General features: G+C 45.4%; 1 protein-coding gene across 3 annotated transcripts; it reads left to right on the top strand.

Moving 5' to 3' along the window:
- Window positions 1-23,914: 23,914 nt before the first annotated feature.
- On the top strand, window positions 23,915-71,449 carry IRF5 (interferon regulatory factor 5). 3 transcript variants are annotated; one of them, XM_044275899.1, is made up of 9 exons: window positions 23,915-24,159; window positions 50,985-51,232; window positions 52,639-52,828; window positions 52,924-52,964; window positions 54,333-54,366; window positions 55,876-56,181; window positions 57,656-58,045; window positions 67,661-67,779; window positions 69,982-71,449. In XM_044275899.1, the coding sequence occupies exons 2-9, from the start codon at window positions 51,059-51,061 to the stop codon at window positions 70,216-70,218; spliced, it is 1,491 nt and encodes a 496-aa protein (XP_044131834.1). In that variant the 5' UTR covers window positions 23,915-24,159; window positions 50,985-51,058; the 3' UTR covers window positions 70,219-71,449. The 3 variants fall into 3 exon arrangements, with proteins under 3 accessions (XP_044131834.1, XP_044131835.1, XP_044131836.1); XM_044275900.1 differs by lacking the exon at window positions 23,915-24,159 and adding an exon at window positions 46,763-46,897; XM_044275901.1 differs by lacking the exon at window positions 23,915-24,159 and adding an exon at window positions 49,698-49,825.
- Window positions 71,450-72,089: the final 640 nt, after the last annotated feature.

Genomic DNA, 72,089 nt, shown 5'->3' with positions numbered 1-72,089 from the left:
AGAAACACAATCTTCTTCCCTTGTTTTAAAGCAAATTGTTAAACTTGAAGAACTCTGAAGGTGCTGTCTCTGCATTCCCTGCCCCCCACAAAGCCTGATTGTTCGGGGGATATGATCCCTGGGAGTAGGGGGGATAGCCTATTGGCCAATACTTTGGCCCATAACTTGACATCTGCGTTTAGCAGAGAGATTTGTCTGTAGCTAGAGGGGACCTCGACATCTTTACCCGGCTTAGGCAACACAATTATATGTGCCTCTAGGGCCTGATTGGCTATATGGGAACCACTTAAAAGGGCGTTGAAAAAGCCCACTAGTTGCGGACCTAATTCCGAGAAGAACTTCTTATAATAGGCCACTGTGAACCCATCAGGGCCTGGGCTCTTACCTGATGGAGTTGAGTTCAGGACTTTTTTTACTTCGGCTAGTGAAATGGGGGCCAACAGTGATGATTTGGAGGAATCGTCCAGGGTGGGGAGGTTTAATGCCTTCAGGAATTGCTCAATCTCCCTTTTGCGCTCTATCCGTACCTCCTCCTGTTCCTCCCCTCTGAGGTTGTATAGATTATGATAGTAATCTCTAAAGATCTTTGATATGTCCTTTGAGTCAGTCTTAACCGATCCTGCTTGCGATTTCATGCTCTTAATGAAAACCTGGTCCTCTCGTTTTTTAATAAGCGCGGTCATTATTTTCCCGCCCCTATTTCCATGGACGTAATGCTTGTGTTTCACTTTTAGATAGGCTTTAGACGCCTTAATGTTTAACAGCTCCTGCAATTCTCGTCTCACGATCTTTAACTCCTCCAGATCCCTAAGTGCACCAAAACGTTTGTGGGATGATTCTAGGCTAGCAATGCGAGATAAGAGGTCAGACATTTTACGCGTTCTTAGTTTGCTAATGTGGGACCCTAATACAATAAATTCTCCCCTAATCACCGCCTTATGTGCCTCCCATATTATTGCCTGGGACATATTGGGTGTTGTGTTGGTAGCAAAGTATGACCGTATCTTCTGTGATATGGAATCGACCCTAGATTGCGAATCCAAAAGGGTGTGATTTAGCCTCCAGGTCCACTCCCTACTGCACAATTCTGGAAAACTGATGACAAGGGAGATCGGCGCATGGTCAGAGACCGTGATGTTGTGGAGAGTGGAGGACTTAATAGCTGGTAAGTATTTATCCTGCACAAATAGGTAATCCAACCTCTGGTATGAGTTGTGAGGGTTAGAATAGAACGTGTAATCACGTCTGTCACCATGCGCCGATCTCCAGACATCACTAAGGTGCAAAGATCTAAGACGTGACTGAACTGTTTTGAGAGCTCGGAATGAAATGGCAGATTTCTGGGCAGAGGAGTCAAGTAAAGGGTTCAGGGTTAGATTAAGATCGCCTCCAATTATCAATAGACCCGCAGCAAATGGACCAATTTTGTCCAGCACTTCTGTCATCCATCCAACCGTCTTCACGTTTGGTGCATAGAGATTACATATTGTGACAGTGACTTGTCCCAACTCTCCCTTCAATAATAAGTATCTCCCCTCCGGGTCCTTCACTGCGGACTGGAAAGCAAAAGGGGTGCCCAGCCTAAAGCCTATACTGACTCCTCTGGCCGCAGAACTACTGGAGGTAGCGTGGTACCACACATTAAAAGGGCTATGTTCTAGGTTAGGAACATGCGAATGAGAGAAATGGGTCTCCTGGAGGAGTATTATATCCGCACCAATTCTCCTGAGAACCTGAAACACTCTACTACGTTTTTTAGGGCTATTACAACCATGTACGTTGAAGGTGGAAAAACATAAAGTTAACGGAGCCATCTCATAGAAGTAACATTTTGCATATTTAGGTCACTTGTCTTACTAGACCGTCTGGATGTACTAAACAGGTTAAAAAACCAATTCAAACAATAACTGTAACTTAAAGGTAATAGCAAAGAAGTACGGTCTATTGGACCAGGGGGGGGGTAAAAAATTACACATGTAAAAACCATGTGTATCCCAACCAGCCCAGAACCCCACTTCTAAACCTCATGCGCAGTAGTATATATAATACAGCTATGATAAAGCTATAAAGCTATAATAATGCTATAATAAAGCTATCCTGACCAACATTTTGTTGAAGAAGGAAAGGCATAATACTCAGCAGATTGGCAGAGTGTAGCAATAGGCACCATAGCCACTCAGCTGGGCATGTGCCCTCGCCCAAAACAAGATGCTAGTAAAACTAAAGAATGTCAGAGATACTGGCTATCATGGACAATTTGAAAGGCATAATAAACCCAGGAAGGGTAGTTAACAGCTAACAGGGACGCAGTACGGCTGTGCCAATAATGCTACACTGCTAAGGGAGAAAAAAAAAAAGATGCGTTAACAGTGAACCCTTAGTCCGGGACTCCTTGCGGCCACGCTCTTTTATTCTTCCCGGATCTCTGGGGCTTTGGCTTCATCCATCTAGACGCCTGGGGGAGCGGTGGTAGGTCCTCCGCGGGCAAGACGGGTAACCAGGAGGGAATCTCGACCGGAGGCTGTTGGAGTGCTTCCCACACAGGTGGTAAGTCCTCAGGCGATCGAACGGTGTAACGGCGGTTCCCTACCGTAATTGAGATCCCAAATGGAAAGAGCCATCTGTATGGGAACTTGGACGACCGCAGGAGATCCGTGAGGGGCTTCAGTAAGCGCCGTTTTTGCAGCGTGGATGCGGCTAGATCTTGGTAGACTTGAACTTGGACTCCTTGAAGCTTCACTTCTCCTTGCTTACTAGCCGCTTGGAGTATTAATTCGGTGTCTCTGAAGCTTAAAATACCGCAGATTATATCTCTTGGGTTATCTCGGGACGCTGGCTTCGGTTTCAATGCTCTATGCACTCTCTCCACAGTAATGTGTGACGCTTGCTCTGGGCCTAGTAGCGTACGGAAGAGGGAGTCCATGACCTGAAAAAGGTCTTCCTTATCCTCCGCCTCTGGAAGCCCCCTGAGCCTGATGTTCCTTCTTCTATTCCTGTTCTCCTGGTCTTCCATTTGAAGCAGGAGCGTGTTCATCGCCCTGGCATGCGAGAGCAAGGAATCCTTTACAGACGCATTAAAGGTGAGTATGGCGTCCTGCGACTGCTCAAGCACCTCAACGCGGTCACCTATGTGGTGTACGTCCGCTTTGATCGCTACTAGGTCCGCGGCTAAAGGAGCTAGGGCTCGCTGTAGAGCCTCCTGAAGAATCTCCCTGGTGAGACCAGACCTTTCGTTGCTGTGCGATGTCTCGCCATCTCCTGGAATCTGGGTGGGAGCATGATCTCCTGTAGCTGAGCCGGGAGGTTTCGGCGCCATCTTGGAGGGCCGCGCCGGCGGCTGTGCTGCCGATTTACTCAGGAATTTATCCATCTCTAGGCTGGAATTCGGGTCCTCTCTGCGTCCCGATGCAGACTGCATGCACTCCTTCGATTGAATCTTCATACCAAGGTCAGGATAGCGCTAAGAATGAGGCTTAGACGGGTGCTGGTGGCGAGAGCTCTGCTAACAAGCAGCCGCCATCTAGCTCGGTCAGGCCACACACCGTATCTCAGCTTTTTAATATTGATGACCTAGCAACCTAACGGCTCCCACTATCTCAAAGCAAGGGGGTGTTTAGTCACCAAGAACAGTCTGATCACAGTAAATGACCACTCAGATGCCACAAATGAGATAGGGGTCAGAGCATTGACCGGCCGGCTGTGGTGCCTGCTTAGCTCGAGTGCGGGCAACATCCACCGTATAGTGGATTGTTAGAATATGCCATAACTTACTAATAAAACTCCCACAACAGTTAGTAAACCGTTGGTCCCATCATCAGGTACTATTTAGGCAGTCCCTCCTGCACTGCTCAGTGACCCGTCCTGTTGGAGATGGAAAAGGAGCCATGGTGGTTGACATCTAATTAAATATAACTAATAAAGAATTACCCGCTCCCTCTCGAAAAACAGGAAAATCTTGCTCAGCCAATCGCTGACAGCAGCAGTGACCAGACTGAGCCAGTGATTGGCTGATGGGCATTTCTTGTGTGCGGAGAGGAAGCAGGAACCAAAGAGAGATGGGAAACCGCAAAGTATTGCATTAGGAGCAGTGACGGCCAGTTCGCATTGTTCGCCCGCGAACATATGCAGGCTGCCATCTTTTTTCACAAGTCCGGCGAGGAACAGGTAAGGCTACTTTCACACTTGCGCTTGATCGGATCCGTTCTGAACGGATCTGATCATATTAATGCAGACGGAGGCTCCGTTCAGTACGGATCCGTCTGCATTAATAACTTAGAAAAATTTCTAAGTGCGAAAGTAGCCTGAGCGGATCCGTTCAGACTTTCAATGTAAAGTCAATGGGGGACGGATCCGCTTGAAGATTGAGCCATATGGTGTCATCTTCAAGCGGATCCGTTCCCATTGACTTACATTGTAAGTCTGGACGGATCCGCACGTCTCCGCACGGCCAGGCGGACAGCTGAATGCTGCAAGCAGCGTTCAGCTGTCCGCCTGGCCGTGCGGAGGCGAGCGGAGCAGAGGTTGAACGCCGCCAGACTGATGCAGTCTGAGCGGATCCGCATCCATTCAGACTGTATCAGGGCTGGACGGAAGCGTTCTGCTCCGCTCGTGAGCTCCTTCAAACGGAGCTCACGAGCGGACAGCAGAACGCTAGTGTGAAAGTAGCCTAAGCCCTTACCTGTGCCTGTGCCGCAAGCCGGTCTGAAAACAAATGCGGTCACCGGGAGCAGGCAGTTCCGAGAACTGCTTGATGAAGGCCCCCTGTGGCTGTTCTCGGAACTGCCTGCTCCCGGTGACCGCACTTGTTTTCAAACCGGCTCGCGCACAGGTAAGGGCTAACCTGTGCCTCGCCGGACTTGTGAAAAAAGATGGCAGCCCGCATATGTTCGTAGGCGAACAATGTGAACTGGCCATCACTGATTAGGAGCAATGGGAGATTGGTGCGGTGAGTATTGACTTACTGTATTATTTTTAACCATGGGAGCACTTAAAAATATATGTCCATCTGGACAGCCCTTTCCATATTTCTTTCCAGTGGTTGGAACCCATTAGTTAGCAGGTAAACACAGGTGACTACAACGCAGGGGTAAGGGCTCATGCACACGGCCGTTGCCCGGCCTGCTAACGGCGGTTCCGCAATACATGGGAACCGGACGTGTCTACACCGTTTTATGGATGCGGACCCATTCACCCTAAAAGTGCCCCAACCATGAAGTATTTCTATCCTGTGACATGTACTGGCTATATATAATATTTCTAACCTGTTCACCATAACATGCCTCCCTGGAGGAGCTCCCTCAGACCAGCTGTGTGGGAGGAGCAGCTGTAAAGTGAAAGTAAAAATCCCAGCATGCACTGCAGCAAGCATGTTCCGAGGAGCAGTCACATGACATCCCAGCCTACCTGTGTTTCCATAGAGACAAGAGCCCCTCAGATGAGATCAGTAACTCAGTCATCAGTGAATAAATGCTGTACAGACGTAGCAATAGGAAGTCTGCCCCAGTCCCAGCAGCACACAGGAATATGATGCTAATGTCTCATACATATGTTACTGGGGGGGGGGGGGGCCCAGTAGGGCCTCGTCATTTCTAGTTGCACCATTGGATTAAAGCCATGAACAGAATGAATATAGGGGGAGATTTATCATTTCCCTTGTTTCTGAAAAATGGCGTTAAAAAGTTGCAAACTACGTGTTTGCGACTTTTTAACTGTGCCTTTAAAAAAAGGGGGAAGGGGCGTGACAATGGCCAGGAGCGGCACGGCCAGTCGCTCCAACAAATTTTATATTAATTTTCGCCAGTTTTCTGGCTCAAATGAAGCCAGAAATCCCCGGCAGCTCTGAGCTGTCATAGATTTCTGTTTAGGTGCATAGACGGAGGAGGGGGCTGTTGAGCGGGGGGACAGATCTGTGTTGCACAAGAGCTCTGATGAATACATTTGCACAAATCGATCTGCTGACATAGAGAGGAGCATCCTGTCTATCATCACAGGACTAAGGCTACTTTCACACTAGCGTTAGCAGGGTCTGGCAGGCTGTTCCCTGCTGGATCTGTGCTAACGCTAGCCCACGAGTACCGCCGGAAGTCCGCTCCGGCCCCATTCACATTCACTGATGCCCAGCACGCTGCGTTTTTTGTCCGGCCAACTCTCAGCATGTTTGCCGTGCTGCGGACGCATCTCCGACCTGTCCCCATTAAAGTGAATGGGGCCGGAGCGGACTTCCGGCAGCACTGGTGGGCTACTGTTAGCACAGATCACTGTGTACAGCGGGTCACGGATCTCTATATGCAGTGGTGGGGGTCACATATCACCATATACAGAGTGCAGGAAGGAGAGGGCACACAGTTATAGATGGTGAGACCAGTCACTGCTGCTGATATCACTGACCTCAGCCATACTGACAGCTCACAAGGGGTTAAAGCTCCTGAACTGTTGGTCTGGCTGTAATATCATGTTTGTGATAAGAACACAGTGCAAAGGGGCCATAAACGGGACAGACCCCGGGATTGCTCACAGTTTGTGGTCTACAGCGCTTCCCTGGCTCTGCTACATCCTCACATGTTGGCAAGATCCTCTCAGTACAGCGGAAACAGAGGGGGCAGAGCCTGCAGTCAGATCAGCCATCACAGCTCCCCTCAGTCTCCCTTCCTCCTGCAAAAGTTTCTTTATTTTAGCTTTTAACAAGTGTCCCTGCTAAGCCCCTGCCAGCCCTGCACAGCCAGGAGTGCCGGTCACAGAAGGAAAGCACCTCTGATACAAGCAGGGTGCTTTAGGACCCAGACAGCAGCACAGACTTCAGGCATGGACGAGGTAGCTCCTCCATGGCAGGTGCACAGATGGACAGGCAGCTGTGAGAGCAGGACAGGAGGGAGCGTGGCTACCAATAGCAGGAAAACCAGGCAGATTTGCTTTAGAAGGTAAATTAGTAAGTGTAATATCTCCCTACTTTCTTTATAGTTTTAATAAGTGCTAACAGAGTGGCCAACCCCTTTAATATCCACTCTGGTTATTATGCCATTAATCAGTGTGAGGAATATGGATTAATATTTACTGTCAGCCATGTTCCCACACCAACCATCTGCTGAAAGGTAGCAGAGGTAGTGAGCTCCACAGGGGGGCCCTGCTTCAAAGCCAGCCAGATGGCAGAGAACCTCTAGCAGTCCACCTTTGTTTATATTTCTCACCTCCATTCAGCCAGCCAGAAACCCAGCTAATGGAACAGGAAAAACCTCTCTGCAGGGGTCTAGGCCACTCCCCTGTTCAATCAAATTTATCAGACATCACGGAAGCGGCGGTTTATAAGGAATTATGAATCGCCCGTCCATCACAGACATAAACCAGATGCATATTTGTGTCCCTGTACCCACGATGAACAGTCCTGTGGTCATAGCTTGGTGGTGGAATGCCAGGGAGGGGAGATATACATATCTCCCCACAGAAACCAAATAATGATACCATGCTTGGACTCTACTGGTAGCCAGAACCCAGCCGCATCCATTGGTCCCAGAACCACCTCCCTGCAACATTCTGGAGCCATAAGCCGGGAGGGGAGGGGCCGGCTACTGGTTAAAAGGCTTGTGCCAGAAAGTGGGTGTGTCTTTCTCTGAAGGAGGGTCACATCGTGCCATGTGTTTAGCGTGACCTGCAACCTGCTGACCTCTCTGCCCTCCATGTGACTACAGCAAAGGACTCATTACAACCCAAAAGGACTCTGGTAAACTGATTTTGGCTCTGTTTAATCCTGTTTGTACCATGCCATCTGTATTTGTAACCTCAGACCACTGAATATATTCCTTGTGTGTATAGTGGTATTTCTAGTGAGCCCTTAAGGCGATTAAATATATAGTTAAATCTTGTGCTGTTCTTGTATCTCCATCACGAATCCCCACGTCGAGTGTTTCGGCCTAGTTATACGCTACCGCGGGTTGGTTTCTTACCCTATATAATCCCGTTAGCGGACCGGGCTTATATCAAACAAGAAACTGGTGGCAGATTTCCCGGGCTGAGAAGGCGCTGTTTCACTGCTCTCTCAGCTTGTTGCCTCTCTGTGCCCGTGTGGACAGGAGGAGTCTGTGAAAACTGTACCAAGACTGACCTTACCCGCTCCTCCAGGAGGGCGTAACGTCACGCTTTGGTAACCAGTGACCATAAGGTATCTTGTGAGCTCGACGTAGTTGACGTCAAGCGGGCGAGAGGGGTGGTATCCCTCACAGGAGCGTGGCTGCCAATAGCAGGAAAACCAGACAGATCTGCTTAAAGGGAACCTGTCTCAGGGATTTTGGGTATAGAGCTGAGGACACGGGTTGCTAGATCGCCGCTAGCACATCCGCAATACCCAGTCCCCATAGCTCTGTGTGCTTTTATTGGGTTAAAAAAAAAAAACGATTTGATACATATGCAAATTAACCTGAGATGAGTCCTGTACGTGAGATGAGTCCTGTACGTGAGATGAGTCAGGGACAGGACTCATCTCAGGTTAATTTGCATATGTATCAAATCTTTTTTTTTTTTTACACAATAAAAGCACACAGAGCTATGGGGACTGGGTATTGTGGATGTGCTAGTGGCCATCTAGCAACCCATGTCCTCAGCTATATACCCAAAATCCCGGTGACAGGTTCCCTTTAAGAAGGTATATTAGTAAGTGTAATATCTTTATAGTTTTAATAAGTGCTAACAGAGTGGCCAACCCCTTTAATGTCCACTCTGGTTATGATGCCATTAATCAGTTACCTATCTTTAGCTCTGCATGCCATTGGTGTGAATAGACTGTCTGGCACCTTGTGTGTGAGTTATTGTATATATCATCACGAGAAAACATCTACAGGCCTCAACCTGCAGAGCCTGACTGCAATGCATAGCCTACTCTAGAGGTATAGGGGTGGATCACAGTAAAGTGCCCAAAACCTGTTGGAGCCTGCTGTTCAGTGTCTGGACTGAAGAAATACGCAGAACAAGGACGACAGATCAATTTACAGAGGGCATGACTTATCATTCTCCAAAAGTGTGTAACAGAGGAAAGGCTCAAATAACTGAGCATAGAGTATTAGGGCTCATGCACACGAACGGATTTTCTTTCCGTTTCCGTTCCGTTTTTCTTGTGGACCGTATGCGGAACCATTCTCTTCGATGGGTCTGCAAAGAAAAACGTACTCTGTGTGCATTCCGTTTCTGTATGTCCGTATTTCCGTTCCACCCAAAAAATTGAACATGTCCGATTATTGTCCGCATTACGGACAACGATAGGACTGTTCTATTAGGGGCCAGCCGTTCCGTTCCGCAAAATATGGAATGCACACGAATGTCATCCGCATTTTTTGCGAGTCTGTTTTTTGCTTTGCGGACCGCAACATACATACGGTCGTGTGCATGAGGCCTTACAGTGGAAGTGTTCAGATAACCGAGCAGAGATTTCTCCTCTCACAGTGACCAGCGGAGACTGGCGTGTGGTTATGGTTACCACCTTTACCGGAAGATACTGTGGGCTGACAATTTAAGAGGGTTGTCCTATCTGTCTTACATTTCCACCATTTTCTACACCTAAAACAGAATGGATATAATTAATTACTGTATAGTGGTAATATTTGGACCTGGTATAGATGTATTACTTATATTCTGCGTGTATAGGGAGGGCATGGGCCTTGGAGCTGAATTAAATAAAACTGACCCTCTCTGTGAGAAACATGCCCCATAGTCATTAAGACTGTTCTGCAATGGACTTTTTTCTTGTTGGGGACCAGTGAAGCCTCATTCACAGTCAGTGTTTGGTCAGTGATTTCCTTCAGTGATTGTGAGCTAAAACCAGGATTGGAGCCTCCACAGACATAAGGTATAAGGGAAAGAGCTGCTCCTGTTCTGTGTCTAAACGGCCACTAAAAACTGTTCAACTGATTTCAATGGGGTCGACCTGGCGCTAAAAATGGCCACAAATTGGACATGTCCTATGTTTTGATGCATGCTATTCATGTAAATAGCCCCACAGACTGCAATGGTTCTAAAAAACAAAAACAAAAAAAATGCAGTTTTTCATGTTATGAATGAGGCCTTATTCTCACATCAGTAAATGATCCTCCACAGAAAGCACACAGATCCGTTGAATGCAATGGTCACATTCAGACGTCTGCCTTTTTCTGTCAACTGTCAGTCCACAGAAAAACTATGGAAGCAGACGCTACTTGGCTCCGTTTTCTAGACCGAACATGCCCAAGTTCAAGTCTGTGGGTCCATGAAAAACATGGACACCACCCAGATGCCACCCGCATTTCGACGGACAGTTGCCAGAAGCTCTTTTTGCCAGATGGGCCACCTTCCATTTTTTCACACACATGGAAAGCAGATGACACGATGGTCACACAGAACAAAATTGGACAGAAAACAGACATGAGTGTGAATAAGGCCTTAGTGATGTAATCCACAGAAATACAGTTGCAAGAAAAAGTATGTGAACCCTTTGGAATGATTTGGATTTCTGCACAAATTGGTCATAAAATGTGATCTGATCTTCATCTAAGTCACAACAATAGACAATCACAGTCTGCTTAAACTAATAACACGCAAAGAATTAAATGTTACCATGTTTTTATTGAACACACCATGTAAACATTCACAGTGCAGATGGAAAAAGTATGTGAACCCTTGGATGTAATAACTGGTTGAACCTCCTTTGGCAGCAATAACTTCAACCAAATGTTTCCTGTAGTTGCAGATCAGACGTGCACAACGGTCAGGAGTAATTCTTGACCATTCCTCTTTACAGAACTGTCAGTTCAGCAATATTCTTGGTGTGAATCGCTTTCTTGAGGTCATGCCACAGCATCTCAATCGGGCTGAGGTCAGGACTGTGACTGGGCCACTCCAGAAGGCGCATTTTCTTCTGTTTAAGCCATTCTGTTGTTGATTTACTTCTATGCTTTGGGTCGTTACCCTGTTGCAACACCCATCTTCTGTTGTGCTTCAGCTGGTGGACAGATGGCTTTAAGTTCTCCTGCAAAATGTCCTGATAAACTTGGGAATTCATTTTTCCTTCGATGATAGCAATCCGTCCAGGCCCTGATGCAGCAAAGAAGCCCTAAACCATGATGCCCCCACCTCCATACTTCACAGTTGGGATGAGGTTTTGATGTTGGTGTGCTGTGCCTCTTTTTCTCCACACATAGTGTTGTGTGTTTCTTCCAAACAACTCAACTTTGGTTTCACCTGTCCACAGAATAGTTTGCCATTACTGCTGTAGAACATCCGGGTGCTCTTGTGCAAACTGTAAACATGCAGCAATGTTTTTTTTTGGACAGCAGTGGCTTCCTCTGTGGTATCCTCCCATGAAATCCATTCTTGTTTAGTGATTTGCGTATCATAGATTCGCTAACAAGGATGTTAGCATATGGCAGAGACTTTTGTAAGTCTTTAGCTGACACTCTAGGATTCTACTTCACCTCATTGAGCAGTCTGCGCTGTGCTCTTGCAGTCATCTTTACAGGATGGCCACTCCTAAGGAGAGTAGCAGCAGTGCTGAACTTTCTCCATTTATAGACAATTTGTCTTACCGTGGACTGATGAACAGCAAGGCTTTTGGAGATACTTTTATAACCCTTTCCAGCTTTATGCAAGTCAAGAATTCTTAATCGTAGGTCTTCTGAGAGCTCTTTTGTGCGAGGCATCATTCACATCAGGCAATGCTTCTTGTGAAAAGCAAACCCAGAACTGGTGTGTGTTTTTATAGAGCAGGGCAGCTGTAACCAACACCTCCAATCTCATCTTATTGATTGCACTCCAGTTGGCTGACACCTCACTCCAATTAGCTCTTGGAGATGTCATTAGTCTAGGGGTTCACATACTTTTTCCACCTGCACTGTGAATGTTTACATGGTGTGCTCAATAAAAACATGGTAACATGTAATTCTTTGTGTGTTATTAGTTTAAGTAGACTGTGATTGTCTATTGTTGTGACTTAGATGAAGATCAGATCACATTTTATGACCAATTTGTGCAGAAATCCATCTCATTCCAAAGGGTTCACATACTTTTTCTTGCAACTGTACTTCAGATTGTGAAAAGCAGAACAGAATTTTACATGTTCATAAAGTTGAAGTTAATTTCATTTTAATAAGGCAGGGGAAGCCATCGGAATAAAAAAAAACTGTCCTGAACCTCCGCTGTCCTCCCCGCCGGGCTTCCTTTTCCTCACAGCAGCAGTGACATCCCCGTATACCTTACATGATTGCTGCAGCCAATCTCGTGTGACATATACCACTGAGCAAGGTGACTGACTGCAGCGGTCACGTAAGGTGTATGGGCACATCATCGCTGCAGGTAGAAACAGGATGTCACGGCTGCAGCAGACCTCACAAGTGTCCCTCTTTTGGAAAGACAAGTCCCTATTTTTGACCCAAGTCTCTCTTTGCGCCTTAAAGGGGTGTTCCGGATTTCTTTCTCCGATGCTCTTCTTTGCCATGTGCTGAATCGTGCAGGGAAAAGTTGTTGTTTTTTGGAGATCCAGTGATGTACCGGGCTCTCCATTGGGACTGCTAGGTGGAAGCTTCTGCCTAGCAGTGTGAAAATATAAACAAACAGCCCTCGCCCTGTGCGATCCAGCATGAAACGCTCCGATGCTCATAGCAGAGGGGCCGGACAGCTGAAAATGGGGATATGTCTGGGTTCAGCTCTGAACCTGGACAACCCCTTTAAATGTCCCTCTCTTTGATCTGAGATATAGATTTGCATTGTTACATTTACTATATTGACCCAGAAGGTGTCCCCTGTTTCTCTCTGTATTAGAGACGTCTTATATGTTATTTCATTATTTGATGCAATTGGGATTTTAGAAATGTATATTTTGCAGATTATTGAAGTGTAGAAATATGCAGGGAAGATTAGATCTTGAAGATTAGAGGTAGGGCAGCGGTGGTGCTGGCAGAGAGGGTGTTCAGGATGATGAGAGTAAGGGCTCATGCACACGGCTGGCCCCTAATAGAACAGTCCTATCCTTGTCCGTAATGCGGACAATAATAGGACATGTTCTATTTTTTTGCGGAACGGAAATACGGACATATGGAAACGGAACGCACACGGAGTAAATTCTCTTTTTTTTTGAGGACCGCAAAAAAAAAAAAAAACGGACACGAAAAGAAAATACATTTGTTTGCATCCCTTAGTATTAGGCCGTGAGGCTTTTTCAGTATTTTGCGGTCTGTTTTTCACGGATCTGTTGTTCTGTTTCAGTAGCGTTTTTGCTTTCGTTCTGCCGTTCCATTTGGTTTCCGGTTTTGATCAGTTTTTTTCAATAATGTTTAAACAGTAAGTACATAAAAAAATTGGTCTGGGCTTAAAATGGTTCCGCAAAAACGGAACGGATACGGAAGACATACGGATGCATTCCGTTCTTTTTTTTTTTGTGGACCCATTGACTTGAATGGAGCCACAGATCGTTATTTGTGGGCAATGATAGGACATGTTCTATGTTTGAACGGAACGGAGACGGAAGGCATGCGGAGTAACTCTGTTTTGTTTTTTGTGGATCCATTGAAATGAATGGTTCTGTATACGGAACGCAAAAAACGGAACATAAATGGAAAAAAAACACGTTTGTGCGCAGGAGGCCTGCCATAGTATGATCCTGTTTCAAGCACCACTGCACAGAACTGCACTTGTAGAATACCTTTCCGCTTGGCGACTTTTGGCATGCTGAATTTGGAGGACCTGTTCACCTCTGATCGCACACGCCCTGATACGGGATGGGTGTGGATTTGCCTTGGCTCAGCTGAGGCTGGCATGTGTCACGCCTGAACTTCATGTAACAGGAAGTGGCTTTTTATGAAGCACATTGGCACAATATGGGAAATCCACGTCCAACTGGATAGGCCAGGTCCTGACAGACACAGAAAAACATTGACATGAAGCAGACGTTAGATCTTGCGCTTTTACCTCATCATGAGTCAGGCGGTGACCGGGGCACGCTGTGCTTTTTATGCAGGTGCTTGTTCGGGAGCACAGAATATGACCTGTATCATGGCATTCAGTAGGTAGGCAATCGCTGCCCTGGCAATCGCAGTAGTTAGAGGTCAATCAGCAGCCCACCCATTGACATTCATGGACATCCCCTTGAATACCTGATTGTTTGCATCTCTTGAAATAGCCCCAGTGTGCGGAATGGTCTTCATCTGGACCAAGATAAAGCCACCATTAGGGTCCATTCACACATCCGTGTGTGTTTTGCGGATCAATGGATCCGCAAAACACGGACAGCGGCAATGTGCGTTCCGCATTTTGAGGACCGCACATTGCCGGCACTAAGAGAATATACCTAGTCTTGTCCGCTATTGCGGACAAGACTAGGACATGTTCTATTTTTTTCAGGAACGGAATTGCGGACCTGGAAGTGCGGGTCCGCAATTCCGAATCGGGGCCGCACGTCGTGCGGCCCTCATAGAAATGTATGGGTCCGCAATTCCGTTCCGCAAAATGCGGAATGGAATTGCAGATGTGTGAATGGAGCCTTAAGGCCAACATACTGACACTGGGAGGGAAATGCATTTCAACAAGCCTGCCGCAATCATGATGGTTGTAAGGCTACTTTCACACTGGCGTTTTGGTTTCCGTTTGTGAGATCCGTTCAGGGCTCTCACAAGCGGTCCAAAACGGATCAGTTTTGCCCTAATGCATTCTGAATGGAAAAGGATCCGCTCAGAATGCATCAGTTTGCCTCCGTTCCACCTGCTTGCAGCGTTTTGGTGTCCGTCTGACGAAACTGAGCCACAATGTAAGTCAATGGGGACGGATCCGTTTTCTCTGGCACAATAGGAAACGGATTTGTCTCCCGTTGACTTTCAATGGTGTTATAGAAGACATAATACAACCGGATCCGTTCATGATGGATGCATGCGGTTGTATTATTGTAACGGATCAGTTTTTGCAGATCCATGACGGAGCCGCCCAAAACACAAGTGTGAAAGTAGCCTTACCTGTAGAAATATTGCTTAGGCGCACGAAGATACTGGAGAGGAGGAAACTGCAGGTTTGTTCTCCAAATGTCCTGTGTAAAAACACACTGTTAGGCCTCATGCACACGACCGTTGTGTGCATCTGTGGCCGTTGTGCCGTTTTCCGTTTTTTTTTCGCGGACCCATTGACTTTCAATGAGTCCATGGAAAAATCTGAAAATGCACCGTTTGGCAGCCGCATCCGTGATCCGTGTTTCCTGGCCGTGAAAAAAATAGGACCTGTCCTATTTTTTTCACGGCCAACGGTTCACGGACCCATTCAAGTCAATGGGTCTGTGAAAAATCACGGATGCACACAAGATTGTCATCCGCGTCCGTGATCCATGTCCGTGATCTGTGTCCGTTTTTTCCTATCATTTCAATAGCAAACTTGACTTAGATTTTGTTTTCATTTTTCATGTCCGTGGATCCTCCAAAGGAAGACCCACGGACAAAAAAACGGTCACAGATCACGGACCTACGGACCCTGTTTTTGCGGACCTTAAAAAAAACGGTCGTGTGCATGAGACCTTAGGCCTCATACACACGGCCGTGCGTTTTTTTTGCGGTCCGCAAACGACTGATCCGCAAAAAAAGGAAGCCGCCCGTGTTGCAGAACGGAATGGGCGTCGACAATATAAATGCCTATTCTTGTCCACAAAGTGCGGACAAGAATAGGACATGTTATATTCTTTTAGCGGGGCCATTGAAGTCAATGGGTCCTCATTCAAGCCGCCAAAGCGGCGGCTCGGATGCGGACCCAAACAACGGTCGTATGCATGAGGCCTTAGGCCCCTTTCACACGAGCGAGTTTTCTGCGCGGAGTCCAATGCGTGAGGTGAACGCACAGCACCCGCACTGAATCCGGACCCATTCATGTCAGTGGGTCTGTGTACATGAGCGTTGTTTTTCACGCAGCCCTGGCCCTATAGAAGCAGGTGCGGGTGCGATGCGTTTTTCACTGATGATTGCTAGGAGATATTGTTTGCAAATCTTCAGTTTTTTTTAATCAAAACGCATTGCACCCGCGCAGAAAAACTGAACGCAATCGCAGACACAACTGACTGAACTTGCTTGCAAAATGGTGCGCGTTTCCCTGAACGCATCCGGACCTAATCCGTCACGCTCGTGTGAAAGGGGCCTAAGGGCTAATTCAGATGACGTGTTCATTCCAGTTGGGCCACAAAAGATGCAGACAGCACACGGTGTGTTGTCCGCATCCGTGATTGCGCTCCGCGGCCCTGGAAAAACAAAGATACAGCATGTCCTATTCTTGTCTGCAACTGTGACTAGTATACAGTGTGCAGCCTGTGTAGTGACTAGTGTATATATGTGTATAGTGACCGGTATACAGTGTGCAGCCTGTGTAGTGAATAGTGTACATAAGTGTATAGTGACCGGTATTATAGTGTGCAGCCTGTGTAGTGACTAGTGTACATATGTGTATAGTGACCGGTATTACAGTGTGCAGCCTGTGTAGTGACTAGTGTGTATATATGTGTATAGTGACCGGTATACAGTGTGCAGCCTGTGTAGTGAATAGTGTACATATGTGTATAGTGACCGGTATTATAGTGTGCAGCCTGTGTAGTGACTAGTGTACATATGTGTATAGTGACCGGTATTATAGTGTGCAGCCTGTGTAGTGATTAGTGTGTATATGTGTATAGTGACCGGTCTACAGTGTGCAGCCTGTGTAGTGAATAGTGTACATATGTGTATAGTGACCGGTATTACAGTGTGCAGCCTGTGTAGTGACTAGTGTGTATATATGTGTATAGTGACCGGTATACAGTGTGCAGCCTGTGTAGTGAATAGTGTACATATGTGTATAGTGACCGGTATTATAGTGTGCAGCCTGTGTAGTGACTAGTGTACATATGTGTATAGTGACCGGTATTATAGTGTGCAGCCTGTGTAGTGACTAGTGTGTATATATGTGTATAGTGACCGGTCTACAGTGTGCAGCCTGTGTAGTGAATAGTGTACATATGTGTATAGTGACCGGTATTATAGTGTGCAGCCTGTGTAGTGACTAGTGTACATATGTGTATAGTGACCGGTATTATAGTGTGCAGCCTGTGTAGTGACTAGTGTGTGTATATATGTGTATAGTGACCGGTATACAGTGTGCAGCCTGTGTAGTGACTAGTGTACATATGTGTATAGTGACCGGTATTATAGTGTGCAGCCTGTGTAGTGACTAGTGTACATATGTGTATAGTGACCGGTATTATAGTGTGCAGCCTGTGTAGTGATTAGTGTGTATATGTGTATAGTGACCGGTCTACAGTGTGCAGCCTGTGTAGTGAATAGTGTACATATGTGTATAGTGACCGGTATTACAGTGTGCAGCCTGTGTAGTGACTAGTGTGTATATATGTGTATAGTGACCGGTATACAGTGTGCAGCCTGTGTAGTGAATAGTGTACATATGTGTATAGTGACCGGTATTATAGTGTGCAGCCTGTGTAGTGACTAGTGTACATATGTGTATAGTGACCGGTATTATAGTGTGCCGCCTGTGTAGTGATTAGTGTGTATATGTGTATAGTGACCGGTCTACAGTGTGCAGCCTGTGTAGTGAATAGTGTACATATGTGTATAGTGACCGGTATTATAGTGTGCAGCCTGTGTAGTGACTAGTGTACATATGTGTATAGTGATCGGTATACAGTGTGCAGCCTGTGTAGTGACTAGTGTATATATGTGTATAGTGACCGGTCTACAGTGTGCAGCCTGTGTAGTGAATAGTGTACATATGTGTATAGTGACCGGTATTATAGTGTGCAGTCTGTGTAGTGAATAGTGTACATATGTGTATAGTGACCGGTATTATAGTGTGCAGCCTGTGTAGTGACTAGTGTACATATGTGTATAGTGACCGGTATTATAGTGTGCAGTCTGTGTAGTGAATAGTGTACATATGTGTATAGTGACCGGTATTATAGTGTGCAGCCTGTGTAGTGAATAGTGTACATATGTGTATAGTGACCGGTATTATAGTGTGCAGCCTGTGTAGTGACTAGTGTACATATGTGTATAGTGACCGGTATACAGTGTGCATTCTGTGTAGTGACTAGTGTACATATGTGTATAGTGACCGGTATTATAGTGTGCAGCCTGTGTAGTGACTAGTGTATATATGTGTATAGTGATCGGTATACAGTGTGCAGCCTGTGTAGTGACTAGTGTACATATGTGTATAGTGACCGGTATACAGTGTGCAGCCTGTGTAGTGACTAGTGTACATATGTGTATAGTGACCGGTCTACAGTGTGCAGCCTGTGTAGTGAATAGTGTACATATGTGTATAGTGACCGGTATACAGTGTGCAGCCTGTGTAGTGACTAGTGTACATATGTGTATAGTGACCGGTATTATAGTGTGCAGCCTGTGTAGTGACTAGTGTACATATGTGTATAGTGACCGGTATTATAGTGTGCAGCCTGTGTAGTGAATAGTGTACATATGTGTATAGTGACCGGTATTATAGTGTGCAGCCTGTGTAGTGAATAGTGTACATATGTGTATAGTGACCGGTATTACAGTGTGCAGCTTGTGTAGTGAATAGTGTACATATGTGTATAGTGACCGGTATACAGTGTGCAGCCTGTGTAGTGACTAGTGTACATATGTGTATAGTGACCGGTATACAGTGTGCAGCCTGTGTAGTGAATAGTGTACATATGTGTATAGTGACCGGTATTATAGTGTGCAGCCTGTGTAGTGACTAGTGTACATATGTGTATAGTGACCGGTATTATAGTGTGCAGCCTGTGTAGTGACTAGTGTACATATGTGTATAGTGACCGGTATTATAGTGTGCAGCCTGTGTAGTGACTAGTGTATATATGTGTATAGTGACCGGTATACAGTGTGCAGCCTGTGTAGTGAATAGTGTACATATGTGTATAGTGACCGGTATTATAGTTTGCAGCCTGTGTAGTGACTAGTGTACATATGTGTATAGTGACCGGTATACAGTGTGCAGCCTGTGTAGTGACTAGTGTACATATGTGTATAGTGACCGGTATTATAGTGTGCAGCCTGTGTAGTGACTAGTGTACATATGTGTATAGTGACCGGTATTATAGTGTGCAGCCTGTGTAGTGACTAGTGTACATATGTGTATAGTGACCGGTATTATAGTGTGCAGCCTGTGTAGTGACTAGTGTATATATGTGTATAGTGACCGGTATACAGTGTGCAGCCTGTGTAGTGACTAGTGTACATATGTGTATAGTGACCGGTATTATAGTGTGCAGCCTGTGTAGTGACTAGTGTACATATGTGTATAGTGACCGGTATTATAGTGTGCAGCCTGTGTAGTGACTAGTGTACATATGTGTATAGTGACCGGTATTATAGTGTGCAGCCTGTGTAGTGACTAGTGTATATATGTGTATAGTGACCGGTATACAGTGTGCAGCCTGTGTAGTGACTAGTGTACATATGTGTATAGTGACCGGTATTATAGTGTGCAGCCTGTGTAGTGACTAGTGTACATATGTGTATAGTGACCGGTATTATAGTGTGCAGCCTGTGTAGTGACTAGTGTACATATGTGTATAGTGACCGGTATACAGTGTGCAGCCTGTGTAGTGAATAGTGTACATATGTGTATAGTGACCGGTATTATAGTGTGCAGCCCGTGTAGTGACTAGTGTATACATGTGTATAGTGACCGGTATCATAGTGTGCAGCCTGTGTAGTGACTAGTGTATACATGTGTATAGTGACCGGTATTATAGTGTGCAGCCTGTGTAGTGACTAGTGTACATATGTGTATAGTGACCGGTATTATAGTGTGCAGTCTGTGTAGTGAATAGTGTACATATGTGTATAGTGACCGGTATTATAGTGTGCAGCCTGTGTAGTGACTAGTGTATATATGTGTATAGTGACCGGTATACAGTGTGCAGCCTGTGTAGTGACTAGTGTACATATGTGTATAGTGACCGGTATTATAGTGTGCAGCCTGTGTAGTGACTAGTGTACATATGTGTATAGTGACCGGTATTATAGTGTGCAGCCTGTGTAGTGAATAGTGTACATATGTGTATAGTGACCGGTATACAGTGTGCAGCCTGTGTAGTGAATAGTGTACATATGTGTATAGTGACCGGTATTATAGTGTGCAGCCCGTGTAGTGACTAGTGTATACATGTGTATAGTGACCGGTATCATAGTGTGCAGCCTGTGTAGTGACTAGTGTATACATGTGTATAGTGACCGGTATTATAGTGTGCAGCCTGTGTAGTGACTAGTGTACATATGTGTATAGTGACCGGTATTATAGTGTGCAGTCTGTGTAGTGAATAGTGTACATATGTGTATAGTGACCGGTATTATAGTGTGCAGCCTGTGTAGTGACTAGTGTACATATGTGTATAGTGACCGGTATTATAGTGTGCAGCCTGTGTAGTGACTAGTGTACATATGTGTATAGTGACCGGTATTATAGTGTGCAGCCTGTGTAGTGACTAGTGTACATATGTGTATAGTGACCAGTATTATAGTGTGCAGTCTGTGTAGTGACTAGTGTACATATGTGTATAGTGACTGGTATTATAGTGTGCAGCCTGTGTAGTGACTAGTGTACATATGTGTATAGTGACCGGTATTATAGTGTGCAGTCTGTGTAGTGACTAGTGTACATATGTGTATAGTGACCGGTATTATAGTGTGCAGCCTGTGTAGTGACTAGTGTACATATGTGTATAGTGACCGGTATTATAGTGTGCAGCCTGTGTAGTGACTAGTGTACATATGTGTATAGTGACCGGTATTATAGTGTGCAGCCTGTGTAGTGACTAGTGTACATATGTGTATAGTGACCGGTATTATAGTGTGCAGCCTGTGTAGTGACTAGTGTACATATGTGTATAGTGACCGGTATTATAGTGTGCAGCCTGTGTAGTGACTAGTGTACATATGTGTATAGTGACCGGTATTATAGTGTGCAGCCTGTGTAGTGACTAGTGTACATATGTGTATAGTGACCGGTATTATAGTGTGCAGCCTGTGTAGTGACTAGTGTACATATGTGTATAGTGACCGGTATTATAGTGTGCAGCCTGTGTAGTGACTAGTGTACATATGTGTATAGTGACCGGTATTATAGTGTGCAGCCTGTGTAGTGACTAGTGTACATATGTGTATAGTGACCGGTATTATAGTGTGCAGCCTGTGTAGTGACTATTGTACATATGTGTATAGTGACCGGTATTATAGTGTGCAGCCTGTGTAGTGACTAGTGTACATATGTGTATAGTGACCGGTATTATAGTGTGCAGCCTGTGTAGTGACTAGTGTACATATGTGTATAGTGACCGGTATTATAGTGTGCAGCCTGTGTAGTGACTAGTGTACATATGTGTATAGTGACCGGTATTATAGTGTGCAGCCTGTGTAGTGACTAGTGTACATATGTGTATAGTGACCGGTATACAGTGTGCAGCCTGTGTAGTGACTAGTGTACATATGTGTATAGTGGCCGGTATTATAGTGTGCAGCCTGTGTAGTGACTAGTGTACATATGTGTATAGTGACCGGTATTATAGTGTGCAGCCTGTGTAGTGACTAGTGTACATATGTGTATAGTGACCGGTATTATAGTGTGCAGCCTGTGTAGTGACTAGTGTACATATGTGTATAGTGACCGGTATTATAGTGTGCAGCCTGTGTAGTGACTAGTGTACATATGTGTATAGTGACCGGTATTATAGTGTGCAGCCTGTGTAGTGACTAGTGTACATATGTGTATAGTGACCGGTATTATAGTGTGCAGCCTGTGTAGTGACTAGTGTACATATGTGTATAGTGACCGGTATTATAGTGTGCAGTCTGTGTAGTGACTAGTGTACATATGTGTATAGTGACCGGTATTATAGTGTGCAGCCTGTGTAGTGACTAGTGTACATATGTGTATAGTGACCGGTATTATAGTGTGCAGCCTGTGTAGTGACTAGTGTACATATGTGTATAGTGACCGGTATTATAGTGTGCAGCCTGTGTAGTGACTAGTGTACATATGTGTATAGTGACCGGTATTATAGTGTGCAGCCTGTGTAGTGACTAGTGTACATATGTGTATAGTGACCGGTATTATAGTGTGCAGCCTGTGTAGTGACTAGTGTACATATGTGTATAGTGACCGGTATTATAGTGTGCAGCCTGTGTAGTGACTAGTGTACATATGTGTATAGTGACCGGTATACAGTGTGCAGCCTGTGTAGTGACTAGTGTACATATGTGTATAGTGGCCGGTATTATAGTGTGCAGCCTGTGTAGTGACTAGTGTACATATGTGTATAGTGACCGGTATTATAGTGTGCAGCCTGTGTAGTGACTAGTGTACATATGTGTATAGTGACCGGTATTATAGTGTGCAGCCTGTGTAGTGACTAGTGTACATATGTGTATAGTGACCGGTATTATAGTGTGCAGCCTGTGTAGTGACTAGTGTACATATGTGTATAGTGACCGGTATTATAGTGTGCAGCCTGTGTAGTGACTAGTGTACATATGTGTATAGTGACCGGTATTATAGTGTGCAGCCTGTGTAGTGACTAGTGTACATATGTGTATAGTGACCGGTATTATAGTGTGCAGCCTGTGTAGTGACTAGTGTACATATGTGTATAGTGACCGGTATTATAGTGTGCAGCCTGTGTAGTGACTAGTGTACATATGTGTATAGTGACCGGTATTATAGTGTGCAGCCTGTGTAGTGACTAGTGTACATATGTGTATAGTGACCGGTATTATAGTGTGCAGCCTGTGTAGTGACTAGTGTACATATGTGTATAGTGACCGGTATTATAGTGTGCAGCCTGTGTAGTGACTAGTGTACATATGTGTATAGTGACCGGTATTATAGTGTGCAGCCTGTGTAGTGACTAGTGTACATATGTGTATAGTGACCGGTATTATAGTGTGCAGCCTGTGTAGTGACTAGTGTACATATGTGTATAGTGACCGGTATTATAGTGTGCAGCCTGTGTAGTGACTAGTGTACATATGTGTATAGTGACCGGTATTATAGTGTGCAGCCTGTGTAGTGACTAGTGTACATATGTGTATAGTGACCGGTATTATAGTGTGCAGCCTGTGTAGTGACTAGTGTACATATGTGTATAGTGACCGGTATTATAGTGTGCAGCCTGTGTAGTGACTAGTGTACATATGTGTATAGTGACCGGTATTATAGTGTGCAGCCTGTGTAGTGACTAGTGTACATATGTGTATAGTGACCGGTATTATAGTGTGCAGCCTGTGTAGTGACTAGTGTACATATGTGTATAGTGACCGGTATCATAGTGTGCAGCCTGTGTAGTGACTAGTGTACATATGTGTATAGTGACCGGTATTATAGTGTGCAGCCTTGAGTATTCCCATATGAACCGTTGCTGATGAGAGCTTCCCTTGTGGAGCGCTCATAGCCCAGCCCCTCCCCCACACCCGTGCTCACTGGAGGCTCAGGACAGGTGTGGATGTCTTACAGGTCCTGTCCTGAGCTTCGTGGGCAGCTGTGTTCACAGCGATCAAATGGATGAGGGGGGCTTTACTATTACTGGGGGGCTCTGTTAATTCTGGGGGTCACTAATGGGGGCATTGTAAATTCTGGGGTTAATTCTATTAACCCATATTAAGCCCCCCACAGTCACAGCCCCTTTGGGTATGGCTTAACCTGATTGGTAACCCTAGGGTACATGTGCAGTGGTCACTACCCGGGCTCTCTAGTCTGGGCTTTTACTATTGATGGCCGAACACCTGTGTGAGGAGAGGCGCGCAGGCGCACTGCTGGTTTGCCATAGACACCAGCAAACATGAAGGACAGCCGCACACTGCGGGCGCCCTCTCCTCATACAGCTGCTCGGCGGGGGTGCACCCCAGCTGCATGTCTAATCCTACACCTCACGAGCGCCGCACACAAGTCGCTAGATGGAAGTGCACAGGAGTTTCGGGCGCTACCACTTCCGGAAGGGAGGGGTTTCTATCACCTGTAGCCTCCCTGCTGCACTTCTCCCTGACCAGGAAGTGGCGCCTCCTTCTGCTTTCACATGCAGCTTCTGCTTTTCTGCTGCTTGTCGCAGTCAGTGTTTTCACTGAAGGTGCGCACGTCCTTCCAGTATGACTGACAGGAGGAACTACTAGAGGCCCTGCCGAGTCACCTGGCCAGGTAAGGGGTTTCGGGGGCCACAGGACAGCGGGCGGTGTCGCCTCTGCTGTGTAGGAGTTGTACCAGTAGGATCTCCTTCAGTTTGCTGCCCTAGCCTTGTGGCAGGCTGGTGGGCACCCACCACCCCTGTTGCCAGTGTCGGACTGGGGTTCCACCCTCGCCAATGAAGTATAAGGCTAGTATCAGACCTGTGGTGATTGCTGCTCCTATGACATGAACTTCTAATGCTGTGTGTTCCTGCCTGACATCCCATATGCTGAGCAGGCAGAAACACACAGCATTATAAGTCAGTATAACGCCGCCAGTTAGTTTCACAGAAGCGGCGTTCAGCCCGGGAAATACCGCTCATACATGGAGCGAGACTAGCCTCATAGGTTTCCATTCAAGATAATGGACCCTTGGGCTCCAAATGTTTGTTTTCTCCTGGATAGTGCTGAGTGAACTTGTGTTTTAAGTTCTGCATCCAAAGTTCAGGATATCGAAGAATCCCGTTATGGATTCCAAATTCCGTTATGGTCCATGGTAGCGGGATCCATGACGGATTCTTCGATAACCTGAACCTTGGACGCAGAACTTAAAACTCAAGTTCGCTCAACGCTACTCCTGGACCTTTTGGGGCCCACTATAGTATCAGAGCCTGGGCCCTCCGGAGCATCCTCGGTTACTGTAGGGCCAGTCTGTTTTCAGACACCCCCACCCCCTTCCCATGATCAATGCAGGGCCTGGCTGTATCCACCGGCAACGCAGTAAACTGTGATGGTGCCAGATTAACCCCTTGCATGCTGTGGTTAAAGCTGACTGGCGTACAGCGGCTCCATCCCTATTGGGTCCCTGCTCTGCAGTGACGGGCACCAGATGGCTGGAAAGGCAGCCCAATGCCTTCCATAGAGAGCCTATGAGATCCAGCCTTATTAGGGCTCATGCACACGACTTTTGCCTGGCAGCGCCTGTATTGTGGCCCACAAACAGCAGGTCTGCAATATGCGGGCACTAGCAGTGTGCTCCCTGCATCACTGATGCAGACCTATTCACTTGAATGGGTCTGGTGCGGAACGGAGGCACGGAAGCACTGAAGAGTGCTTTCGCGCGGTTCCTCTACGTGCCTCCGCACCGCAAAAAAAAACTATGTTTAATCGGTCTGGATCTGTTGCGGCAGTCGCACGGATGTTGCTTGTGCACCCAATACACGGAACGGCTGACCAACAGCTATGTGCATGAGCCCTTAACCTGTGTCTTCTAGGCAAATGTCAGCTCATGCACATATTTTTTTTTGTGCATTCCGTTTTTAATAATGGATGTGACTGTGTGCATTACTTATCCATAAGTCTGCTCCCCAAAAAAATAGAACACGGACGTCACACAGGGGTTATCCATATTCTTTATCGTGGATCCGTGTTTTGCGGACCGCAAAATAGTCATGTGCATGAGCCCTAATGCTGACAATGCATTACAATACAAGGTGTATGGTAATGCATTGTGGAGGAGATCAGATGCCCAAAAGTTGACAAAAATAAAAAGTTACGTGTTTTTCATAATAAAAAATTGTTTAAAGTAAAAAAAAAAAATTCCCCTTTCCCATAATAAACACACAAAAAGTTGTAAGAAAGGAAACAAAAAAGAAAAACAGCCATATTAGATATCGCTGTGTCCATAACGACTGGCTGTATGAAAATATCACAATCTACCCCCAAGGTGCATGCTGTAAAAAAATGAATGAATAAAAACTGTACCAAAAAGCCATTTTGTCACCTTATATCACAAAACGTGTAATACAAGTGATCATAAAGTCCTATGTACCCAGAATAGTACCAATCAAGCGGTCCTCTCATCCCGCAAAAAAGAGCCTCTACATAACAATGGCTCGGAACAAAATTGCTTATGGAAAATGGAGACACAGAAACATGATTATTTTTTTTTTGTTTCAAAAATGCTTTTATTCTGTAAAACTGAAATAAGTTTAAAAAAAAATTGACATATTGGGTATCGCCGCATCTGTAACGATCCCGTGTGTAACCTAAAATGGTACCAATCAAACCGTCACCTCTTCCTGTAATAAATGAGCTGGGGAAAAAAGACTTTCAGAAAATGGAGGCACTAATATCATTTCATTGCTTCATAAATGCTTTTAAACTGAAATACATAAAAAAAATATTACGCGATAAAAATATCACATGATCTACCCTCCCTCCTCCCGAAGGTCAATGCCATTAAAAAAAAAAGTGCCAAAAACAACCAATTTTTTGTTCACTGTAGCATAAGGTGTAATATTGAATGATCAAAAATAAATAAATCACATGTACCCAAAAATGGTACCAATAAAAACCTCAACTCTTCCTGCAAAAAATGAGCACAAGACAATCGCCAGAAAAATAAAAAAATATGGCGTTTAGAAAATGGAGACACAAAAAAAAGATGTAAAACTGAAACAAAGAAAGTAGCCATTTGTATAATCGTGTCCATAACAACCTGCTCTATAAAAATATCACATGATCTAAGCTGTCAGATGAACACTGTAAAAAATGAGAACTGTGCCAGAAAAGCCATTTTTGGTTACCTTGCCTCACAAAGAGTAAAATTACGCAATTAAGTCATATGTACCCCAAAATAGTATTAATAAAACTGTCACACCCCATAGTTTCCAAAATGGGGTCACGAGTTTCTACTGTAGGGGTGCATCTGGGGGGCATCAAACATGGCATGGTGCCTCAAATCTGCCCTCCAAAAACCATACGGCGCTCCTTTTCTTCTGCGCTCTGCCGTGTGCCCGTACAGCAGTTTACCACCACGTATGGGGTGTTTCTGTAAACTACTGAACCAGGGTAAACAGATTTTGAGTTTTGTTTGGCTGTTAACCCTCGATGTGTTACAGGAAATTATGGGTTAAAATTGAAAATCTGCCAAAAAAGTGAAATTTAGAAATGTTATCTCCATTTTCTTGTGGATTCTAAAGGGTTAACAAAGTTTGTAAAATCAGTTTTGAATAACTTGAGGGGTATAGTTTCTAAAATGGTGGTGTTCATGGGGGTTTCCACTATGTAAGCCTCACGAGGTGACCAGACCTGAACTGGTCCTTTAAAAGGTGGGTTTTAGAAATTTTCTTACATTTTAAGACATGCTTCTAAAATTCTAAGCCTTCTAACATCTACCAAAAATAAGTAATAAATATTTTATGAGGTATCACTATCTACCGTAGTGCTCATGCACACGACCGTTGTTTAGGGGGTCCGCAAATCAGATACGCAGAACACGGATACCGGCTGCGTGTGTTCCAAATTTTGCGGATTGGCTGGCTTATAGAAAGAACAGTCCTATTCTTGTCCATAAAGTGGACAAAATGTTTTATTTTTTGTGCAATGGACATGGAACAGTCATTTAAAAATTTTTTGTGGCCCCATTGAAGTAAATGATTAAGCATATGGGCCCCCCCCCCAAAAAAAATGGACTTTCAATGGGTCCGTGGAAAACTCTGCTAATGCACCGTTTGTCATCCGTGTCCGTGATCCGTGTTTCCAGTCCGTGAAAAAAATATGACCTGTCCTATTTTTTTCACGGACAACAGTTTGCGGACCCATTCAAGTCAATGGGTCCGTGAAAAAACACGGAGGCACACAAGATTGTAGTCCGCTTGTGCTTTTTTCCTATCATTTGCATGGCAAACTTGACTTTTTTTTTTTTACTTTTCTTCATGTCTGGTGATCCTCCAAAAATAAAGGAAGACACACGGAAACAAAAACTGACACGGAACAACGGAACCCCTTTTTGCGTACCGCAAAAAAATACTGTCGTGTGCATGAGGCCTTAAAAGCAGGGGGGAAAAAAAATCTAATTTTCAAAATAAATCTGCAATTTTCAATTTTTAGTAAATTTTGGATTTATATTTTTTTGACATAAAGGTAAAATTTACAACTGTCATGAAGTACAGTGTGTCACGAGAAAACCGGTTAGGTAAGGGTACTTTCACACTTGTTGTTGGATCCGGAAATCCGTATGCCAACAGAGATGGCATTTGTTTCCGGATCTGGCTGACAAATGCATTGAAACATCGGATCTGTCTCTCCGGTGTCATCTGGAAAAACCGATTTATATTTTATATATACACCTTTTTCTGTGCATGTGCAAATCGGGAAACAGGATACGGTTTTCCGGAACACTTGGTACCGGATCCTGCATTGATAAATTTTCTATGGAAATTAATGCCAGCATTCCGGCAAGTATTTTAGAATTTTGGCCGGAGAAAATACCGCAGCATGCTCAGGATAAGTCATCAGTATCAGATTGGCAGGGGTCCGGCACCCCCGCTGATCAGCTGTTAATGACTTATCCTGAGGATAGGTCATTAATAATAAAAGCCTGGAGAACCCCTTTAACAGTAGTAATGTCACATTACTTTCGAAGAGTTCTGAAGGGAAAAGTCTGTCCCTTTATTCCACAGTTTACTGTAAACTAAAATGCCATTCAGGACCTCGGGAAAGTTGGGCAGCAACCATTGATCGGAGGGTTTGCTTTACCCAGGCTTTAAATAAAGAAAACGGAGTAAAACAAATGACTGCACACTATAGCGGGGTTCTCCAACTCCAGTCCTCAGGGCCCACTTGCCGGTCAGGATTTAGGAGTATCCCACAGAATGAATACCTGTGATAAATCCTGATGCATGGACGCTAATTATATCAGCTGCCCAATACTAAGGAAATCCTGAAAACATGATCGACAGATGGGCCATGAGGACTGGAGTTGAGGACCACTGCACTGTAGGAAAAAACGTTGGCCTCTCTGGTGGCTGGCAACGTGGGAATGCCCATAAGCTGGTCCTTTTCCGCACGGCCACTGCTGCTGGATTGCAAGGTGGTAACCATGGAAACGAGCAGTGTATAATGTGCTGGAAGAATGAATCCAGCCAGCAAAGGAGGCAATATGGACAATCACAATACATTAGTAAGGCTTCTTTCAGACGGGCGAGATCTCCGCGCGGGTGCGATGCGTGAGGTGATCGCGTTGTACCCGCACTGAATGCGGACCCATTCATTTCTATGGGGCCGTGCAGATTAGGGCTGCAGCTAACGATTATTTGAATAATCGATTAGTTGCCGATTAATTTCTACGATTAATCGGGAAAAACGACAAAATTACAAAACAGAGGTTTATATGATCTTACTTAAAAAATTATGTTCAAAGGCCATATTAAAACAAATTGTGGACGACACTTATGGGGGATCTGTGGACGACACTTATGGGGGATCTGTGGACGACACTTATGGGGGATCTGTGGACGACACTTATGGGGGATCTGTGGACGACACTTATGGGGGATCTGTGGACGACACTTATGGGGGATCTGTGGACGACACTTATGGGGGATCTGTGGACGACACTTATGGGGGATCTGTGGACGACACTTATGGGGGATCTGTGGACGACACTTATGGGGGATCTGTGGACGACACTTATGGGGGATCTGTGGACGACACTTATGGGGGATCTGTGGACGACACTTATGGGGGATCTGTGGACGACACTTATGGGGGATCTGTGGACGACACTTATGGGGGATCTGTGGACGACACTTATGGGGGATCTGTGGACGACACTTATGGGGGATCTGTGGACGACACTTATGGGGGATCTGTGGACGACACTTATGGGGGATCTGTGGACGACACTTATGGGGGATCTGTGGACGACACTTATGGGGGATCTGTGGACGACACTTATGGGGGATCTGTGGACGACACTTATGGGGGATCTGTGGACGACACTTATGGGGGATCTGTGGACGACACTTATGGGGGATCTGTGGACGACACTTATGGGGGATCTGTGGACGACACTTATGGGGGATCTGTGGACGACACTTATGGGGGATCTGTGGACGACACTTATGGGGGATCTGTGGACGACACTTATGGGGGATCTGTGGACGACACTTATGGGGGATCTGTGGACGACACTTATGGGGGATCTGTGGACGACACTTATGGGGGATCTGTGGACGACACTTATGGGGGATCTGTGGACGACACTTATGGGGGATCTGTGGACGACACTTATGGGGGATCTGTGGACGACACTTATGGGGGATCTGTGGACGACACTTATGGGGGATCTGTGGACGACACTTATGGGGGATCTGTGGACGACACTTATGGGGATCTGTGGACGACACTTATGGGGGATCTGTGGACGACACTTATGGGGGATCTGTGGACGACACTTATGGGGGATCTGTGGACGACACTTATGGGGGATCTGTGGACGACACTTATGGGGGATCTGTGGACGACACTTATGGGGGATCTGTGGACGACACTTATGGGGGATCTGTGGACGACACTTATGGGGGATCTGTGGACGACACTTATGGGGGATCTGTGGACGACACTTATGGGGGATCTGTGGACGACACTTATGGGGGATCTGTGGACGACACTTATGGGGGATCTGTGGACGACACTTATGGGGGATCTGTGGACGACACTTATGGGGGATCTGTGGACGACACTTATGGGGGATCTGTGGACGACACTTATGGGGGATCTGTGGACGACACTTATGGGGGATCTGTGGACGACACTTATGGGGGATCTGTGGACGACACTTATGGGGGATCTGTGGACGACACTTATGGGGGATCTGTGGACGACACTTATGGGGGATCTGTGGACGACACTTATGGGGGATCTGTGGACGACACTTATGGGGGATCTGTGGACGACACTTATGGGGGATCTGTGGACGACACTTATGGGGGATCTGTGGACGACACTTATGGGGGATCTGTGGACGACACTTATGGGGGATCTGTGGACGACACTTATGGGGGATCTGTGGACGACACTTATGGGGGATCTGTGGACGACACTTATGGGGGATCTGTGGACGACACTTATGGGGGATCTGTGGACGACACTTGATGGGGGATCTGTGGACGACACTTATGGGGGATCTGTGGACGACAACTTATGGGGGATCTGTGGACGACACTTATGGGGGATCTGTGGACGACACTTATGGGGGATCTGTGGACGACACTTATGGGGGATCTGTGGACGACACTTATGGGGGATCTGTGGACGACACTTATGGGGGATCTGTGGACGACACTTATGGGGGATCTGTGGACGACACTTATGGGGGATCTGTGGACGACACTTATGGGGGATCTGTGGACGACACTTATGGGGGATCTGTGGACGACACTTATGGGGGATCTGTGGACGACACTTATGGGGGATCTGTGGACGACACTTATGGGGGATCTGTGGACGACACTTATGGGGGATCTGTGGACGACACTTATGGGGGATCTGTGGACGACACTTATGGGGGATCTGTGGACGACACTTATGGGGGATCTGTGGACGACACTTATGGGGGATCTGTGGACGACACTTATGGGGGATCTGTGGACGACACTTATGGGGGATCTGTGGACGACACTTATGGGGGATCTGTGGACGACACTTATGGGGGATCTGTGGACGACACTTATGGGGGATCTGTGGACGACACTTATGGGGGATCTGTGGACGACACTTATGGGGGATCTGTGGACGACACTTATGGGGGATCTGTGGACGACACCTTATGGGGGATCTGTGGACGACACTTATGGGGGATCTGTGGACGACACTTATGGGGGATCTGTGGACGACACTTATGGGGGATCTGTGGACGACACTTATGGGGGATCTGTGGACGACACTTATGGGGGATCTGTGGACGACACTTATGGGGGATCTGTGGACGACACTTATGGGGGATCTGTGGACGACACTTATGGGGGATCTGTGGACGACACTTATGGGGGATCTGTGGACGACACTTATGGGGGATCTGTGGACGACACTTATGGGGGATCTGTGGACGACACTTATGGGGGATCTGTGGACGACACTTATGGGGGATCTGTGGACGACACTTATGGGGGATCTGTGGACGACACTTATGGGGGATCTGTGGACGACACTTATGGGGGATCTGTGGACGACACTTATGGGGGATCTGTGGACGACACTTATGGGGGATCTGTGGACGACACTTATGGGGGATCTGTGGACGACACTTATGGGGGATCTGTGGACGACACTTATGGGGGATCTGTGGACGACACTTATGGGGGATCTGTGGACGACACTTATGGGGGATCTGTGGACGACACTTATGGGGGATCTGTGGACGACACTTATGGGGGATCTGTGGACGACACTTATGGGGGATCTGTGGACGACACTTATGGGGGATCTGTGGACGACACTTATGGGGATCTGTGGACGACACTTATGGGGGATCTGTGGACGACACTTATGGGGGATCTGTGGACGACACTTATGGGGGATCTGTGGACGACACTTATGGGGGATCTGTGGACGACACTTATGGGGGATCTGTGGACGACACTTATGGGGGATCTGTGGACGACACTTATGGGGGATCTGTGGACGACACTTATGGGGGATCTGTGGACGACACTTATGGGGGATCTGTGGACGACACTTATGGGGGATCTGTGGACGACACTTATGGGGATCTGTGGACGACACTTATGGGGGATCTGTGGACGACACTTATGGGGGATCTGTGGACGACACTTATGGGGGATCTGTGGACGACACTTATGGGGGATCTGTGGACGACACTTATGGGGGATCTGTGGACGGCGTAGTTATGGAGAGGGGGGATATGTGCACTGTTATGGGCATAACAGTGCACAGATCCCTTTCCTCATAACAGTGCACAGACCCCTTTCCTCATAACAGTGCACAGACCCCTTTCCTCATAACAGTGCACAGACCCCCCTTCCCATAGCAGTGCACAGACCCCCCTTCCCATAGCAGTGCCATACACAGATCCTCCCCCCCTCCCCATAGCAGTGCTATACACAGACCCCCCTTCCCCCTAACAGCCCCGGCGCTTGCATCTTTATTTTACCTTTTGACAATGACGCTCCCGCTCCTGTAACAGCCAGGCAGAGCGGACGGCGGCGTAACGTCACTCAATCACGTGACGCGCCTGCTCCGCCCACTTCATGAATGAAGGAGGCGGAGCAGGCGTGTCACGTGAGTGAGTGACGTTACGCCGCCGTCCGCTCTGCCTGGCTGTTACAGGAGCGGGAGCGTCATTGTCAAAAGGTAAAATAAAGATGCAGCGACCGCCCGCCCGAATACCAACGAATCGGCGATTATTCGATAACTGGATTCGTCGACAACGAATCCAGTTATCGAATATAATCGATTACATCGATTAATCGTTGCAGCCCTAGTGCAGATGAGCAGTGATTTTCACGCATCACTTGTGTGTTGCATGAAAATCGCAGCATGCTCCTCTTTGTGCGTTTTCCACGCAATGCAGGCCCCATAGAAGTAAATGGGGCTGCGTGAAAATCGCAAGCAAGTGCGGATGCAGTGCGATTTTTCACGCACGGTTGCTAGGAGACGATCGGGATGGGGACCCGATCATTATTATTTTCCCTTTAAACATGGTTATAAGGGAAAATAATGGCATTCTTAATACAGAATGTATAGTACAATAGGGCTGGAGGGGTTAAAAAATAATAATTTAACTCTCCTTAATCCACTTGTTTGCGCAGCCCGGCTTCTCTTCTGTCTTCTTCTTTGAGGAATAGGACCTTTGATGACCTCACTGCGCTCATCACATGATCTTTTACCATGGTGATGGATCATGTGACGGACCATGTGATGAGCATAGTGATGTCACTACAGGTCCTTTTCCTACTGCACAGCAAAGATGAAAACATGCCGATTTTTCTCACGCTCGTGCAAAACGCATTACAATGTTTTGCACTCGCGCGGAAAAAACTTGCATTTTCCCGCGACGCACCCACATCTTATCCGGGCCAAAAAACATGACGCCCGTGTGAAAGAGGCCTGAGTGTCTTGTATTAACTTTCTCCACATGATAATGGTTGTGCACCTGGCTTCAGTGGGGCAGAGGTTAGGCTACTTATACACCTGTGGTGTGATTTCTGGCAGAGAATTCTCCAGATCCAGCACTGCCGCATGCAACTGAAAGGCCTATTGCACACGGCCGTTTTTTTTCCCCGTTTACTGGCCGTTTTTTGCGTTCCGTATACGGTCCGTATACGGAACCATCCATTTCAATGGTTCCGCAAAAAAAACGGAATGTACTCCGTATGCATTCCGTTTCCATATTTCCGTTTTTCCGTTCCGTTTTAACATAGAACATGTCCTATTATTGCCCGCAAATCACAGTCCGTGGCTCCATTCAAGTCAATGGATCCGCAAAAAAAACGGAACACATACGGAAATGCATCCGTATGTCTTCCGTTTCCGTTCCGTTTTTTTCCTGAACCATATATTGAAAATGTTATGCCCAGCCCAATTTTATCTATGTAATTACTGTATACTGTATATGCCATACGGAAAAACGGAATGGAAAAACGGAACAGAAACGGAAACACAACGGAAACAAAAAACGGAACAATGGATCCATAAAAAACGGACCACAAAACACTGAAAAAGCCATACGGTCGTGTGCAATAGGCCAAATGCTGCATTTTCCCACATTGCAACAAAAAGGCAGAGAATCGGCCGGACACAAATTTGTATCCTGACAATTCCCAGCATTGTCTGCCGGGTCGTAGTGCTGAAGGTGTTAAAGTAACTTAAAGGGAACCTGTCACCTGGAAAAGACAATTTACACTAATGACAGTACCTTTAAAGTATCTCTCATAGTGTGCCCAAAGATGTAATCATATCTTCTTTCTGCGCTGTGCTGTCTCATAAAATCGACTTATAAAACAGTGTTTGGCAGCTTTTTGAAGTCGTGCTGGTCACGGGGGCAGCTACCTCCTTGACTCAACCGTCGGATAAGCCCACCCCTATGCCGCTCCTCCGCATATTGATGGACATTTTTCCTACAGCTCCCTCCCTCCCTGGCATCTGCATGTTCACTGCGCTGCAGTGCAAGCGGACAGTGATCGCGCTCACACCGCAGGGGAGAAGCGATGGGCGCAAGCGCGCTGTATGGGAGCGGCGCAGTGAACGAGATGCCAGGGAGGAAGGGAGCCGTAGCCGGGATCATGCTGTGGCAGGACACGCATGCGCGAGAAGAGCGCGGTCCCGGCTACAGGGAAAAATAACGATCAATACGCGGATGTGACTATTAGGGCTCATGCACACAGCCGTAGCCGTTTGTGGTCCGCAAAACAGATACCGGCTGTGTGCATTCTGCAATTTGCGTCCAGCCCCTAATAGAACAATGGTATCCTTCTCCGTAATACTTATTTTTTGCAGCAAAGTGAGTGAGTCTGCACCCAACCTGCTAAAAATATGGGAGCAATGCGGACAAAACATACGGTTGAGTGCTTCCTTTTTAAGAGCCAGTCATCCTGTTCTCTCATTTTTAGGCCCCATGCACACGGCCGTGTTTCACAGCCGTGTGCGGGCCGTGGAACCGCGGCCTGGATCCCTCCTGAGAGCAGGAGCGCACGGCGTCACTGGTTGCTATGACGCCGTGCGCTCCCTGCTGCCGCCGCAATACAGTAATACACTGGTATGATCTATACCAGTGTATTACTGTACTGTGCCGGCAGCAGGGAGCGCACGGCGTCATAGCAACCAGTGACGCCGTGCGCTCCTGCTCTCAGGAGGGATCCAGGCCGCGGTTCCACGGACCGCTCACGGCCGTGTGCATGGGGCCTTAGTGGAAGGTTCTGATTCACAGTGAATTTCCTTACTGTAGACTATTTGCTTCTCGGGACAACATATCGGGGTATAGTAGTGGATTAATGGGAGAAGCCGGCATGTACTGAGCTGCAGATGGCATGTTACGTCCAAGCGGTATGGGAGATATCATATGGATGTGTCCCCTTATGTACCAGTGCCGTCACAGCAGAGCGGGCATTCACTGCATTGTGGCATTCTGGTTAGTCACAGTTATAAGAATTTATTTAAGGTGGTAGAATTTTATTGCAAAATGTCCCCCCAAAAATGTAGTAGATGGGCACACATACATTCTTCACATAGAGACCTACCAGACATGGCATCCTGTGGACATTTGATGAATATCTTAATTTGGAATACTGCCTAAATTATCTGTTGCCAGTAAAGTTGGGTGAAATTAGCATGGCTGTCATTAACTCTTTCTACACTGGAGGGTTTTTTCCCCACTTTATTTTCAACTCCCTGCCTTCCCCGAGCCATAACTTTTTTTTTTTTTCTTTCTTTTCACATAGCCGTATGAGGGCTTGTTTTTTGCATGACAAGTTGTACTTTCCAGTACCATCATTTCATATTGCATTATTTGCATATTATGTAGTGGGAAGCAGGAAAAACATTCCAAATGGGGTGGAATTGGGGGGGAAAAAGCAATTCTGCCACAGTTTAAGGTTGTTTTTTATTTTTTTATTTCGGACTTTTAATGTGCGATAACTGACCAGTTACTTTCAATTCTTGATGTCGGTACAAATTCGGAGATACCTTGTGTGTAGGTTTTCTTACATTTTGATAGTGATAAAATAATAAACTTGATAAAAATCTATTTTATTTTTTTCATCGCCATATTCTGACCCCCCTATAACTTTTTGTAGTTATGTGTAGGGAGCTTTGTCTAACCCATTCACGTCTATGGGGCCAGAGCTGTGTGAAAAATGCACTATATAAAACATGCTGCGATTTTTCCTGAACTCAGAGATGGTGTGTGAAAAATGGCGCCTATGTGCACAGACCCATTGAAATGAATGGGTCAGGATTCAGTCCGGATGTTAGGCCTTCACTACACGCATCACATCAGCACGGAAAACTCGTGTGAAAGAGCCCTTAGATATTGGACATTGCAACATATTTTGCTGCTGAAAAATGTGAAAATAATCTGCACGAGTTTCATGCAGACTTTGCTGTACATTTGTAATTGCTCTGCAAAGGGTAAAACCCTCAGTTTTTAAATTTTAATCCCGCACCCCGTGTCAATTTATGCATGACTTCCAGGCAGATTGTCTTTTACAGTAGGGCAGACTGGTGTAAAGGAAACTATATTCACTGCAGCAGGTTCCTTACGTCAACTGGGTTGTGTTTGCAGCATGTGGATGGATTTCTGCAATGTGTATCCCGTGTGTATACACAGTATAGCTGTGATGGCAGGCATATTGTTTGGTCGATTAACCCTTAGGCAGACATTTTGGCTGGTTAAGGCTACTTTCACACTTGCGGCAGAGTGATCCGGCAAGCACTTCCGTCGCTGGAACTGCCTGCCGGATCCGGCAAAACGTATGCCAACTGATGGCATTTGTAAGACTGATCAGGATCCTGGTCAATCTTAAAAATGCCTGATCAGTCAGAGAAATGCATTGACATGCCGGATCAGTCTTTCTGATGTCATGCGGCAAAACGGATCCGGCGTTTATTTATTTTCTCCCCTTTTTTTCAGTCTGCGCAGGCCGGAAGGACGTATCCGGTATTTTGAATGCCAGATCCGGTACTAATACATTCCTAAGGGGAAAAAAAATGAAGTATCTGGCGTTCAGGCAAGTCTTCAGATCTTTTTTGCCAGAGATAAAACCGTAGCATGCTACGGTTTTCTCTTTTGCCTGATCAGTAAAAATGACTGAACTGAAGACATCCTGATTACTGATTACTCTCTATTCAGAATGCATGGGGATACAACTGATCAGTTCTTTTCCGGCATTGAGCCCTTTTGACGGAACTCTGTGCCGGAAGCCGGAAAAGAAAACCGCTAGTGTGAAAGTACCCTAACCCTTTTTTGCGTTTTAATTTTTCTTCCCTATTTTCCATGGGCCAGAACTACTTTTTTTTTTTTTTTCGATCACATAGCTGTATGAGGGGTTATTTTTTGCGGGACAAGTTGTACTTTCTAATGCCACCATTTAATATGGCATTCAATGTAGTGGGAAGCGGGAATAAAATTCCAAATGGGGTGGAGCTGGGAGAAAAAAAAAAGGCAATCCTCCACCGTTTTTTGGGTGGTATTCTCACGGCATTCTGTTTGCGGTAAAACTGTACACATATGATCAATGCTGGTAGCGAAAGGGTTAACGAGGTTATCCAAACCCTATAATGAACCCCCCCCACCCCCCAAATGCATGGGCACCTCATATAGATGCTACCTACCCCAACACCTGCGTTCCTCCTGATCCCTGCACGGCTGATGCTGCATCTGGCGTGGTTGTTGGCCAATAGCAGGCCGCAATTGGGACAAACCTCCCTACCATCGCAGGTGGTAGACCTACCCCCAACCCATTGCCGGATGTTTTGATCAGGCGTGCAAGGATCGGGACCGACACAGTTGCCGGGGAGCGGGGTAAGTATAATCTATAAGGTGGGCCCGGGCACTGGTGGGTCATTATAGGGGTTACCCCTTTAATGGCATTTTAGACATTCTGAGATGTTTATTGGAGCTTTTTATATTTTTTAATTTGTTGAAATTTCTAGAATTTATTGCCGATGTAGTTTTTTAGAAGTGTTACACTGTACTATCAATGAAGCATTTGTCCACTACTATAGCCAGGATCTGCAGCATGGAGGTGTGGTGATCATGGGCTCTTTATGATTTGCAGTAAGGGCTCTTTCACATCTGCGTTATAGTCTTCCGGCATAGAGTTCCGTCGTCGGGGCTCTATGCCGGAAGAATACTGATCAGGATTTTCCTAATGCATTCTGAATGGACAGTCCGTCCTTCAGGATGTCTTCCGTTCCGGAACGGAACGTTTTTTGGCCGCAGCAAATAGCGCAGCATGCTGCGCTTTTTGCTCCGGCCAAAAATCCGGAACACTTGCCGCAAGGCTGGATCCGGAATGAATGCCCATTGAAAGGCATTGATCCGGATCCGGCCTTAAGCTAAACGTCGTTTCGGCCCATTGCCGGATGCAACGTTTAGCTTTTTCTCAATGGTTACCATGGCTGCCGGGACGCTAAAGTCCTGGCAGCCATGGTAAAGTGCAGTGGGGAGCGGGGAGCAGAATACTTACCATCCGTGCGGCTCCCGGGGCGCTCCAGAGTGACGTCAGGGCGCCCCAAGAGCATGGATCACGTGATCGCATGGACACGTCATCCATGCGCATGGGGCGCTCTGACGTCACTCTGGAGCGCCCCGGGAGCCGCACGGATGGTAAGAATACCGCTCCCCCGCTCCCCACTACTACTACGGCAACCAGGACTTTAATAACGTCCTGGGTGCCATAGTAACACTGAAAGCATTTTGAAGATGGATCCGTCTTCAAATGCCTTCAGTACACTTGCGTTTTTCCGGATCCGGCGTGTAATTCCGGCAAGTGGAGTACACGCCGGATCCGGACAACGCAAGTGTGAAAGAGGCCTAAGAATTACATGATTGCTCATATTGTACAGTGTGTGAGGCAGAAACTGAACCTGTAGACCATCGGGTGAGTAAGGCGTCATCATGAAGCACTGTGACGTAGACTACTGGACTATTGTGCAAATAGAAATGATGTCTTAATCTAGTGCAATGACTCCTGCAGGTATCAATTACAGACTCCCTTATGTCTCCATAGCTGTATGGTGACCTAACCAGAAATACCTGGGACATGAGAACTGAGCATGATTTATAGTTAGAAACTGGCGGTTTTCTACCAGCTTCTACCAACACAATAGGGAACTGCAGACAAAAAATGAGAACAAGCTTTTTAAAGGGGGTATCCAACCCCTCTAATGTCCGGACACCTTGTACCCCATTCCCGGCACCCGCATCGCTTGTGATCCCCGCACGATCTCTGCTGCATCTCTCCATCCAAACATCCGGCAATGTGGGAGCAGTCAATTGCAGGCTGCGATGGGAACAAGCCTCCCTAGCATCACCTGCGATGTTGGCTTGCCCCGTCGCAACCTAGCGCCGGATGTTTTCATCCGCACGACTGGGAGATGCAACGGCGGCCGTGCGGGCATCATTAGAGACTCTGGTGCCGGAAAGCAGGGTAAGTATAATCTATATGAGGGGCCCAGACATTAGAAGGGGCATTTTAGGGGTTGGATAACCCCTTTAAGGTGGGTTTGCAGGACCTGAGTCTTGGAAAACCCCTTTAATGAAATTCTTTTCTTTGAGGCGGTTTCTTTTAACCACATCCCTCTGCACATGACTCTTGCTGGGGCTGCTGGGTTTTATGCTTTCAAATCCACAATGTTCAGTTTCATTTCCTATAGAGTTTCTATAAATATGGTGGTAAAGTCCCTTTTTACTGGCGTGCTGGTCCTGAATTCTGCAATTTGTGCAGTCGTATCTGTTGAATATACAGTGATCCCTCAAATTACAATATTAATTGGTTCCAGAGTGACCGTTGTAAGTGGAGTCCATAGCTACGGAAAACTAGTAATTGGTTCCAAAGCCCTAAAATGTCATCTTAATATATGAGAAATTTTGATTTAAATAAAATAATCAGATAAGACAGATAAAGCAGTTCCTTACATATAACAACCGGTAATGTATGCTGGAAGCTGTAATCCCGTTCTGTGATGAGGAAAGGAGCAGAGTGTGCGAGGAAAGTAAAATGGAACCACTGTTGCCTAATATCCAAAGGAGCAGCTCATCCTAGTACCGCCTGAGAGCCATACATAATGTGTAATACCGCACTGTACTGTACTGTAAAGAGGAGCAACTGGGATAGACTAGATATACAGGGGTTTTCCAGGGAAACGGTCATGTTGATTGGTTGGATCCGAGTCTGAGACATTGTATGGTGATGGCCCTAGGGTTGCACCGAGTATCGGATTTTCGATACTCATTTGATACTTTTCCACCCTGATCGATACAATACCGGAATTTTCTGTTTTCTGCCATATCGCATACAAAGGGTTAATTCCCACTGTTCAGGCCATCTCTGCGTCATCATTGAGGCTGGGTATGTGACATGGCCAGTATGTGTGTGTGTATATATATATATATATATATATGTGTGTAGAAATCACCCTCTTTCCCAATTTTACATTTTTTTTATTGTGTTTATATTTTATATTGTGTATCGCCAAGTCCCAAAAAGTCTGAACTATTAAAATATTGAAAAAAATATCTCCTATGCGGTGAACGTTGTGACAGGAAAAAAAATTATAAAAAATGTGCGATTAGCGATTTTTTTTTTTTTTTTTTTTTTTTTTTTTTTTTTTTTTTTTTTTTTTTTTTAGTCACCTTGTCCCCACAAAAAATAGGATAGGACTGTTCTATTAAGAGCCAGACGTTCCATAAAATGCAGCATGTGCGGGGCTTTTGTGTGTGTGGGGGGGGGGGGGGGTTTCCACCTGGTATTGGGTACCGCTGTGTGTGTGTGTGGGGGGGGGGGTGAGGGGTTTCCACCTGGTATTGGGTACCACAATACTTTTTTATGGTATCAAAATCGAATCAAAATTTTGGTATTGTGATAACCCTAGATGGCCCATGAGAAAAGTAAAAAAATATTGCCTCCTGAGGTCACTGTATCTTGTGGGACCACTGTATTAGAGCTTCTCCATCAGCATGCTGGGCTGTGTTGTCCACTAATATGACAGATAACAGAAACCCAAAGGACCCTGTAGGTGGGAGTCCGTCTAGAGACATTGCTGTCCGTCATTTGCTGTTTCTATGTCTCAGCAGAACAATGAAAATTATACCATATGTAGCTGAGACGTTAACAAGCCCTTATCTGTTAGGCCTCTTTCACACCGGCGTCCCGGATTTGCTCATGATGCGTCACGTGTGCATAGCAGGAAACCCGTGAGTGCGCACACAATTTCGGTCAGTTTTGACCGAACTAAAATGTGGATTGAGGGGTTAAAAAATAAAATTAACTCCCCTCATCCAATTGATTGTGCAGCCGGCATAGTCTTTTTTTCTTCTTCTTCTTTCAGGACCTGCTAAAGGACCTTTTGAAGTAATAGAAATCTTCTATCTTCATTTAGCAGGACCTGCGCTGACGTCGATGAGCGCGATTACGTCATAAAAGGGCCTTTGGCAGGTCCTGAAAGAAGACTATGCCAGCTGCGCGATCAGTTGGACGAGGGGCGATAATTTTATTTTATTCCCCCCCCCCCCCCCTCATTTTTGTACGCATTCTGTATTAAGAATGCTATTATTTTCCTTTATAACCATATTATAAGTGAAAATAATAAAATGAATAGCACACCTAACCTGAACTTCAGTGAAGAAGTCCAGGTTCCGGTCTGGGTACCACATTCAGTTTTTTTTCACACGCGTGCAAAACGCATTGCACTCGCGCAAAAAAATGGACATCAGAACGCAATCGCAGTCAAAACAATTGCATGCCTACTCGAGCAGTTTTCCGGGAATGCACACACGACGCATCAGGAGGTTCTGGATCCACCATTAAAGAGGACCTTTCACCAGAATTAAACTTCTAAAGTAACTATACAGGCATGTAGAGCGGTGCCCAGGGACCCCCCTGCACTTACTGTTATACCTGGGCGCTGCTCCGTTTTCCTGTAATTGCCTCCGGTATCTTTACAGTTAGGCTCCACCCAGGGGAACCTGCCGTCGGCTCATTCTCCCATGCTGTAGCGCTGGCCAATCGCAGCGCTCAGCTCATAGCCTGAGAGAGAGAAAAAAGCCTGTCGTCTTATGTGGCTTAAGGGTTTTTGGGCCCCTCAGGTGTGTGGGCCTGGTAGCGACTGCTACCTCTGCACCCCCTATAACTACGGCCCTGGGCAGCAGATATTGTATGCTCTGCCGCCCAGCATAAACAATTAATTTGCCCAATGAAAGAGCACTTTTCTTGTTCTTCTGGTGATTTACAGCACCTTTACACGGGCTGGTTATCGCGTACCAATGTTCGTTCCTGATAATTGACCTGACAGTTGTGCAGTATAAATTCACTTTGTTATTCTGTACTGCAAAATTGTATGAGTAGAGAGGGGGGAAGATTGTTAAAGGGGTTTTCCCATCTTGCTAATTCGTCCTCACCCGCAGCCAGCTCTGCTGTTCACTTCCTGGTTTCCTGCTTCTAAGGCTGGGCGGGCTTAGGCAGTTTGAGTGACGCCCTGCCACGCCTCTTTCTGACATCACACTCCTTGCTGTGCTCATTCATGTGTCTCCTATGGCAACCGCTTCTCTCCCGAATCCCTGGGCCGCTTGCGCAGAAGATAGATAGATATATAATTATCTAATTTTATTTTTTTTCCACCCAGCCGGCCGCTCATTGCAGTTCTGAGAGCTCGAACTGTTGGGCATGCGCAAAGATTATTTATTTAGTGCCGCGCAAGTGCGCTATGAGTCCCAGGCTATGAGCTGTGCGCAACAATTGGACAGCGCTGCAGCACGGGACAACCCTAATACAAAAACTCCGCCCAGTACAACAGAGGGAGCTGCAGACATCGGGGGTTCAGGGAAGGGGGGGGGGGGGCTAGGATGAATGCATCCATTGATAAACCTTGGTCTTATGTTCTGTACATTATGTACCGTTGTATGATGATCCTTACCAGATTTTATCATATGTTTTTGCTATTTAATGATTCTGTACTTTGGAATGGAAAAAGACAATGTATTGTTTTAACATGAGGTGCCTTTATTTGATCAATAAAAAAAGATTTGATAAAAAAAAAAAAGTATATTACCTGTGAGGGGGCTGTTGAAGAACTTGAATAACCCCTTTAACAGTGTCATCCACAGTGCCCTGCCCCTTCACTGCTGTAGGTCAGCTTTAAAGAAAATGGCTGGGTTGTTATGGATACCTGGTGTAAAACTGTGTATGTGGAGACTAAGAGCCTGCAAGCTTCTGATGCCTGATAAGGGTCATGTGACCAAGCTTCTATTAGCTAATGCATTTTTTTTTTGAATATCTCAGAAACTGTACGTCCTAGACAGCTGAGACCTGGTCTAAAACCTTCCCGGATACCTGGTGTACCTGTCTGCCAAAATTTGTGATTTTAAATGCGGATTCCTTTAGCGGACATGCATACATACACTCAGCTTTATATATTAGATATCATTGGCGTAGAAACTGTGCAGTCATACAGAAAGAACAGAAAAGGAGAGGGGAGAAGCAGTAGAGCCAGCAAATGAAACACTGAAAGAGTGGTCCGAGAGGTATGAAGAAAGCCAGGAGAGCAGTGTCCCTGAGGCTGATGGGGTGGAGCATACTGAGTAGGACTTGGTGGTCTACTGTGTCAGGGGCTGCAGGGAGGTCCAGGAGAATCATTAGGGAGTATCAGTTTCAAACCCAGAACCCCCGCTCTGCAACACAACAGTGCTAACCACTGAGCCAGCATGATACATGTATGATTGCTGGGACTCCAGAATCCCACTGCAGCAATCCATTGTGTCTGTAATTCCAATTTGCAGTTGAATGGAGTGGGGAGTGGCAGTATACAACTACGGTGAGGAGGAATGGGGGACTAGGGAACCCTCTTCTAGTGATCTTTGGGGGCTGCAGCAATCATTTTTCCCATTGTGTGGTTAGATGGTAAATGTTATTGGTGCAATAACCCCATTAAAGAAGGTCAGCGGTGTTTCCAAAAAGCTGTTTCAGTTACTTCATGAGGGATACATGTCAGGAGAGGTAACAGATCCTCTTTAATTATGTCCCTTGAGGTTAATTGTGCATTGGGTTGTCTGACATCAATAAACAATGAGCCATGGCTGGAAAGTGTCTAAAAAAACTGGAAAGTCCAGTTGTTCAGGCTCTGCGGCTCCCATTCCACACCTCTGCAGTCATGGGATATTGTCATGCGTCACCCCTGAGGCCAGCAGTGGTCCTGTGAGTAGGTGCGCAATGTCATCACTTCCAGTCTGGCAGGAACAGGAGACTAAATTATACTGAAATATACAAATTTAGAAGTTTACAGTACTACCTTCTCAAGACCCCAAAATAAGAAGGAAGTATTCTGGTGAAAGTTACAATAAAAGTAAATTACTGTTGGTCTGTACAATGAGAAACCCAAGAGGCCGCATGATGAAACTGATCCATGTGATCTGGTCCTTCTGTGAGGTTTTATAGATATATGTAATCGGTGAAGCATACAGGGCCTTATGAAAGTAGGTTTCCCCTCGGAGTACGGTAGACTACACTCCACTAAAACGGGTACTAAGAGTTTCTGCCACTTTGAATAGTTTCCTTTCAACTACTGGTTCTTTGCAAACTAAGGGGGTCATTTATTATTCTGGTGCAGGTTGCAGCACAAAGGTTACTTGTGCCTCAATCTGCGACTTTTCCCTGCTCACGCCAGCGCTAAAAAAACGTGAACGGGGAAGGGGGCGGGCCGGTAGCACGTCTCATTTACCACGCCTGTTTTGCGCATAGAAAATGGTCTAAATGTAAGACTGCTAGGAAGCTTTCTCACGTTTTTAAGTGACGGTGGATACGCCGAAGTTATGTAGAGGTCGGTCTTAATAAATGTGCCTCTTAGGGCTCTTTCACACTTGCGTTATTGTCTTCCTGCATAGAGTTCCGTCGTCGGGGCTCTATGCCGGAAGAAACCTGATCAGGATTATCCTAATACATTCTGAATGGAGTGAAATCCGTTCAGGATGTCTTCAGTAACGGAACGTTTTTTGGCCAGAGAAAATACCGCAGCATGCTGCACTTTTTGCTCCGGCCAAAAAAACTGAAGACTTGCCGGATCCGGAATGAATGCCCATTGAAAGGCATTGATCCGGATCCGGCCTTAAGCTAAACGTCGTTTCGGCGCATTGCCGGATAAGACGTTTAGCTTTTTTTAGAGTGGTTACCATGGCTGCCGGGACGCTAAAGTCCTGGCAGCCATGGTAAAGTGTAGCGGGGAGCGGTATACTTACCGTCCGTGCGGCTCCCGGGGCGCTCCAGAGTGACGTCAGGGCGCCCCAAGCGCATGGATGACGTGATCACATGGCACGTCATCCATGCGCATGGGGCGCTCTGACGTCACTCTGGAGCGCCCCTGGAGCCGCACGGATGGTAAGTATACCGCTCCCTCGATCCCCGCTCCTACTATGGCAACCAGGACTTTAATAGCGTCCTGGCTGCCATAGTAACACTGAAAGCATTTTGAAGACGGATCCGTCTTCAAATGCTTTCAGTACACTTGCGTTTTTCCGGATTCGGCGTGTAATTCCGGCAAGTGGAGTACACGCCGGATCCGGACAACGCAAGTGTGAAAGAGGCCTTAAGGGTCTATTTAGATGGTCAGGTTGCCCAGTATGAGTGCCAAGTCTGTGTGCTTATAGTATGTTATACCACATGTAACAATAATAATGTTTTTGTTTTGTTTTTGTACACGCATTGGTTTTTCTCCCTCTGATGTGACAGGAAGATGCCCGTTTACAGAAGGAAATGTGCTGACAACTATGATTTTGATCCGTGACAAGCGATTGAATTATGGTTTGTTGTTCAGTTGCTAGACATGATTTGAGTATGAAGAAAGCACAATAAGCACAGTACATCTAAGGCCGAATGCACACGGCCGTGAACGGTCCATGGTAACCCGGCCTGGAATCCAGCTGAGAGCAGGAGCGCACGGCGTCCTTGGTTGCTAGGACGCCGTACGCTGCATGCTGCCGCCGCACTACTTATGAACAGTGGCATGAGGGCTAAAAAGTAGCAAACTTTGGTGCATCTACAGCGTGCGACAACACTTCAACGTCAGACTAGTGCCGTCATAGTAAAAGCCCTCCTATGTTCTTTACCTCTTTCTAGCTGATTAAGTGAGAGGTTCGGGATATTAGAACCTGCGGAAGAGAGGATTGTTCAGTATCGTTTGGGTTATTAATAGGACCATAGTGGAAGAATAGGAGGTTCACGTGGACTGTCAAGACCTGCTGACCCACTTCCTACCTGGTAGGTGGTTGGGAGTCACCATTTGATGTATTGTGCTTCTAATATTGAATACGTGGTAGCCCAGATTTTTAGTATGAACTAGGGCTTTGTGGACTTTCCTACAGGATCTGGATTGGCTCCGTTTGGGGACAGAACTGTTGCTCAATGCTCACGGAACTCGTATATGATGTTTAGGGTGCAGTCACACGGTCAGGTTTCCTAATGGGGTTTTGAATGCCAAAATCAGGAGTGGATCACAAAAGGAGAAAAAGTATAAAGGACAGATACACTTCTCTTTTTGAATTCACTCCTGGCTTTGGCTTCCAAAATTGCATTAGGAAACCTAACTGTGTGGCCGTGCCCTGACACACTAGCTGATTGTGAACATACTTTTGGACAGTTATCGCCTGGTGTAAATGATCCTTAACCACTTAGGGATTGCTCAATAACCTAACGCCTGAGCACTTCCCTGTTATCTTTTCAGTAACCACGACTAATGTTTCTGTATGTCAGAGTGCTGTGAGCATTGCTGTAATATACTGCAGCTTTCAGAAGGAAGACTGAGCAGTATGACTCCTGCATTAACCGCTTAGATGCCACAGTTCATTGTGACTGTGGCATCCAAGTGGTTAGACAGAGGAAGAGGGGTCCCTCTGTCACTCCAGTGGTGTCCAGCAGTGCAATCAAGGGGTGCTGATACTAGTCACCACAGCAGGGGCTTAAAGGGAACCTGTCGCCATGAAAATTCAAAATAATCTGCAGGCAGCATGTTATAGAGTAGAAGGATCTGGCAGACTGATGTATAGTTTTATGGGAAAAGATTCAGTAAAACTTGTATTTCATTCATTTAAATCCCTGGTCATTCTGGTCTTTGAAGTCAAGGAGATGGTTCTATCAGTGACTGACAGCTAGCTCTGTATACATAGTCATAGAGGGAAGGATGTCAATCACTGATAGGACCGTCTCCCTCAAAGCCAAAATGAGCTGGGATATAAATGTATAAAATACAAGTTACACTGAATATTTTCCCATAAAACAATATATCAATCTGCTCAGCTCCTTCAGGTCGGACACCATGTTCAATGTGACAGGTTCCCAAAAGGCCTCAAGCCTGCCATGGCTATATGCCTATTAGGCTAGTTTCACACTAGCGGCAGGGGAGTCCTGCAGGCTGTTCCGGTGGGTGAACAGCCTGTCGGATCCGTCCTGCCGCTAGTTCACGTGAGCCCCCGGACTACCGCTCCTTCCCAATTGACTGTAATGGGGGCGGGGGCACAGTGAGGGGCAGACGGACTAAAAATACTGCTACCCCCAAAGTGGTTTTATTAAATGCATTTTCCAGCAAAAAAAGCACATACTGCTGAATGGACATAAAAATAAAAAAAAGTTGACTGAGGTGACGTCTGAACTATTTTTATTTTTTTTATTTTTTTTCATTAAGGTGGTTGTTCTTTGTAAGTTTCTAACTAGGCAAATGTAAGGGCTTTACAATGCACTTTAGCTGCAGTGGCTCCTTTCTAATGTTTCACTGAGGGTCACATGACCTGGGATGTCGGCTTCTCTCCCTGCTCTGATGATTTGTGCACAAGCCTGAATGCAGGTGTGTGTCTGTACACAAGGTCACTATGCTGGTCACGCCCCCCTGCACTGCGCTGCCCTCTCCCTGGATTCTTCAGGAAACTTTAACCCCTTCTGTAGCACAGACTCTGTGTCATCCTGCAGACACAGAGCTGACAGACTGGAGCAGTTCTGCAGAGCATTGCACAAGAACAGGTAGGGGGAGGATCATGTGTGTATCAGCAGTGTCATTGTACAGCTGGGACTTGTAGTCCTACACATACAACATGCTGCTGAGTAACCCAGCAGTCAGACATTTCACTAAGAGCAGCACTTGTATTCACTCCCTTTGCAGAGCAGGGGGAGGGGCGCAAATATTAATATTCATGAGAAAAACCTCAGACATTGTTATTGCAGGTAAACAAAGGGCAAGAAGAGAACTGGGGAAATGAGGAAATAGAATTTATTTTTATTTTTTTGCCTAAAACTTGCTTAGCTTAGTTATTACTGACATCAGATTTACAGATTTAAAGCTATGTTTTCTTCCATAACTCGGAAAAACCCTTTAAATGCACGATTATTGTACTAAGTAGTAAAACATCTCCTCGCTGCTGAACGCGAGACTGTAGACCAGTGGTGGTGAACCTATGGCACGGGTGCTAGAGGTGGCACTCAGAGCCCTCTCTGTGGGCACCCACGCCCTGGAAAGTCTACAGTGTACCAATGTGCCTTAGACTTTTTCTGCCATTCATCAGCGCAGGGCGCACTATGAACGGCACAGGCAGCGCACTGGAAGTAGGCAGGATATTATAGCTAAATGATAAAGTACATGGAAAATATACTATATTGGTATTCAGGTTACATTGCCGTGTTGGCACTTTGCAAGAAATATGTGGGCTTTGGGTTGCAGTTTGGGCACTCGGTCTCTAAAAGGTTCACCATCACTGCTGTAGACTGTTTCAGTAGAAAGTCTGAGCTCATCCACAGTCTTGCGCTCAGCAGCAAGGAGAAGCTGCACTTTGCTGAGTGCTTCTGACCCCTTCGTTCTAGGTATCGGTGGGGGTCTCAGAGCTGGGAACCCGGTAGGGCTGAAACGATTACTCTAATTGATTAGCTCGACACAAAAAAATACTCAATGAAATTTTTTTGCATCGATGATTCATTGTGCCATGTGACCACAGTGTGAGTGAAGAGTTTGCTATTACTCATGCTCCGAGGTCACCCGCCTGCCTGCACAGTGCTGCACTGGATCCTGACGTACACACATCATCAGGACATGGTGCACGTAAGCATGCACTATAACCTGATGCTGTGTGACGTCAGGTCCCAGTGCAGCAGGTGAAGAAGATGATGGAACATCTCTGGAGTGTCGGCATAACCCCTTCAGGAAAGGTAAGTATTTTAGATCACTGGTGCTGCAGGTGGGCACTGATGGCTGAGAGGGGGAGTGTGGGAACTGGTGGCACTGCTGGAGGAACTAATTACATTGGAGGGGGGAGTTGGGGCAGTGGGGGAGGAACTAATGGCACTGGAGGGGAAAATTTATTAGAGTACTCGATTAATTTGTAGAATACTTGATTACTAAAATAATCGATAGCTGCAGCCCTAGAACCCGGTGATCAACACTCCTGTTATGTCCCTTTTGACATATCATAAATAAATTTTTAAAAAAAATATTTTCTCTAATGAAAATAAATCTATAAGCTATATGTAACCTAAAAATGGTGCTACAGAAGAATACAATTCATTCTGTGAAAAGCTCTTATGTTAATAGAAAAAGTTGTCCCTCTGAATGTGGGGACTTAAAAAAATTTTAAAAAAAATCCTACAAAATATATTCTGTAATAAAGGGGATACACCCTCTGGTACTGAAGTGGTTAAGTTTGCTTCAAGTGGTCACATTTGTGTGTACCTGTAGGTTTATGTGATTGTCAGGAAATAATTAATTTTATGATTTTTAATATTTTGTATGTGTGTGTATGTATGTATGTATGTATGTATGTATATATATATGTATGTATATATATAATTTTTTTATTTTTTTTTTAAACAAATTATTATATTACATTTTATTTCTTTGTACCACAAAAGGACTTCTTAACATTATGTATTCATTATAACGCGTCCGAGTACCTATGTATTACAATAAATGACTCTGCATGTAAGGTCAACGGGTGTTCCTTAAGACTGTTAGCGTCCCCAACTAATCTCAGCACCACAGCCTCAATATATGTGCCCGATCACTGCAGTGTCCTTGCCTATGTTATTTGATGCCATCGCTAACCGCATGTGTTGCAGACCCACAGTTTGAGGTCTGCCACGCAGGCACAGCTATCCTGTGGTCAGGTGCATCAGGCCTATCTTTGTTGATGTGAAAAGGGAAGCCTGCATCCATAAATGGCGCATTGCATCCCTTTTAATGATCGGAAATTTTATATGTACATAAATTTGGATCAATTTAGAATACAAGAAATAAAATCATGGATACTTCAGGGGTTTTAATGGCTGGATGAATGGCTGCAGTCTCAATCTGTATTTTACTGCTTTTTAGGACACAATATGAGGATGCGGTTATTACATTCCATTTCCATCCTGATATCATAACCCATTGTGTGGCACGTGGACATGAACCCGCACCCTCGACGAATTCGTCTTAAGCCATGGTTGGTGGCACAGGTGGATAGTGGAAAATACCCAGGGTTACATTGGGAAGATCAGGACCACAAGCTGTTCCGTATCCCCTGGCGTCATGCGACTCGCCACATACCAACACACGATGATGAAAACACCATATTTAAGGTTTGTGCTGGATGATAAAAATTGGCTTTAATTAGAAGAACCAGATAACTACAACATTCACAGACTTTTAGGGTCATTTATCAAACTGGTGTAAAGAACTGGCTTAGTTGCCCATAGCAACCAAACAGATGCCATCTTTCATTTGTGACTGCTCGTGAAAGGTGGAATCTGGTTGCTATGGGCAACTAAGCCAGTTCTACTCTACACCAGTTTGATAAATTACCCCATTTGTGTTGCAATATCATATTAATGGCTTTATTCTTGAAGCTCATTCTTCTCCTTCATGGAACCTACAGAATTTAGAGGAAATAATAGAGATCTTGCCATGTTTTGTGTGGTATGGACCTGTAATAATCCCTGTGACAAAGCCAATAGCTTCCACTTCTCCTATAGAAGTTTCTGAATGTGGAATTGCGGAGAGATGTGGATGGCTTTCACAGCTTTAAAGGGTTTCCACCCCCACGTTTTGACCTAATTAGCTGTCAGACACTAGTGATCTGCTAGTGCAGTGTTGGCGAACCTATGGCACGGGTGCCAGAGGCAGCACTCGAAGCCCTCTCTGTGGGCACCCGCACCCTGGAAAAAGTCTATGGCACACTAATATGACTTAGATTTTTCCTGCCCTTCATCAGCGCAGGCCTCGCTATAAACAGCACAGGCAGCGCATTGAGTGTAGCAGGCTATTATAGCTAAATGATAGAGTACATGGAAGATATACTATGTTTGACTGTAGTATTCAAGTTAAATTACCGTGTTGGCACTTTGCGATAAATAAGTGGGCTTTCGGTTGACGTTTGGGCACTCAGTTTCTAAAAGGTTCACCATCACTGTGCTAGTGTCTGCTGTACCTAACCATGCTATTGTAATCCCTTTCTCTGCAGCGGTTACCCTAAAAAACGATGACAGCCTCCATCGCGGCCGAATTCTCGCGCCTGCGCTGTGTGCGCCTGTATTCGGCGCAGTGACTGTCGGACCGCTCACTGCGCCGGCATCTCCACTGCGCTTGCGCCGATGACGTCAGAGTGCTCCCTGGAACAAATGGCGCCCGGCCTCAAGCAGTGGAGATGCGCAGTGAATACAGACGCACACGGCGCAGGCGTGAGAATTCGGCCGCGATGGAGGCTGTCAATCTAGAGATGGGCGGGCTGGAGGGACGAGCTGGGCGGCAGACATGGCGAGTAGACGGAGCCTCTAGGTGCTGAAAAGACGCCCCCATAGCACCTAGAGGCTCATTTCCATAGCAATAAGCTTTTTTAGGGTAACCGCTGGAGAGAAAGGGATTACAATAGCATGGTTAGGTACAGCAGACACTAGCAGATCGCTAGTGTCTGACAGCTAATTTGGTCAAAATGTGGTGGTAGAAACCCTTTAAATAGATTTTCTCCCTTTTTGCTCATCCTATAAAGGCCTGGGCCGTGGAAACTGGAAAATACCAAGAGGGTAAGGATGAGCCAGACCCTGCAAAATGGAAGGCAAATCTGCGCTGTGCTCTGAACAAAAGCAGAGAATTCAAACTTCTGTATGATGGCACCAAAGAAACTCCCATGCAACCGTTCAAGATCTACCAGCTATGTGATCTCCCAGGACAAAGTGAAGGTACGGGTCCAATGTGCCATTCGCATACATTTTGTATTCCTTTCATTCCTGCTATGTGCATTTCTGTAACTACTCTGACAATGTTGTTTCCGCAGAGCCCTTGGCGGATGACAATGGATGTGATGAAGAGGAAGAGGTAACGGCCCCTATGTAGTTTACATGACATTGATAAATACATGCATTTTATATTCAGCACATATATGGAAGGTCAAGCTGTGGAGAGGCATAGCGTGGTTAGGGCAGCATGGCAGTTGTCTTTAGACTGTAAACTGCTACCACTGTTGTCCCTAATATGGCAGGAGACAACCCTGGCAATAGTAACATTGTTTATAAGGCCGAAAGAAGACATTTGTCCATCCAGTTCGGCCTGTTATCCTGCAAGTTGATTCAGAGGAAGGCAAAAAAAAAACTGAGGTAGAAGCCAATTTTCCCCACTTTAGGGGAATAAAAAAATTCCTTCCCGACTCCAATCTGGCAATCAGAATAACTCCCTGGATCAACGACCCCTCTCTAGAAGCTATAGCCTGTAATATTACGCTCCAGAAATACGTCCAGGCCCCTCTTGAATTCCTTTATTGTACTCACCATCACCACCTCCTCAGGCAGAGAGTTCCATAGTCTCACTGCTCTTACCGTAAAGAATCCTCTTCTATGTTTGTGTACAAACCTTCTTTCCTCCAGACGCAAAGGATGTCCCCTCGTCACAGTCCTGGGGATAAATAGATGATGGGAGAGATCTCTGTACTGACCCCTGATATATTTATTCATATTAATTAGATCTCCTCTCAGTCGTCTATTTTCTAAAGTGAATAGCCCTCATTTTAATAATCTTTCAGGGTACTGTAGTTGCCCCATTCCAGTTATTACTTTAGTTGCCCTCATCTGAACCCTCTCCAGCTCTGCTATGTCTGCCTTGTTCACTGGAGCCCAGAACTGTACACAGTACTCCATGTGTTGTCTGACTAGCGATTTGTAAAGTGGTAGGACTATGTTCTTATCACGGGCATCTGTGCCCCTTCTGATGCAAGCCATTATCTTATTGGCCTTGGCAGCAGCTGCCTGACACTGGTTTCTACAGCTTAGTTTGCTGTTTATTAAAATTCCTAGGTCCTTTTCCATGTCATAGATGTATATCTGAACAGGATCCACAATCCACTGCATCATCCTCTAGGCACAGACAAGTGGTGCAGAGTGACTCGCCTCCATATTGTAAGAAAATAGAATAGGGACAGAACTGCTGTCCACGTGCACAGGGCTGTGGTATGGGGCAGTCCGCATAGAAGCTGGTCTTGCATTGCAGGAGAGCTCCACGTCTGGATCAGTTTCCTTGCATTAGTTTGATTACTGTGTGTTACTAGAATACATTTATTCTGCAGGCTGCTTGTTCCAGGGTTGGCTGCAATATGTTCACATTTTTGCAAATTGTCCTCATTGTCACCATGTATATAAAATATATAGTGAAAGCTGTATTGGTTACTGATGTGTACTATTTCTACATTTTCAGATTGACCGCATATTCCCAATGCTGGACATTGGTGGTAAGTCCAGGAGTAAATGGGAATTAATATATCGGTGTTAGTTCATGTAAGTGCATACTAGGAAAGACAATTTAAAGGGAATCGGTCAGCTACAAATTGCGCCATCAACCATACCATCACATTTCTAAAGATGAGATTCTTAAAGGCAAACTCGTCACACCCTTTTCATTTGATTGACGGCCTTAAAATCGCATTTGAAAGTATACCAAAGGCCATCAATCAAATGCAAAGGGGTGGATAGGGGACGTGGTGAGCTTGACTTCAAGTGAGAAAGCCGCCGTCCCCTTGACTTTAAGTACCTCTTTTACATACAGCCTTCAGAGCAATTAAAGTCCTTTTTCAGCAATCATGTGCATTTGACATCTGAGACAAAAACATCTATAGAAACATGATGACAAAATCCTGGTTTCTCACAAGCGAGTGTCACGCCCCGGAATCGCAGCGTGGGTATAACACAGCTCCCGTCCTGAACCTCCAGCACTGCCAGGACCGCACAGCATTATATTGATTTATGATGCTATGTAACCCTCACAGTTCTGGAATGTATTGGATAGCACTGACAGTATGTAGATCAGTATAATGCTATGCGACCTCATCAGTGCTAGAAGTTCAGGATGGGTGCTGTGCTGCGAGTCCGAAGTGTGACACTCGCTTGTGTGAACTCGGCCTAAGGTAATGCTTGCAGTTTATGGTGCATTTTGTAGCTGACAGGTTCCCTTTAAGGCTACTTTCACACTGGCGTTTCTGAATCCGCATGTGAGATCCGTTTTAGGGCTCTCACAAGCGGCCCAAAACGGATCAGTTTAGCCCGAATGCATTCTGAATGGATAAGGATCCGTTCAGAATGCATCAGTTTGCCTTTGTTCAGCCTCCATTCCGCTCTGGAGGAGGACACCAAAACACTGCTTGCAGCGTTTTGATGTCCGCCTGACGATGCAGAGCCAAACAAATCCGTCCTGACTTACAATGTAAGTCAATGGGGACGGATCCGTTTTCACTGACACAATATGGTGCAATTGAAAACTGATCCGCCTCCCATTGACTTTTGTAATGTAAGTCAAAACGGATCAGTTTGCATTATCATGAACGGTAATGCAAACGGATCCGTTCTAAACGGATACAAGCGTTTGCATTATAGGTGCGGATCTGTCTGTGCAGATACCAGACGGATCCGCACAGAACGCAGGTGTGAAAGTAGCCTTACCCTTATAAACTGAATTGCTTGAATACTAAGAATTATTTTTCCATATTTCAAACACAATATATAAGCTGGAGAGATGTATAAAGCTACAAACTCGTGCAGCCTCCAGTATAGGCTTGCTTACCTACTGTACAACAAGATATGATCAATGTCAGTGATTTTACAATGAATAATATTCCAACAAGTTCATCTTGTAGTTCATATAACACCTCTTCATTATGCTTCAATTTCATGTTTAAAGCAGATTACTCTTGTCATTTGTAATGCCAATAGCTCCTCCATTCTAAAATCTTTTTCTATATGTATAGATCCACTGCCGCCTTACATCTGGCCTAAATCTGAGCCCACTTTTAGTCCATGTGGAAACCTCTTACAGCATAACCTGACCTCAACAGAAGCTGCTGTAAAACCAACTGCCCCCGGAGGGTACCCTGGTGTGGAATTATCTCCCCAAGGCATGGTGCCACAACCAGTAGTTCTTCCCCCTCCAGAACTAGTTCTTGCAGAGAGTATGGAACCAGCCCAAGATCCTGCACTTCCTATACAAGGCGTGATGACAGCCCCCATTGAACAAGGCATACCTGAGTTGCTTATTAGTCCACAAATGCTGCCATGTAAGTAAAAACGGGCATCAACAGAACGGCTAACATCAGGGTCAGGCTGGCGTACCAGAGGATCCTCCATCGGGCCCAGATTCTGAAACCAGATGATATGGGAGATGGGCCCTGAGAATAACCACCTCAGGAGGGCCAAGGCAACCCCAGTCTTCAACTGACAAACATGGTTGTGCAACCATATTTTTAGTGATAAATTATGTAAATAATTGGAGGATTTTTATTAAAAGGGCTGAATGGCCCTGATGACCTGTTCCATTCAAATGAATAGGACAATGCTACAATATCCAGCACATCTGCTAAGATACAGTGTGTATGGCGTACTGTAAACCGTGGAGAGAGGACAGCGCTCACAGGAGCACCACTACCTGTTCAGACAGCTGTTTGGCGGGGGTGGCGAGAGTCAGGCCCTCACCGATCTATTGTTGATGGCCTATCTTGAGGATAGGTCATCAATATTAAAATACAGATGCTTGCCTTGTATGAGCATGCCTAGGGCTGTAGACAATCATCCTTTATAACCTTTGAGTGAGCTGAGCTGCACAATTTAGAGACTACACGCACAACTTTGGGGTTCTTATTATGAGCACACATTACGTAGGTGAGATGCAGTCTGACACAACAGAACGAAATCAGGGCAGAGAAATAGTGCATTGTTACTAAGGGCCACATGTTGTGCATACGTGGTTTAGAAACATGGCCATTAAGAGTCATGAAGCCATGGTGCCATACTCAACAACTAAAACTTTACAATTATAATATACACAGACTACTAATGTGGATAAAAATGGACGCGGTCTTTATTAACCTGGGGGGGGGGGGGGGGGGTGGTAACCATAAATATTAAAATTCCATAAATTATCAAACCATTAAAATTCCCACCAATATTAAGTCCATTAGTGCACTACTCATCAAGAGTCCACCCAGTAAGGCTGAGCAACTAACCCTCCCCACATCCCCCCCCCCCCCCCTTTATTAAAAGACTGCGACTAAAGCCATGGGAGGGCGGGCGGGACACATTCTATCTTCTCTCTTCAGCCGCTGACCGAGCCTCTAATGGTGAGTGACCTCTATAAATATTCCAGCTGCTCGCCAAAACTTGTCATTGACCAATCCATTGTCCAGTTAAAAAATAGCCCTTTGCCCAGAAACTGGACCGCAACCATTTCTGCCAATCGCTTTTAACTTCAGTTGCCGGCTAACATTCCAGATTTACCTGAGGAGAAATAAATGGCGGGGGGGAAAAAGGAGAGAAAGAGAAGGGGGGGGGGGCGAGGGGGAAATAGACATCTGGCCACCAAAAATACATAAAATATGTCTCAATGACACCATGAGGGGCTAATGCCAATTACTGGCACTGCCCCTTTCATAATGAATGTCGCTCTGCATTGCAGCCTCTTAGTACCTTTGCACTTCGTGAAGCTCCATTATTTATATACATTATTATAACTCTAAATTTACTTTCTTTTCGCAGTGACTGACTTGGAAATAAAGTTCCTATACAGAGGGAAGCAAGCAGGAGCGATGACTGTTAGTAACCCGCATGGCTGCCGCCTTTTTTACAGTAACCTTGAGCCAACACCAGAGCAGGTGGAACTGTTTGGTCCTACTACTCTGGAGCAAGTTCGGTTTCCTGGAACGGATGAAATTAGCAACGAGAAACAGAAGTTCTACACTAACCATCTTCTGGATGTTATGGACCGAGGGCTTATCCTTACCCTGCAAGGGCAGGATATCTATGCCATCCGTTTGTGCCAGTGCAAAGTGTTCTGGTCTGGACCATGTGCAAACAACCTAGGTGGACCCAACCCTATAGAAAGAGAGAAAAGAATCAAAGTTTTCAGCCTAGAGACCTTTTTAAATGGTGAGAGTTCAGTTTGGAAATTGTAAAATGTGTTAATGGAGAATGAAAAGGGTCAAATCAGCATCTTCTGTTGTAGAAAGGAAGAATCTCTGCCTCCCCCTCCCTCTCGAATTCTTGTGCTAAGTGCCAACAGATCAGTTGTCCTCCGTTAAGCATTGCTGCTTCATTCAGATCTGATGCTACATATCAACTATAGAAGACATTTATTATTGCTTTGTACTTTATTTTTCTAGTAGGCTTTGTGGGGACTCGCTTTGGTAGACAGGATTAGCGGATGCAGTATAGAGGCAACAACACGTTCTTTGGATCAAACAGTTCAGTGTTTTATTCATACTTTAGGCAAGCGACAAAACAAGCAGTCATAATCAAGCAAAAAGTCACCTTGCGTTGTTGGTGGTAATTCGCACCATGCGGCAATTCTGCCTCAGAGTCCTTGTTGATAGCAGCACCAACCTGTTTTCACGCCAAACAGGTACCAAGCCTTCATTTAAAATCCGTTCCAGTATTTAACCTCACCTGGCTGTAAATCAGCCTATCAATACCTGTTCTCCCAGACGAAACCTCTCACTGTGTCACATACCCCTCCCCCTTTGTTCAACCCTGAAGGGGTGAACACACACCAGACAGTGTACCTGGGACAGGGCATCCGTGTTTCCCTGTAACCGGCCTGCCCTGTGTTCCACTGAAAACGTAAAGTTTTGTAGGGAGAGAAACCATTGGGTGACCCGGGCATTTCTGTCCTTGGCCTGGCTCATCCATGTGTGAGGGTAGTGGTCAGTCACCAGGTGGAATTTTCTACCCAATAAACAATAGCGGGGAGATTCTAGTGCCCACATGATAGCCAGGCACTGTCTCTCCACTATACTATACCAGGTTTCGGCTGAGGAAGACAACGGGATGCTACTCCCCGTTGACTTCCTCAGACAGTACAGCACCGAGGCCTACTTCGGAGGCATCTGTCTGTACTATAAACTCCCTCCAAAACTGGGGACCCACACAGGGCTGATTTCAAAGCGGAGAAAGCCTCTAACCGCCCGATTATCCCAGTGAACCATCATTGACTTGTGTCCCTTCAAGAGACCTGTCAAGGACGCGGCTAGAGTAGCAAAGTGGGGAACAAACCTCATGTAATAGTCCACCATTACCAGGAATTACTTTATTTGCCTAGTGGTGACAGGTCAGGGCCAATTCCGTATTGCCTCTATTTAGTTCACTTGGGGTTTGAAGACTCTGCGCCCAATGACATTCCCCAGGTACCTAGTCTCTTCTAACCCTATCGCACAGTTTTTTGGGTTAGTGGTTAGGCCAGCTTTCCGAAGGGAGTCCACTACAGCCTGCACTTTGGGTAGGTGACTTTCCCAGTCGGTACTGTGGATGAAAATATCGTCCAGGTAAGCCGAAGCATACCGACGATGTGGACAAAGCACAATGTCCATTAGTTGCTGAAAAGTGGCCGGGGCACCATGCAGACCAAACTGTAAGACCTTATATTGATACAGCCCCTCAGGCGTGATGAAGACAGTTTTCTCTTTGGCAGCCTCCATTAAGAGCACCTGCCAGTACCCTTTCGTGAGGTCCAAAACAGAAAAATACCGGGCTTGTCCTAACCTTTTGATGAGCTCATCCACCCGGGGCATGGGATACGCATCGAATTTGGAAACCTCGTTAAGTTTTCGAAAGTTGTTACAAAACCGTCCGGCTTGGATATAAATACTATAGGACTGGCCCACTCACTTTTTGACTCCTCAATGACGTCTAGCTGCAACATTAGCTGCACCTCCTCCGAGCCTCGGGTACCTGGTATGGTTTTAATCAGACTTTTGCCTGAGGCTCAGTGACAGTGTCATGCTGGATTATGGAAGTGAGTCCAGGGAGGTCCGAGAAAACTACTGTGTTCCGACTAACGAACTCCCTGGCATCCTGAGTCTGTTTAGAGGAGAGGCTGTCAGCAATTCTTACTGTGGCAGCCGCCTCTCTTGCATCAGACAGAGGGGCCGGAACCTCTTCTCCTAGAAAACCTGTCCGCGGGCTGTCTTCTGTACAGGTTTTCCTATCTTTCCACGGTTTGAGTATATTCACATGGTAAATCTGCTCTGGCTTTCGCCGCCCCGGCTGGTGTATTTTGTAGTTTACATCTCCAATTTTCTCGAGTACCTCATAGGGCCCCTGCCACCTAGCCAGGAACTTGCTGTCCACGGTCGGCACCAGAACCAAAACCTGATCACCCGGGTTAAAGATCCGGACCCGAGCCTGCCGATTATAGACCCGACTCTGGGCTCGACACTGTCTCTATCCAATCTTGCATCTGGGTAACATACTCAATGACACTTTTATGTGGAGTGGGTTGTTGTTCCCACGCCTCTTTGGCCACTTCCAAGAGACCGTGAGGGTGTCTGCTATATAGCAGTTTGAAGGGTAAGAACCCAGTAGAGGCCTGGGGTACCTCTCGCACTGCGAACATCAGATAGGGCAGAAGGAGGGTCCCAGTCCTTCCCATCTTTAGACACTACCTTTTTCAATGTATTTTTTAATGTTTAGTTAAACCGTTCTACCAGACCGTCAATTTGCGGATGGTAAACAGACGTCCATAGTTATGTGCAGCAACTTACAGAGTTCCCTCATCACATTGAACATAAAAGGGGTCCCTTGGTCGGTCAGAACCTCTTTAGGTAGTCCTACTTGGGAAAACATCTCCATTAACTCCTTAGCTATGTTGCAGTGGCACCGCCTCCGGGTACCAAGTGGCGTAGTCTAGAAATGACTAAGATGTGTTGATGCCCTCTGGCGGACTTCGGTACTGGGCCTATGAGGTCCATAGCTATTCGGTCAAACGGTACTTCGATAATCGGGAGAGGTACTAGGGGACTACAAAAATGTGGCTGGGGGCTAGTTATCTGGCAGGTTGGGCAAGACTTACAAAACTCTTCCACTTCTTTGAATATTCTGGGCCAGGAAAACCGCTGTAGAATACGATCCTGAGTTTTCTGTAGCCCCAGGTGACCCCCGGGAATGTGTTGGTGGGCTAGATCTAACACAAGCTTGTGATTAGCCTTGGGGACCACCAACTGTTCAATAGGCTCACCCCGTAGTTGGTTTACCCTATACAACATATCTTGATGAACCACAATGGAGAATGGAGAAATGCTGACTGTGCCCCCAGGTTGTTGTGGTTCACCATCTACTATTAACACATTTTCCCAGGCACGGGATAGGGTTGAGTCCCGACGTTGGAAGGTACCAAAATTATCCCTGGAGACATTGAAGTCTGCCAATTCAGGATCCAGCGGCAAGTCCTTAACGTCTCCCATCATCACACTTAGCGGGGTTGTCTTCCCCTCTTCCACCGAAGTGGCGGTCACCCCCTACCGCTGGCCCTTCGGTCTCTGGTTCCCAGGGTTCTGGTCTCCCACATGACGCGGGCCACTCTGCTAGGGTTACCCCTGTCTCATGGGTATCGGTCACTCTCATCTCTCATAGCGGGCCACAGTGCCGAGAAGTCTCTCCCTTTTATGAGTTCATAATGTAGATTTGTGGCGACAGCCACCTCGTGGGTCCATCTACCGGCCACCGTGGTTAGACACCAGTGCGGTGGGGTAGTCCTTTTAAGTCTCAGTGGATGCACATCACCCCGACTTTCCGGCCAGTATACTCAGTGGACCGCACCAAGGTAGCCCTTACTAGGGTCACCAGACTCCGAGTCCAGCAGATCCTCTGCCGGAGTGTCTCCCACTTCCACCTGGCACAAGTGATTTAGAGACTCTGGGGTACCTGTTGCACACAGCCTCCTGGCATTTAGTGACTGACGGTAGCCATAGTTAGTGTCCATGGGCTCAACCCGATGGGGACAGTCAGCCCTTACATGGCCAGGCTCCTGACACCGCCAGAAGACTATCGGAGCCAAGTCCGCCATGGGTACATCCTGGGCGGGTTTTATCGGCTCAAATCTCTGGGCCTGGGGTGGAGATTTCCGGGGTTTGCCGATTACCCTCCCGACAGAACCCTCCTTTAGATTCCTGGTAGCTTTATAGCGTTCCACCAGGTCCACCATTTAAAGGGCATTGCCAGGAGATACCTGACCGATCCAGTGCTGGAGAGGGTATGGCAAAGCCCTCCAGAACCGATCTGCTAATAGTCTATCCAGCATAGCTGGGGGACTCGGCACATCAGGCTGTAGCCACTTTTGCAGGTGGTGTATCCGCTGGGCCCGGACCAACACATTCACCCCCAGTCTTGCCAAAATCTCACCCTTTACTTTTTGGTAGTCGGCCGCTTGATCGTCCGGCAAGTCGAAATACACCTGGGAATCGGATGCAAGGAATGGAGCGATGACCTCAGCCCACTGGTCGTGAGGTAGCTTTTCCCTGATGGCTGTTTTCTTATACATCGCCAGGTAGGTTTCAATGTCGTCTGTGGAGGTTCTTGGGAATCGCGGCACGGACTGCTTTCCGGGCATCGTGGACGCTCAGGGTTGCTCCTGCTGTCTGCAAAGCTATCACGTTTTGTAGCAGCAACTGGTTAGTCTCCTGCTGCTGCTTATTAGCCTCGCGTTGCTGCAGGTTGGTCTCTCGCTGCTGCAGATTGGCCTCCATGAGGGCCTTCACAACAGCTTCTATTTTGTCGTGGGGCACTGGTTGTAATACAGCTGGTTTAATGTCAAACATACAACCGTGCCTGAAAAAATGCAGAAACTAAAAATATCGACGTTCATGCCAGCCTCACTGCTCTTGTCCGCATCCTCCACCAATTGTGGGGACTCGCTCTGGTAGACAAGGTTAGCGGACGCAGTATAGAGGCAACAACAAGTTCTTTGGATCAAACAGTTCAGTGTTTTAGTCACACTTTAGGCAAGTGACCAAAACAAGCAGTCATATTCAAACAAAGTCACCTTGTGGTTTTGGTGGTAATTCAAACCATGCAGCAATTCTGCCTCAGTCTTTGATCATAGCATCACAAACCTGTTTTCATGCCAAACAGATAGCAAGCCTTCATCCAGACACAAGGCTCCCAGATCCCAACACGGAGACATGGCTTCTGAGCCCAGCTGCCCATTTAAGGACAGCCAGGTGCTGGCAAAACCTGGACCGGCATTTAAAATCCGTTCCAGTATTTGATCTTACCTAGCTGTGAATCGGCTCAGCAGCACATGCTGGGAGGAAAATACCTGTTTTCGTAGACAAACCTCTTACTGCGTCAGCTTTTATTAAAAAATGTCTGCAGTCTACATGTATTGCAGGCTGCTCTGTCCCCTTCACAAAACCTCAGTCTGTAACCCTTATCTCTTCACTCCTGAGAGCTCATAGGCTCTCCTTTAAAGTGACACTTTCATCAAAAAGGGGTCTTTTTTAATTTTTATAGAAATTCTTTGAATTTATTTTTTCTTTTTTTTCTTTTGGCACTACTATGCCATTAAAAATTAACCCCCTAAAGAGCCGTGCCAATTTTTAATTTAGCTTTTTTGTTTTTACCTTTTCTACCTTCCAAAAGCCTTATTTAAAAAGAAAAATTTGCTCAGTCATATAGGGCCTATATGACTTGCAGGACAAGTTGTATTTTTAATGGCACCCAAGATTTTTGGGGAGTTTTGGTATTACAGTATGCACTGTGCGCTAAAAATGATATGACTTTATTCTGAATAAAGCATTGCTGAATTTACATACTTTTTATTCTGTTTTCTTACTTAAAAAAAAAAAAACTTTAAAAAATAAAAAAAAAATCTTTGCATCACTATTTTCTGGCAGCCATAACTTTTTAATTCTCTACAGAACTGTCAGGGCTTGTTTTTTTTGCAGTTAGCTGTAGTTTTTATTGTTAGCATTTTGGTACTTTTTTTATTGCTTTTTGTTCAGTGTTGGGGATGAGGTGACCTAAAATGGCAAATTGTGTATTTAAATTTTTTTGTTATGCTGTTCACCACGCAGGAAAATTTTTTTGATATTTTAAAGGGGTTGTTAGGGTCCAGAGCTGAACACGGAAATAAGCTCCCATTTACCATGTATGGGTGGAGCATCGGAGCTTTTTCTTTACTTCGGGCTTTTTCTTCATTACAGGTGATGTAGCGGGCATCACATGGGTATCCTAAGCCTGTAAAACAGCCTAGGGCATCACTAACCCTTTGGCTACTGGAGTTATTTTTTTTGTTTTTGCGTTTTAATTTTTCTTCCCTATTTTCCGTGAGCCATAACTTGTTTATATTTACAGTCACATAGCTGTATGAGGGCTTATTTTTTGCGGGACAGGTTGTACTGTCTAATGATGCCATTAATTATGACATGTAGTGGGAAGCAGGAAAAAAATTCCAAATGGAATTGGAAAAAAACGCAATCCCTCCATCGTTTTACGGGTTTTGTTCCCATGGCGTTTTGTTTATGGCAAAACTGACCAATGCCCTTCATGCTCTGGGTCAGTACGATTACGATACCCCATATGTATAGTTATTTATGTCTAAATAGTGTAAATTTATTTAAACGTTGAGAATTTTTTTTTTTAAATCGCCATATTTTGATCCTTATAACTTTTTTTTATACTTATGTCTACTGAGCTGTTTAGGGGCTCATTTTTTGCGGGACAATCCATAGTTTTTATTCATACCATTTTGGAGTGTGCATGACTTTTTGATCACATCTTATTTCATTTTTAGAAGCAATGAAAAAATAGCAAATCGGCCATTTTTACCCTTTTTTCCATTACGCCATTCACCTTATTGGATTTTTTTATTTTGATAGTATGGACGTCTTTCGGTCGCGGTGATGCCCAGGATGTTTTTATTTATTGTTTAGTTGTTATTTTTATATACGGAAAGAGGGTGATTGAAACTTTATTTTTTTATAGAAACTTTTTTAATTTTTATTTATCATTTTAAGGCTCATAAATGACCTTTTATAAATGTTTTTTTATTTTTCATTTTGACCTATCAGGGATTTGAAAATTTTCAATTTCTTTGCATTTTGCTCATTTCTTATGTTGGCCTGCCATCTGGTGGCCAAAATAAGAATTCTCTTCGTAGACTCGGAGCATTCAGCGCATGTACTGAAGTCCCAATTGGCCTTATGGGGCTTCAGTCGGGTTTTATGCGCATTTAGGTGCCGTGATCTCGCTTGATTTAATTACGATGATCTGCATTATTGCCGGTTGTGGTAATTAGCCTCAGGGCTCTGCTGTTTGAAACGGCAAAGACTTGCCGGCCATGATGCCCGCTGCATGCGCGAGCGGGCGTCATGCTTGCACAGCGCTACCGGTGCTGGTAGCAAAAGGGCTAAAGACCGCCCATTTAGTGCCGGTGACGTCACTGGGATCACTGCTAGGCAGAAGCCTCGCCTAGCATAGTGAGAAAAAGCCGGGTACATCACTGTCGGTAAATAAACAGCCCTTATCCTGCGCTATGGAGCGCAGGCAAGGGGGAACATCTGTGCTAGAAATTCTCCTATGCTCCACTCGTATATGGGAAATGAGTGAAGGGGAGCTCATGTCTGGGTTCAGCTCTGAAACTGGACAACCCCTTTAATAATTCTGACATTTTCAGACACAGCAATATCGATTATGTTTATTTGTATATGTAAAAATATTAAAGTTTTTTTTTTTTTTTTTAAGACTTTTTAAAAATTTTAACATTTTTAGCCCCATTAGAGGATTTGTGAGATGTTACCTGATTGGCAATCGTCATGATAAAATTAGGTGTGGAACTGGGATATGTGCCAACACTATTCTGTTGATAAACAGAAGAGCACTGATTACTGTAATGTGCCATGCTTTCGGTCTATACTGGAGAGGGTCTCTCACCATAGTAAAGGTCACTTGTTGTGGTATAAGTCCAAACAAAACGGAAGTTAAAGATCCAGGACAAGTAGTAGAATCGTGGAGTGACTATAAAAATAGTATCCAAAAAAATAATCTACTAATTTTTATTTTATAAAAAAGTGCATAGAATATTCACATATTGATTAATACGCAATTTAAAAAGTTTTAATGGAAGTGTTCATTCAAGCTGAATTCTTAGCAAATTGGGAGGGATGTTCAACCTGTGGCCATCCAGTTGTAAAACTACAACTCAATCATGTTTGGCTGTAGGCTTTCCGGGCATGCTGGGGGTTGTAGTTTTGCAACAGCTGGAGGGCCGCACGTTGGTCATCCCTGCATAAGACTGTTACGTCTATCGCTTTCTTTATATACAGTAAATTGAGAACAGCAATGTCTGTGTGACTACAGATTCAGCAAACCTCCTGAGAAGCATCCACTCTACTTCACCTGATTCCACTTTTCATGACTCTCCAGTGTTTTTATCTGACTGCACCCGCTCCACTGTTTGAAATTAAAGGGGTTTTCCCACGGATATAAAACTATTATTCATGCAGTCAAGTCTGGAGGAATTTTTCCTTTTTTGTGGGTGGACAGCAGTTTGTCGCATGAGAGAATCAAGCATTGATTTGTCCATATTGTTTCCTTTGCTGGCTGGATTCATTTTTCCATCACATTATATACTGCCCATTTCCATGGTTACAGACCACCCTGCAATCCATCAGTGGTGGTCGTGCTTGCTCACTATAGAAAAAAGCATCAGCCTCTCTGGGGGCCAGGACTGCGAGAGTACACATAGGCTAGTGTTTTTTCCTATTTTGTGTAGGCACAACAGCCACTGATGGATTGCAAGGTGGCCTGTAACCATGGAAACGAGCAGTGTATAATGTGATGGAAAAATGAATCCAGCCAGCAAAGGAAGCAATCTGGATAATACATTAGTAAGTGCCTTGTATTAACTTTCTCTACATGATAAATGCCACTTACTGAAGTGAGAGAACAACCCCTTTTAAAGCTCAATCCTAATCTTACTAATAAGAATGTGGCTTAGGCTCCTTTCACATCACCGTTTCTCCTTTTCATTCTCCTGCTCCTCAATGGAGCCTGAGAACGGAAAGGAGAAACTGTGACGTGAAAGGAGCCTTAAATAAGTGTTTATGACTTCTTAGTGGTTTAGATATAAAGTTTATTAGATGACTGTACAAAGTGAAAGTACCGGTCACACAGTTAACCCTTTGTGACAGAATGGCTCAATCCTCAATAAAGGCCAATTGAAAATATGATTTTGTAGCCAGAAACGAGTAAAATGCAATCATAAACAGAAATTGCCTTTAAGTCACAGTTATTTATGTGCTCCTCTCTCCCACAAACCACCAGTGATTGACTGACGGTTTCTCCTTAGGAGAAGCTGCCATCATCGGCAGGTAGGCAGTGAGAGCGGAGCCTAATGAATAACCATGACTCTTCTCAGGCAGCCCTTGACTCTTCACCACGGGTTGCAATGATAAGTTTATAAGTGACAGCCTGCAGGAATCAACATATCTGTCACCACTTTATGCCTCCCTCAGTGAGGGCAGCAGAAAGTTGAAGACTGGTCCTCTTTAAAGTTCATTTCAGTAGAACTGCAGAAGGGCGGGTTGTTGTGGTTAAGTGTAACCGGCCTTAAATGCACTAAAATGTCATTTATATATTAGAACATTTCTGTGCTAACACTCCATTCGTTAGCTCTGAAATGTAAAAGTTACGTTCCAGTAGTAAAGCTAGAAGAATGTATGTAGATAATTCTGTGTGTTTGAGGTTTTTTCTTTTTCTTTTGGTCCACAGAGCTCATTGCGTGCCAGAAAGGACAGACCAATGCACTGCCTCCATATGAGATATTTTTCTGCTTTGGGGAGGAATGGCCAGATCGAAAACCTAAGGAGAAAAAGCTCATCACTGTGCAGGTACTTAACGTGGAAGAAAGCATGGGCAAGCACCTCAAAATCTGTGTTTCATCAGATGATTAGAATTACATTCAGAATTAAGGGTGATGTCTCATATGCTATATCTATAGTGCATATAGTTTACGTATGCTGTCTTTGCTGTGGTATCTGGTTTTCTTACTGCTTAAATGGGACCAAAGCTAAAAACAACGTAAAGGGGTTGTCTGCTTGTCCTATATTGATGACTTATTTGATCTGCTGGGGCCTGTCTGCCGACACTCCCACTGATCAGCTGAGGATAGGTCATTGATACATAAGTGGGCAACCCTTTTAAGATTTGTCACCTGGAATGTTTGGGGACTTAGCTGGTCACTAACTTTTCACACAACTTTGCATAAATGACCATAAACGTTGTAATGTGTCTTATCAATGAGAAATGTGTAGTTCTCATGGTATGAGCTGCTAACCTTCCCGCCATTGCTTTTCACTTTGAAAAATGCTTAAAGGGGTTGTGTTACTTAGGCAAATGCCCTTTATAATGTAGATGAAGTTAATACAAGGTACTTACTAATGTATTGCCTCCTTTGCTGGCTGGATTCGTTTTTCCATCACATTATACATGGTTATGATCACCATGCAATTCAGCAGTGGTGGCTGTGCTTGCATACCATAGAAAAAAGTGCTGGCCTATATGCACTCCCATGGTCCCGGCCGTCAGAGAGGCCTGTGCTTTTTCCTCCTGGATTACCGGGTGGTCATAACCATGGAAATGAGCAGTGTATAATGTGATGGAAAAATAAATCAAAGGAAGCAATATAGACAATCTCCATACATTAGTAAGTGCCTTGTATTAACTTTCTCTACATGATAAATGCCATTTGCTGAAGTGAGACAACCCCTTTTCGGCTATGGCAAAGCTTGCATTTTTGCTGTAAGCGAACTCTGCTGTGACCCCTGATATGCAAGTCAGCAAAAATCCAGCAAATGTGTGAGCCACACATCGATTGCATGCATTTCTATAGGATCACACCTACCCTGCGATGCCGCCGTGTAGCTGTACTCTTAATTCCGTCCAAGACGGGAGCAGCTCCACAGGAGGATCATATTTAATAAATCTATGCAGAGGGGAAGGGGGAGGAGTGTGCAGGACCTGTGTGATGATTTCTGAAGCTACATGGCTGAGAAGGTTAGAAAGTATACTCCTTTACTTTGTGTGCAGTGGATGGCAGCTAGTCTTCACCCAACTGATCTGGGAGAACTGCAAACTAGACCTTTAGCATCACAGGGGGAAAACTGCTAAAAATGCCAGATACAAGTGATGATATGGTCAGAAATTGTGTAATTCTTCATGTACACACACTGTACTACTGATTAATGCAAAGTTTGGTAAAAAGGTAATGTACACATTAGTGATAAAATCTAGTCTTCGGTTATTTAACATCTCACATGTTTGATGTTATGTGTATAAAGACAGACAGACAGACATGGAGGGAGGGATGCTGGGCTGGTTACATAGTCCCTGGATGGGGTGGGCATATCGTTCAACTTTCACCTCCAACACCAGAGAAATATGGAAAATTGTACCTGACAAGGCTGGTCACTATTTGTGCATGGACTTGTTCAAGGGGATCCTTTTAGCGTTTTATTATAGGAATTATGGGGGTCATTTATCAAACTGGTATAAAGATTAGATTCCATCTTTCATTTTCCTAAGGAGCTGTCCAAAAGAAAAAATTAAATCTGGTTGCTATGGGCAACTAAGCCAGTTCTTCTTTACACCAGTTTGATAAATTACTCTGTGTGCCTTGTCCTATTCAGTGTGGTCCTGGCTATGCCCACTGTGTGGTTGGTGGATTTCAGTGTTACCAGGGGATACAATAAAAAAATAATGTATGTCTACTGTTATGAATGTAGCCATACCCTTAGCTTTTTTAATATGAGAGCCACGGTGGTGATCAGCTGATTTTCAGCAGATGCTGCAGAGTTAATGTAGTATTACAGAGTGGCCATTAAGATGGACAACCCAAGTCCACAAGTGGTAATTTTACTGCATTTAAGCATCTCTCTGCTCTGGCTTGAGGAGGTACCCCCCTCCCCCTCTGTGTTAACTGTATGACCTAATAGGGGGTGGTGGGTAATCCCCTTTTAATTTAATATAAATTAGCAACTGTCTTTTTATGGTAATAACTTTTTTTTTTTTTTTTTTTTCCCCCTTCCCTTCAGGTTATTCCTGTAGCTGCCCGTTTACTATCTGAAATCTTCACAGGAGAATCCTCCTGGTCAGCAGATAGTATAAAGCTCCAGATCTCACACCCAGACCTTAAGGATAAGATGGTGGAGCAATTTAAGGAACTTCACCAGCTGTGGCAAAGCCAGCAGGCCCAAGCTATGGGCCCAGATGGAGGAGGAGCGCATGCCGGAGTAAATGTAGGCCCTGGACCCTGGCCTATGCATACATGAAACATGCAGTAACACCCTGGGCCCTGGCCTATGCATACATGAAACATGCGGTAACAAGACATGTGTTGGTGAATGTGGTTTGTGAACCTGTATTTGGCTCAGCTACGGAGAATACTGTTACTGAGCCAGAGCATTCCAGTGAAATACTCTTCATCTACCATAGAAGAAAAAAGAGCTGAGAGGTTTATGTGCTCAAGTCATGTAGTTGCCTGGGATGGTAAAAGAGAATGATCTAAACTTGCTTCCATTGCAGAACATCTCAGGAATAGTGTCTCCTAATTCTATGAGGGAAAGATTGTTCGTGAATTTCTCTAGCGCAACCAACCAGTGCTCGCGGTTTGTTATCCATCCTCCATGATGTTTATGAAGAAATGGAAGCAGTGATCTACTTCACCCTGATGGCAAAATATTGTAATTTAGTACTATGCATATTAGTGGTCATACTTCGTGCTCCATTCTAAAATCAGTGGAAAATAGAAGAGGAACAGAATATATTTGGATATAATTTCCAGTTCTGCTTCTTGCCTGCTGCCTTCTGCGGAGAACGTTCTACACAGCTAAAGGACATTTATCAAGTTACTGCAGAGAAACTAGGAGTTTTCTATTTTTTTTAACAGTAAGAATCCACACTTAAGGTACAATAATAAGCAATTTAGAATAAAGATGATCCATCATGTGGATGCAAGCAAAATGAAGGGGTTGCCAGGAGAAAACGTAGACACTCTTATCCATGAGCTTTTCTGGTGTTGCAGTTCAACCCCATTCACTTGCGTGTTGGTTACCGATCACAGCTCAGGGGAAATTGTGCTCGCTTGAATTCCACAACCCCATCTCACACTGGGGGAACAAGACCACCACTGATCTAAAATGAATTGCCTATCCTAAGGATAGGCCATCAGTCCCATATTACTGCTTTAATGATTTTATCATGCATTGTTTTAAGAGAATATGCTCAATTGCAAAAATCTGCACAGAACTCCCAATTTTTTTATTTTTATAATCAGTTACTGCACCTGATTTTAACATTTACACTTTGGACCTGCATTTTATATTTCTTTTAAATAAGATTCTCCTGATGCTAGAGCTACACATAGAGTGCCAATATGCATCTATGGATGAGTACTTGGTGGAGACCATTGTTAAAACGGCTTTGTGCAGTCAAGCTCTTGACTGTGTCTTCTGTACACTTTATATGCAAAAATAAAATAAAATGTGCAAAGATGTAACCATTCACTTGGGATTCATTTTGATCACTTGTTCTGCTAAGGCTTAGCCTGCTACCCTGTTGGTATCCTACGTATTGCATTCATAATAATAAGCCTGCTTTGGTCATCCCAACTTAGCATGAAGTCCTTACTTACAGCCACTCCCTCTTTTATACTCTCTATTAAAGGGGTTGTCCGCTTTTTACTATTGATCTATCCTCAGCACAGGTCATTGATATCAGGTAGGTGGAGGTTCGACACCCGACACCCATGCTGATCAGCTGTTTGACAAGAAGGTACTGCCTTCTCTATTCTAGCAGGCGGCAACGGGGATGAGTCTCCCTAGCATCATGGGTGAAATGAGGAGTGCTCATCCCTATCACAGCATGCAATTGGCTACTTCACCCATCGCTGGATGTTTTGATCTGAGCAATAGGGAGATTAGGGGTGTCGGGGAGTGGGGTAAGTATAATCTATATGAGGGGCTGGGTATTGGGGGGCATGTTTTATGGTTTGGATAACCCCTTTATATTTAAAACCCTGGGAGGTTTAATATGTTTTAAAGGTTGCCTCATTTCTAGAAGAAACTGGACAACCCTGAGGATGAGTGCAATAAAGAAACAACCTCTGTTTACATGTTGGGTCCCACATGGCCACTTCAGGTAG

This window comes from Bufo gargarizans, chromosome 1 (assembly GCF_014858855.1).
Source record: "Bufo gargarizans isolate SCDJY-AF-19 chromosome 1, ASM1485885v1, whole genome shotgun sequence".
Lineage (NCBI taxonomy): Eukaryota > Metazoa > Chordata > Amphibia > Anura > Bufonidae > Bufo > Bufo gargarizans.
The sequence above is the reverse complement of the archived record's forward strand: the minus strand, read 5'-3'. Positions and strand labels throughout refer to the sequence as shown.

What these genes read in the sequence shown, in the direction of transcription:
- IRF5 (XM_044275899.1), top strand. Translation starts at nt 51,059, where the DNA reads ATGAACCCGCACCCTCGACGAATTCGTCTTAAGCCATGGTTGGTGGCA. An exon ending in CCCAATGCTGGACATTGGTG is followed by an intron (nt 54,367 to 55,875) that starts GTAAGTCCAGGA and finishes CTATATGTATAG; the next exon opens with ATCCACTGCCGCCTTACATC. An exon ending in TAGTCCACAAATGCTGCCAT is followed by an intron (nt 56,182 to 57,655) that starts GTAAGTAAAAAC and finishes TTCTTTTCGCAG; the next exon opens with TGACTGACTTGGAAATAAAG.